We start from the raw sequence: 72089 nt of genomic DNA on the forward strand, positions 1-72089 counted from the left end.
TGAAATTGACTCATTTACTGTTAAAAAAAATCCCACAATATTTCTCAACAGATTTTTTTTACTTAAATGCTTCATTTATTTAAAGGCTGCGTGTTGGATGGTAAATGTGGTTTTTGGTAAATTAAAATTTTCTAGAACAAATTTCAATGAAAATTTTGGCAAAAATATGCCTGAAATTTTTGTGGAAAATGTGGATAATGTCAGCACCTTTTCACTATGTTTCATTTTTAAAGAAATACCATTTTTTTGATGGAGAAACCTTTACAGGTGACAAACTGTGACCTGTTTTACTAAATGGCCACAAAATGGATTCTCTTTTCCCATTGAAATCAACAGGAGTTTGTCACCTAACTGGCTTAGGTGCTTTTGAAAATCCCACTAGGCAACTATCTGCATCGTTAAAGGCTTAAATACCTTTGCAAAAATGCCCTTAAGTGACATAGGAGCCCTAATCTCATGTTCAAAAATTATTTAGGCCTGAAACATAAGCCTATAATAAGGGTCAAGATTCTGCCACTGAGAGTATCTACACAGCCCCTGGAAGAGAGCCTCTCAGTCCCGGCACTTTGAAGTTGTGGCTCAGGCTGGAGCTCAGGCTCTGAGGCTCACGCGCTGCATTAGGTGTAAGAGCCTGACCTCCAGCCCAAGTAGCAACATCTGCACAATTATTCTTAGCTCAGTAGCATTGATCCAGGCTGGCAGGCTTGCTTCTGCAGGCTGAATAGATGTGCAGTGAGTGTACAGGAAATGTAAACTGCTTCAGGTGTGAACGAAACAAAAGGTAATGCTCAGAACAAGAACAGCGTGTTTTCTGGATGTGATTTTTATCATGTTTTATTTAAACCCAGAAGTAGATATTGCGCTTATGTCATAAACAGTTAGTTAAGGGTTAAGGTTTTTTTTCTACCTGTAAAGGGTTAACAAGCAGTACCTGTGGACACCTGACCAGAGGACCAATCAGGGACAAGATAATTTCAAATCCCTGTGGAGGGAAGTTTTTTTCCTGTTCTTTGATTTTTTTAGAGAGTCTCTCTTGGGAGTTGAGGGAGTCCAGACATCTTAATCAAGTCCTCCCAGGTTTCTGCAATAAATTCTTCTATTCAAGCTAGTGAGTATTAGCAAGGAACTAGTATTCTTATACTTTTATTTCTGTATTTGCAATTCTGTGTTTTGCTATAGAATTTCTTTAATTCTGTACTGTTATTGCTTTTACTGAGAAAGAAAGGAGGGGGAATTCTCTCCAGAGATTGATAAGTTTAGACCCTGTGTATTGTTCCATCTTGGTTACAGAGACAGTTACTTTCTTTTTATTCTTTAATAAATCTTTTCTGTAAAAGACTTGGTTGATCTTTCCTTGGGTGGATTCTCAGGGAAAGGGGAGGAGGGAGGCATCCCTCTGTAGTTGGATTCCGGTATCTCTCCTAGGAAAAGGGAGGGGGAAGGAAGCAGGGGGGAATGGTTTATTTCTCCTAGGTGTAAGAACTCCATGGATTTGGGGCTCTTGGGATCCCCAAGGATTTTGGGGAAGGACTGTGTCCCAATACACGTACATTATTGGGTGGTGGCAGCTTTTACCAGATCTAAACTAGGATTTTAGTTTAGGGGAACCAATGCAGGTCCCCATTTTGGAACCCAACCGCTCTAAGTGGGGGTGAGACCTATGACAGCTTAAAACAGCACTTTGACATAATTTTCCTCTAACAATGACAAAGAGAGAAGGAGCATTTGGATTGGTGCCCAAAGTACCATTTTAACGCTTATTGGTTTTTGTTATGTTTTCCCTCCCATATAACACTAGCGACAAAAGGAGATAAGTTTGGACTGAGCCATAAAATATTCATGGGAAAAATCTTATTCATATCACACACAAAGCAACATTAAAAGAACAATATTAAGGTGGCAAAGTCAAGCACTCAAAAGTTGGCAAAGCCAGAATTAAGGTTGCAAAAGTAACCTTAATTTGGCCCCCTTGCTCTTATGCATTATGACACAGTCTTTAATTACATGATCACATACTATTTTTTTTCCACTGGACACTTGCTTCCTTTGGTGAGCAGGATTGACAGTGCTCAGTTATTGTGCAACTATTTAATCTCTTGTTTTATCATAATTGTTCAAAGTGTAGCTCTGTGCCTTATCTACTGCACACTATTCAAACCCTGCTCCGATGACAGAATTATTAATGTCCTTGTGGGCTTTTCTATGCACTCATCACTGTAGTATCTGTGTGCTTCACGGATATTAATTTATCTTCATAACATCCCTGTGAGGTGAGGGAGTATTATTATTCCCATTTTACATATGGGTTATTGAGACAGAGGGTATATCTACACTGCAATTAAAAAAGCTGTGGCTGGCTCGTGCCTGCTGACTTGGGCTTTCAGGGCTCAGGCTGTTTCATTGCAGTGAAGACATTTGGGCTCAGGCTAGAGCCTGGTCTCTAGGCCCCTGAGAGGTGTGATGGTTGCAGATGTTGCCTACGCAGCAATTAAACAGTCCCTTAGCTGAAGCCCTGTGAGCCCAAGGCTGCTGGCATGGGCCAGCCACAGCTTCGTAATTGCAGTGTAGACATACCCAGAATGATTACAGTAAAAAATATCTACTAATTTTGGGTGCCCAATTTCACATGATTTTACAGAGCTCTTAGCCTTATATAGCACTTTATATATTCAAAGCATGGCTCCCAGTGATTTCAGTTGCAGCTGTGAGTGCTCAGCACTTCTGCAAATCAGACTCCAGGGTCGCACATTGTGCACCCAAAAAAATGAGGAATACACAATTGGTGCCCACCTCTGAAAAGATTGGATTAAATGACTTGCCCACATCACATGGGAACTCTGTGGCAGAGTCGGGGATCGAATCCAATTATCCAAGTCAACATTCTCCTCCCTTAACCATGAGGCCCTCCTTTCTCTTCCTGTAGTCTCATCTCATTTATTACAGACCCTCCAACTTCTGCAATAAATGAGACAAGGGTGCTATAGACAACAGCCTCCTCTAATGCACAGCCCTGATCTATCCCCAGAGCAGGTCCATCCTGAACGTTAAATGAAGCTGAGGTCTTAGGGAAAATAGTATGTGATCATGTAATTAATTGTACGTGATCACATAATTATAGATTATCATAATGTATATTCATTTCCTAACTTCTGAGTGATAGACATTGCAATCTTCTTTTAATGCAGTTGTGACCAGGCTGCTGAGAGGTAGCAGATGAATCAGCACTGTGGTCACTATAAATTCAATTAGTTTCCCTGGAGAGGGCCTGATTAAGGGAAGGAATATGCCCTGTCACAGCAGTTTTATTTCTCTGTGTGTAATTTCCTAGGTTTTTATAAAAGTAAACTGAAAAGAACAGAAATTCCTTCTTGCAGGATCATACTGACACTTCCATGGTTTGTCACCAGCGATGGAATCTGTACATTGAAGGCACAGACCTCTGCCATTTGAACTAACAGGGCAACTGATAATGATAACAGATTAGAAGGGGATGAGAAACACACTTTGTCAGTAGTGTTCATGGATACTTGCTGACAACTGAGGAATGGTGAGACTCAGGAACCTCTGTTCCTGGCTCTGGAAGGGAGTGGGCTCAGATTCTTCTGCCCACTTCTCACAAGTTCAACTCATTCTGTCCATCCCCTCCAACCTGTCCCAGTCCCATCTCTTTACCACTCCAGTCCCAGTCCCATTTTCCTTGTCTACCCAAACCCATACTCTACTCCACGGGTTCCTCATCCCAATCCCAGTCTCCTCACCTGGCCAGTTCTAGGGCTCCCCTCTGTATTCATTGTTTGTGTCCAGATCCCCACCCCCAACTCCCAATCTCTCCCGCTCCTCAAACACAATCTTGTCTTTAGCCAGTCCCACTTCCAAGCTCCTCATACAATCTGTCTCTTCCCTACTCCTACTAAGTGCCGGTCCCAGTCTCCCTCCCAAAATTCCTCATCCAATCTCAGAATCTCCCTCAAGTTTATCTTTTTGCCCAGACAGTTCCACGTCTCCCCATAGCCCAGCTCCTTGTCAGATGTGTTTCTCCCCCTCCAACACCATTCCCCCCAAAGATTCCTAATCCCAGTCCAGCCTGTCCCAGTAGCTCCAGCTCCTCATCCAATACCAGTATTTCCCTGCCCCCACCAGCCAGTTGGGCCCCAGTCCCTACTTCCCATTTTCCTTACTGACTCCCAGTCTCAGTGTTCCCCACAGGGCTCCCAATCCCATCTCTTTGTACAACCAGTCTCAGCATGGCCTCCTTACTCCCAGTCTCCTTGCCCAGTGGTCCCAGTCTCCCCTTTTCAACTGTGAGGCTATGTCTACACTACAGCTGGGATCAATGCTCTGAGATCAATCCACCAGTGGTTGATTTAGCAGGTCTAATGATGACCCACCAAATCGACAGCAGATCGCTCTCCAGTCAACCACGGTACTCTACCCCTGACGAGAAGAGAAAGGTAAGTCGATGGGAGAGTTTCTCCCCACAGTATATACCCCGTGGTAACTCAACCTAAGTTAAGTCAACTCCAGCTATGTTATTCATGTAGCTGGAGTTGAGTAGCATAGGTCGACTTACCGCGGTACTTTAGACATAGCCTTAGTCACAGTTTCTCTCCCCTGCACACTACAGGCCCAGTAGAAACCAACCAAGTTTCTCAATCTACTTTCCCACTCCTTGGTTAGACTTTTTTCCCCTCTGCCCTCAAATCAGACAGCTTCCTCTTCCATGTTGCCTGGTGGCCAGCATGGGGGCAATTGAGAGCACAGGAGAAACACGCTTCCTGCTCTTAGTGCCAGTGACCTGCCTCCCCAGCTGCTGTGGGGCAGGGTATCAGCCATTACAGGAAAAGTCTAGTTTTGCCCCTGTAAATCTAGACAGGAGCACACTCAGTAACTGTAAGGATGATGGTATGCGCAGTCTTGTCAGCACTAGGAGCAGTGAGAGGCTCAAGCATGCTCAGTGAGGATGGACTCTGGAGATTTTAGCTGTTAAAAGCAATGAAGTCTCCACTGAGCATGTGAAAAATGTGATTTTACAGACATAACTTGGTCAGTTTTAAGTGGCTATTCATGGGACATGGCAAAAGACATGAATGCCAACTCCCTGCCAAATTTCCATTCCCTGCTCCAAAGCATAGGGATGCTAGAGCATTTCAAAGAAAAGGCCTCAATATATTATTATTTTTGCACATGGGAATACAGCGTATTGTTTCCTAACCCTGTTCTTGGAAACAGTTAAACCATTTTGGCTGAAGATTTCTAAAAAAGTTCAGTCTAAGGCAGATACCTGCACAGTAAATTTCATCTCAAGAGTTATACACAACTGAAAACATAATGTTATAATGGAAAGTGCTGGGTAACCTTAATAATAGTCAGCTCTACAAGTCCCACCTATAATATTCAAAGGAAAGGTTCATATTAAAAATATATTCTGATTTTTGTAAGCTCCCCTATATATCTCTTAGAAGCCTCAAAAGTTTTTTTTTTTCTCTGCTGATGCTAATTATTGAATATTTGCATTGATGTAGCATCTGGCAGCCTCAGTCAGGGATTGGCGCCCCATCGTGCAAGACAATGCCCACGCATATAATGAAAGGACAGTTCCTGGCCCAAAGAATTTACAATCCCAAGCCCTGATCATTGAAGGTTTATGCATGTGCTTAATTTTGAGTGTGTGAGTAATCCTATCGAACCCATTGAGATTGGTACCTAAGTAATTAATGCTTAGTTAGGTTGGCAGTAGCTTTGATAAACTTACAGCCGAGGAAACCTGAATAACATTTTTTTTTCTTTAAAAATCAAGTGTAATTATCAGACTTGAATTATTTTTAAATTAAATGTTACCAAGATATTTAAAGCAGTGATATGCTGGTATGGACTTGCATGAGCCCCTTGTTAGCAGAGCCAGAAGGGACCCATGAGGAAACCCAACTTCTTCTTTTTTTAAAGTTTATAGCTCAATTTTTTCTTGCAAAGATAGCTTTGAAATGGTAAGTTGATCTCTAGGATTGAAAAGAACAACCAACTGGGCTCCACTTTTGCAGCATAAGCATGAGGCTAAAGATACTGGTTCACTGACTGACACACATACACATTCTTTTATACTTACATTTGTATAAAATGAGTCCAAAATTTGGGATGTATTCAAAAGCATCACCTGATAACATGACCAGAAATGCTTAGGCTGGCTTGATGCACAGTAATGTGATAATGGTGTCTGTCTGGAAATAATTGATGATTGGGTCCCCAAATTGTTGTTGTTGTTTTTTTTTTTTAGGGCCATCCCAAAACACTAACACCAATTCTTATTCAGTCCTTTCTGATGCTGGGATCAAACTAACTGCTGTTCACCCTCGTAGTTGCTGCTTTGTGAGGACATCTGCCGTGATGATGGTCATGGTGGCTGCTGCAAGATTAACTCCCCCACTTTTGTTACCTACTAAGCACTAGGAATGACCTCTACCCCTACCAGCAGCACTTAAGGACAAGAGGCTAAAAATGTAAATGACTTCTCATATTGTGCATAAAGTTGTAATACATCATTATTGTTCAAACTCAGGGAGAGGTTAATCTAAAAACAAACAAACAAACAACCTTCTCTAGCCCATGTAACACATGTTACAGGATCAAAGGTATAACGATTTGTATTTCACTGGGGCAAGGATCACAATCCAATGGCCAGATGCTGAAGCTAGACAAATTCAGACTGAAAATAAGGCATACATTTTTAACAGTGAGAATAATTAATTATTGGAATAATTTATCAAGGATCATGGTGAATGCTCCATCACTGACAATTTTAAAATCAAGACTGGCTGTTTTTCTCAAAGATATGAGGTTGGAATTATTTTAGGGATGGTCTATGGCCTGTGTTATACAGGAAATCAGCTAGATAATCATAATGGTTGCTTCTGGCCTCAGAATCTATGAACAAGGGGCAGATGATTGGACAGAGAATGGTATTACACATTCTTCAATCACACTGAACTCTAATTAGTCTTAGACATTTCACAGAACAGGATAAACAAATGGTTCCTGAGAAAGCTCTTTTTGTGCTGCTGAGGAAGCCTACATAACAGTGTGATCAGCAAAACCCTAAGGGCCTATTCTGCCTTCAGATGCCCTTTAGTAAGCCCTAATCACTTAAATAATTTAAAATATGAATTGTACAAATGTATCCCAGGAAAGGATTCATCCCCAACAGGCTGCCTATCAGCATCTACCATAACAAGTACTTCATGCAGCTATGACTGTGTATGTACGTATACCGACCATGTGGCTATCAGTAATGTATTATGTGTGTAGCTATCTGCATGATTCGGCATGGTACGTAAATTGAAAACATTGCAAAAGTACACATAGCTATTTTTTTACTTGTATTTTATTCCTAGAAGAAAGGAATCATTTGCTTTATACAGAAAAAATATAAAGGCAAGATTAATGGTGGCAGGGCTCACATCTATGGGAAAGGTTGCACCCTTCTTGCCAAATGCATATGAAAAAGCACATTTGCCCACTGCTACTAGCTGGACACACTCAAGCAGCCAAAGATCCACATATCCTTTCTAGATTGAGTCTCAGATAGCTAAATCTCATCTACATATCAACCAGATGCTGGATGTATTGTTCAAATGAACCATCCAGTCCAAAGAACTAGATACGTGGAGTTAGATGTCATCTACTTACAGAAGGCAACGTGGCCAAAATAATTTCATTAAGGATCATGGTGACCTCACATAAATATTGAAGGGAAGGGGAAATATACTAGAATCTTGACAAATCTCTGATGAGAGATCCCTGAGGACAGATGATCAATTGTCCAATACCACCTTCTGGGATCATTCAAAAGAAAAAAATTGAGCCATTCAAGAGCAACTTTGTCAACTTTGCTAGGATTAGCAGACATGCCAACAATACCTCATGGTTAGGAGTAAAAAAGGTCATCTGATAGACTTAAAACGTGAATGAGTGGTGTCATTCTGTCTGGAGTGACTCATGAGTGAGAATAACAACCTCAGGACAGACTATTAAGAAACAGTGCACAAACCCCAAACTGGTTGTGAGTTCTTTACTTAGATTTCCCCAACCAAATAACAAATTTAAACTCCTCAGGCACTATGCAGCTTTAACAGAATCACAGCAGTCTACTTCAGCATTCCAATCTATCTTGCCACCCAGGCAAGCTTGACTCTGTGACAGATGGTCACTTTACTTCACAAAATATTCATATTACTCCCAGTCCCAAAGGACCAGTCACTTACCCCAGGTCAATTTGCACCTTAGATCTCACACCAAAGAGAAATCTTGCAGCCAATCCTATAGTAAACTAACTATGGATATTTTAACTAGGAAAAAGAAATGAGAGTTATTTACAAGGTTAAAGCAGGTAAGCCTACACACACAAATGAGTTACACTCAGGTTTCAAAAGGTAATCACAACTTCTATAGTAAGCAGATTTTGAATACTCTTTAGGGCTAACCCAGGCAAAACAAGTGGGTATTCCTCGCCCCTCAGAAGTCAAGCGGCAAAGAAATACTAAGTTCTTCTTAACAGGCATTTTTATTCCCTTCCCCCAGTGTTCAAGTTGTGATGGAACAAAGGCTTGGGCATATATTGTCTTCAGTGTTCTGGGCGAAGCAATCACCAAAGTCTTTGTTTCACAATGGCTCATTTGGATGCAATAGCCCTTCCTGATGGGCATGAGATAATACCTCTTATGGAACATTTCACACTGGGTAATGCTTCTCCCCTGACTGGGGAGAATTTACAGTCTCAGGGCTGGTCTACACTACGAGGTTAGATCGAATTTAGCTGCATTAGGTTGATTTTATAGCAATGTGGCTACACAACCAACCCCGTTCCGTCGACCTAAAGAGCTTTTAAAATTGACTGCTGTACTCCTCCCCGATGAGAGGAGTAGCACTAAAATCAACCTTCTTGGGTCGAATTTGGGGTAGTGGAGACGCAGCATTGTGCTATTCGACCGTATTGGCCTCCGAGAGCTATCCCAGAGTGCTCCAATGTGACCGCTCTGGACAACACTTTCAACTCCAATGCACTAGCCAGGTACACAGGAAAAGCCCCAGGAAATTTTGAATTTCATTTCCTGTTTGGTCAGCATAGCGAGCTCAGCGGCACAGGTGACCATGCAGTCACAGAATCGCAAACGAGCTTTAGCATGGAGCGAATGGGAGACACTGGATCTGATTGCTGTATGGGGAGAAGAATCTGTACAGGCAGAACTCCCATCCAGCAGAAGAAATGCTAATATATATGCCAAAATCGCACAGGGCATGGTGAAGAGAGGCTACACCAGGAATGCAAAGCACTGCTGCATTAAAATTAAGGAGCTCAGGCAAGCCTACTACAAGACAAAGGAGGCAAATGGTCGCTCCGGGTCAGAGCACCATACATGACGCTCCTATGACTAGCTGCATGCCTTTCTAGAGGGGGACCATTCAAGAGCCATTACCCCACCACTGTCTGTGGACACCTGCAAGGGGAGAGTCTCAGGCAACACAGAGGAAGATTTTGTGGATGAGGAAGAGGAGGAGGAGAATGCACAACAGGCAAGCGGAGAATCCGTTCCCCCCAGTAGCCAGGACCTTTTCATCACCTTGGAGCCAAAACACTCCCAAGGTGGGTTCCCAGACCCTGAAGGCGGAGACGGCACCTCTAGAGACTGCACATCTGTAACTACACTACAGGGGTTAAAATCAATTGTGTTTAATGTTTGATTTGCCCTGAAGAATCTGTTAACATCTCTGGGGATGGAGCAGAAATCCTCCAGGGACATCTCCATGAAGCTCTCCTGTAGGTAGTCTGAAAGCCTTTGCAGAAGGTTTCTGGGGAGGGCTGCCTTATTTGTCAGCCTCAAGAGAGTGATATCATTCATGGTCACCTGGTTGAAATAGGAGAATTTTTGTAAGGGAACAGTAAAAGGACCCCGTTCATGCTGGGCTGTTTGCGCTTGGTTAAAAGGGATCATCCTGGAGAATAGCCACATGGGGGGGGAAGGTGGGGTGTGCTGCACAGCCACCCCAAAATTGCAGCCCCTCCTTTTAAATGGCAAACCCAACCAGCATTGCTTTCTATGGGAAAGGAAGGTGCTACAGTTTGAAACCATTCCCACATTTTATGAAGGCAGAAGAAGACAACCCTGTATACCCTTTGGCTTACCATGCAGGGGTGGCTCCAGGCCCCAGCACGCCAAGCGTTTGCTTGGGGCGGCATGCCATGGGGGGCACTCTGCCAGTCACCGGGAGGTCCACCCAGCACCCGCGGCTCCGGTGGACCTCCCGCAGGCATGCCGCCCTGCAGAGCGCCCCCCGCAGCATGCCACCCTGCTTGGGGTGGTGAAATGTCTAGAGCCGCCCCTGTTACCGTGGCTGCCTAGAAACCAAATTCTGTTGCCCAGCCATGTGTGCTGTGTCACCATACCGGCAGGTGCTCAATATAAAAGGCAAAATGTGACCTTGTACCTAAAGTGCATGTGCTGTCTGCTGTGAATTGCTTGATTCACTGTGAAAGAGTCTCCCTTTTGTTCTCAAAAATGTATCTTCTAAAATTTACTCTCCCTTTTTATCCTCCCTGCAGGTGCAAATGTTTCTATGCTCCCTATCATCTCTGTCCCAGAGGTTATTGCAGATTAGAAGACCAGATTGTTTTCCGAGCTCATGCAGTCCTCCCGTACTGATAGGGCACAGCTGAATGCATGGAGGCAGTCAGTGGCAGAGTCCAGGAAAGCATACAGTGAGCATGATCAGAGCATGCAGGAGGAGATGCTGAGGCTAATGGAGGAGCAAACGGACGTGATCAGGCATCTGGTGAAGCTGTAGGAAAGGCAACTAGAGCATAGACCCCCCCCTGCATCCATTGTATAACTGCCTGCCTTCCTCACCAAGTTCCATATCCTCTTCACCCAGACACCCAAGAATGCATGGAGAGGCTCCAGGAACCCTGCCACTCAACTCCAGAGGATGGCACAAGCAACAGAAGGCTGTCATTCAAACAGCTTTGATTTGTAGTGTGGCTATAGTAAACAATGTGGCCTTGTCCTTCCCTTGTCCCTCCCCCCACCCAGGCTACCTTGTCAGTGATCTCATTTTTTTAATAATTAAAGAATGAATGGATTCAAAATAATAGGGACTTTATTTCCTTTGCCAGCTGTGGTTGAAGCGGGGATGGTGGCTGGCTTACAGGGAAGTACATTCAACAAAAGGGGTGGTTTTGCATCAAGGAGAAACACACACAACTGTAACACCATAGCCTGGCCAGTCATGAAACTGTTTTTCAAAGCCTCTCTGATGTGCAGTGTGCCTAGCTGTGCTCTTCTAATCGCCCTGGTGTCTGGCTGTTCAAAACTGGCCGCCAGGTGATTTGCCTCAACCTCCCACCGTGCCATAAATCTCTCCCCTTTACTTTCACAGATATTAAGGAGCACACAGCAAGAAGCAATAACAATGGGAATGTTGGTTGCACTGGGGTCTAACCTACTCAGCAAACAGCGCCAGTGGACTTTTAAACATCCAAAGGCACATTCTACCACCATTCTGCACTTGCTCAGCCTATAGATGAACTGCTCCTTACTGCTGTCCAGGCTGCCTATGCACAGCTTCATGAGCCATGGAAGCAAAGGGTAGGCTGGGTCTCCAAGAATAACTATTGGCATTTCAACATCCCCGATGGTAATTTTCTGGTCTGGGAAGAAAGTCCCTTCTCGCAGCTTTTCAAACAGCCCAGAGTTCCTAAAGATGCGAGTGTCATGCACCTTACCCGACCATCCCACGTTGATGTCGGTGAAACGTCCCTTGTAATCCACCAGTGCTTGCAGCACCATTGAGAAGTACCCCTTGCAGTTTATATACTGGTTAGCAAGGTGGTCTGGTGCCAAGATAGGGATATGCGTTCCATCTATCGCCCCCCACAGTTAGGGAATCCCATTGCAGCAAAGCTTATGACCTGCACATTTCCCAGAGTCACTACCTTTGTTAGCAGAAGGTGACTGATTGCCTTTTCTACTTGGATCACAGCAGCCCCCAGGGTAGATTTGCCCACTCCAAATTGATTCCCGACTGACCAGTAGCAGTCAGGCATTGCAAGCTTCCACAGGGCTTTCGCCACTTGCTTCTCAAGTGTCAGGGCAGGTCCCATCTTGGTATTCCTGTGCTTCAGGGCAGGGAAAAGCAACTCACAAAGTTCCACGAAAGTGGCCTTACACATGCAAAAGTTTCGCAGCCACTGGGAATCATCCCATACCTGCAACACTATGTGGTCCCACCAGTATGTGCTTGTTTGTCGGCCCAGAATCGGTGTTCCACTGTATCAATCTGTCCCCTACCGCCATGATGTCCCAATTGCCACATCCCATGCTTTCAAGAATGTCTGTGTCCATGTCCTCCCCACAATCGTCCTCATGCTGGTGGCTCCTAGCCAGGCTCTGCACGTAGTGCAGTATAATGCAGAAGGTGTTTACAATGCTTGCAACAGCAATGCTGAGCTTAGCAGGCTCCATGCTTGCCATGCTGTGGCATCTGCATGGATAACCCAGGAAAAAAGGCGTGAAACGATTGTTTGCCATTGCTTTCAAGGAGGGAGTGAGGAAGGGAGGGGAGACTGATGACATACCCAAAACCACCCACGACAATGTTTTTGCCCCATCAGGCATTGGGAGCTTAACCCAGAATTCCATTGGGCAGCGGGGACTGTGGGATAGCTACCCACAGTACACCATTCCGTGAGTAGATGCTAGCCATGGTATTGAGGACGCACTCTGCCGACCTACTGCGCTTAGTGGGGACATACACGATTGTCTGTATAAAATCGCTTTCTAAAGATTGACTTCTATAAAATCTACCTAATTTCATAGTGTAGACATACCCTTAGGCTTGGTCTACATTACAAACTTATGTCGGTATAACTATGTCAATCAGGGATGTGGGAGATCCACACCCTTGGGCAATGTAGATATACTGACCTAAACCCCAGTGTAGACAGTGGTATGTCTATGGGATGGCTTCTCCCGGTGATATACTACCATCTCTGGTACCTATGCCAGGTACTCTGGTGGAGTACCTATGCCAATAGAAGAAGCACTCCCAAGGGCATAGGTAGCATCTTCACTGAGCACTACTACTGGTGCACCTGCTTTACTGCAGTGCTGTAAGTGTAGACAAGCCCTTAGCAATTTTTTTTATAATAACAGAGCAAACATATAAATATCAACTTATAGTATGGGATACGGACATTAGGGTGAGCCAGACTGGTTTCCAGCATGCATTTGTCAGTGTTCAGTAAGGCCTGGGGTCTTGGCATGAGCTGGCACCTGGTCTTCCAGTTTCACAGCTGGGATCAAAGAAAACTAGGTGTTTTTAAAGTTGGCATTCCTACAATTTTCTTGATAACCTTCCTCAGAAATGAGAAATCTGAGACAAATCAATAAGTAAGATTTTCCACATCAAGAAATGGTTTCTTGAGAAGGAACCTAATGACGGTTTCTTTAACAGATGCTGGCACCCTTCCCTTCTTAAGGAGCTGACAAATTTTCTCCGACAATAGAGCTAGATAAAGACATACTGTGAATGAGATCAATAATTCACCTAGAAAATTCATAATCAATATGAACCTTGAAGTCACTCAGACCAATCAGTAGAGGTATACATTTCTTGAACTTGTAAGCTGCTTGGGTTAGAGAACCCATCTTCCTATGTGTTTGAACAGTGTACAAGGACACACTGATCCTGAATGGGTGTTACAGTGATATACATATTAAACAATAATTATAATGAATCACCATTAGAAATAGGCTGAAGCTGCAATATTCAGATCCAGATCAATGAAATTTCTGCTACTAAATCCTTCAGCACTTTTGAAATTCTCTCTTATTGTGTGCAGTTGCTCCAGACTATGCACTGAGTATCCACAGCCCCTCCTTGCCACTTATGCATGTCTAGAGCCACTCTAGTGGCAAAACATCAATTTAATAACTCCTCCCATGAGCCACCATCAGTGACCTTCACACCATATTATAGGAATCAGCATAAAAACCCTTTCTGCAGCACAAGAGGAAGGTAGAGTTTCCCAGCATATCTGGTCCAAGTGCTTCCCTATATCCCCAATGTGGGACACACGATGCAGTTGACTCTGGGCAAGGTCTCTGCATCAGGGTGCATTTTACTCAGACAGGCAGAAGAGGAATTTGTTTTCCTATGTGAAACTGCTTAAAGCTAATCATTTGTACTAGCAACATTTGATAACATTATATAACACCATTTCATTATGTGAATAAAGCAATATACTGACCATAGTCCAAGTTTTAGGATTCTTTTCAGTATTTCAACTTTCTAATAAGTGTACTCTCTCTATATATATATAAAATTAACAAGGATAGACATTATTTTGTATATTCAGTAAAGAGTCTCCTTGCTATCATGGTAGCACAAGTTTTATTTACTTCAGCTGATTATAAGACCTTTCTGAGAAATCTATTTGCTTTCACCTGGAATTGCAAAAATTAAATTTTGTCTGGATTGGAAAAAGATTGCTCTATTTATGCTCCCTCTTTCCCTGCAAACCAGGTGATGCTGCATAAAATCTTCTTTTCAATCTAGTTTGCATTCAGTTTGACTGCTGATAATGTATGTGTAATTTACATTGATTACTGATGACACATATGTAGTTAAAATGAAGCATACAATCAGTCGGCCTATATTTTCAAAGGCGACTAGGGATTTTGGCTGCTCAGCTTGAGACACCTGAAAGGTGCCTGTCTTTTCAGAAAATGCTGAGATCCCACCATTGAAAAATCAGGTGTTTCATGTTGGGTACTGTAGAGGAGCGGACTCACCCCTGCGGCACTTCCTGCTGGTGACTTCTGGGAATTAGCTCAATTCAGCTCTGGAGCACCCTCGGCAGGCTGGTGATCCACCTGTCCTCTGGCCCCTGTGTGCATCCCTGGACCCGGTGCCCTTTTACATGGGGTGCTGCCCCTGGCAGTAACCCCTTTCTCTCTGGGTCTCCCCTCCTCAGGGAACCCCCACCCTCTATCCCACCTCACCTCAGTGTATGGCCACTGCCAGTCATTGTCTAGCTTCACGTCCTGGGGCAGACTGCAGTATCAGCCAACTCATCACTGGCAAGGGGAGTTTGGACTTGCTGCCTTGGCCTACCCCTGGGCTTCCCCCTGCAACTCCCAGGACCTATTAGCCTTATGCTAGGCTGCAGCCTGGGGCTTTCCAGGTTGGAGCTCCCGAGCTTCTCAGCCTGTCCCCAGCCCTGCTTCACTCAGGTACCTTGTGTCTAGCTCCCTGCAGCCAGGTCTTTCTCCCTCTACAGGCAGAGAGAGACTGCTTGGGCTTCTGCCTCCCAGCCTCTTATAGGGGCCAGCTGGGCCTGATTGGAGCATGGCCACAGCTGAGCCTGCTTTCCCCCAATCAGCCCAGGCTTCTTGCCCCAGCCACAGCCCTCTCCTGGGCTGTTTTACCCCTTTAGAGCAGGAGCCGGTGACCACCCAGCTACAGGTACCTAATAACTGAGATGCTCAAAATCACTAGTTCCTTTTGAAAATTCAGTATCATCATGTTTAAGGACTTGTTTTTCTCTTCCTTCTTTTTGTAGACTTTTCTCTGGTTTTCGATACATTTATCATGACCTCCATAAGAACAATTAAACCTCTATAGCAAAATAAACCCTTCCAAATTAAGTACTTTTGCTGTATCTGCAGTCATTTTTGAGTATTTATACTGTACTCTTTTTTTTGTATTAAAAACCATTGCTATACTTAAAAGGTGACATCAGTGGAACAGACCATTATCATGGGGAAATATCTCCTTCTGCTATATAAATATCGAGGGAAAGTCTGACATTTGTAAAATAAACATTGAGGTGAAATAAAATGATCACTTTTAAAACTGGAGACACTTTAATCCCATGGTCAGGTTCTAAACAATTATTTTTCTTATGTCAAATGTCTGATGTAGATATAATCACTTTATCTGAGAGATATTGGTGCAGTGGGTAAAGCAAAAGTTGCTCCTTAACCATTGTGGAACTGCTGCATTTCCATTGTTTTAAATGACAGACCTGCCCAACATTTCACTCAATGGGAAAACAGTTTGTCCATAGGGATATAATGCAATTTTATGGCTACATTTCTTTCCTAAATGGCTCTAAATGTTTATTTTTTTAGCTTATATCTATGAATGATATAAACGATCTGACAGTCTGACTACTTGTCATATACCCACTTTGTGTCCTGATTTTTTCATAGTCTTTGATATCCATGCAAAGGTATTTATTGTTTCCTTAGTGCCAGGGATACTTTCTGGATGGCCCTTTCCTATAGGCAGTGGGATATTTTGGACAGAGGGGTCTTTTTAAGACTCTTTGAACACCTATTATAGTCAACGGTTGCCTTTTGACTGCAATATGGTATCATAGTCTTATGAATCCCAGTCGATACAAGGAATGTGCAATGAATATAGTCTGGAAGGAAAAAAATCTTTATGTAGTTAAAAATCTCTCTATACTATATATATATAAATTTTATTATGGCACATCAATAGAATATCAAAGTGTCAAAGACTTTTTCTGGGCAAATCACACATACATATGTATAAGTGAGTATAGGTATTTCCCCATATATATCCTAATATCATATATAAATGCATGTATCCTATAAGCAACTGCTTATTTTTAAATCCTGTTAATCTATTTTGGAAAAAAAAAAAAGCTGATCAACAACATTTTGAATGAAAAAGATTAGGTGATCATCGTTATTTGGGACAGTGAACAAGAAGTTCAAGAGCATACTCATAATATTAACTAATATTAAACTGTTTTCCCCTAAGCTACATTAGAGAGAGAGAGAGAGAGAGAGAGAGAGAGATCCACCAGAAACAAACCACTGCATTGCCCTCTTAGTCTCTGACCGATGTGAGATGCCAGACTGGAGATTGTATCAGTACAATAAAGGCTCCTAGGTTCCACAGTCATACGCAAAAGTCGGCTTTCCTCCAGCATGTTACCCAGCCCAAGTAACAGCAGGTGGAGAGGTATAGAGAACTCAGAAGGCGTGAAGGGTTAAAGGCATCATCGCAGCCATTAGAGGGAAAAGTTGAAGCAATGCAAGCACAGTAGACTCCTCTCCCTTCCTCCCCTCCCCTTTCCCCAACTCCCCACTTCCTAAGCCGGATCAGCGTTTAGGGAGGGCAGTCATCATCACGCAATCCTGAGCAGCTGGAGCTGACGTTGGACTGAGCTGCCAGGTAGCTGAAAAAAGGCAGAGAAGGCAGCTGATACCCACTTTTCAACGTTTCTTTCTTTTTTTTTTTAAGTCTGGATCTGGACTTCAAGCATCACAGCGCCCGAGCCAGCTCATCTGAACCCTCGGTGTATTGCAATACCCTCTCTTCCCAAAGAAAAGATTCCACTGAGTAGCAGAATGCTCGCAGTGTCGCAGCCAGGGCTACAGCGCAAAGCCTTTCTGTAAATTTGTGTGTGTGCGTGTGTGTGTGTGATTCCTTTCTTTGAGGGCACCTTTGGTTTTTGTTACCCTGATGTGACTTTTGCTTCGCTTTGGAATGATGGGGATCTTTCTGGCTTATGTTGGATGCATTTTCTTTTCCGTGTTGTATATTCAACAAGGACTTTCTACCCAAGGTAAGATCGCTCTTTGTCAAATGTGTGTGTGTGTGTGTACTCCCTAAAATCCGAAGCAGGGCTTCCAAAAAGATGCATAGGAGAATATAGATGTCAAGCCTAGGAAAATACAAACAGCAAAAGAGGGGAGAAGTTTACCCCAGTGAGAATTAAACCGACTGCTTATACTAGATTGCAAGGAGGAAAAATGAGAAATACCCTGGACTGACGAAAATGCTGTGTGTATATTTGTAATGAATGCATACATACGCGTGTTTGGGTTGTGTATATATGTATGTTTACAGCGAATACCCACCTATGCATACATAATTATTGCATGCACACATAATATAAGATGGCTAAATCGTGTGTCTTCATTAAATATTGCAACCTATATAGGATCTGGCTCCTTTTCCACTTTTTTTCCGTGATCCTCAGTCTCAGACCTTTGTTTCCCTTTAGTGACTATGCATAGATCTCAAAAAAAGATCGACTTCTTTGAAGACCCCACTAAAAAGGGCGTCTTGCATTCCAAGCAGCCCCAGCTCTGCAGAATCCAGTTGCTTGGGACTTTGAGGGCTGCAGTGATCATTTCAGCACCATGAACAGAGCGTCTCAGGTTGCCCGCTGAACGCTGCATCATTTCTGCAAACACAACTCCTGTCTTGATATTTTTTTTAACACTGACCGGGGGAAAAACTTCTTTCAATCCGTGAGCATGCAGAATGAAAAGTCACTTTGCCCGTTAACTAGCTGAATAGCTAGTGTTGACTAAAAATAATGTCGCGGGTTGTGTGTGGGGAGAGGGAGGAGGCACTGTAAAATAAAATAAATAGCAGCTTTTTTATGCCTGTCTCATAGTACAAGTGTTTAGAAAGCAAAAGGTGGTTCGGTATATTCCCAAATCACCCCACAAATAAACTTCAAGTAACGAGCTTGGACGCATTAGGGAGAAAGGGGAACACTGCAAACATTCCCTCCTAAGCTTCGTCAGGCTATAACAACACACAGATGGGAATGGATAACTGGCTGTTGAATTCTTTGAGCAATGGGTCTGTTCCTGTCCAGTGTTTCTTAAAGGTTTATTTTTTTTCTTTCACTGGCCAGGATGGGGTCTACAAGATTTATCATCAAGTTTGCTCGATTTTTAAATGAGCTACACATGAGCCTAAGGAAAATATAGGGAGGCTCGATGGTGACTTTTAAGAAACATTGGTGTATTGCACTCGTGTGCATTTGTAGGAATTTTGCTCAACCGTAGAATGGTGTGGTAAGATGGGAGTAGTCATATTTAAAGAGTAGGGATGTTTGTTCCTTTTGGAAAGTGAGTCTGCTAGGATGAAGAATGATAAGAAACACTGTTTATTCGTTTCACTGTGAGAGCATAAATTATCATAAAAGAAATACGTGACTCAGTTAATGTGTTTGAAACGTGCATTTTGATGAGTGATCATAACGCACCTCTTAGCACATTACACATTCTAAATATCTATTTCAATTAACCACGTAGAGTTTAATCATTCACAGGGTATGCACTCACCTAGGAAATGCAATACATGAGCGGTGCTGATTTTCCAAATTGCCTTTCACTGAAATCCCTCAATGTGTTTGGTGAAATACTGCATTCCACCGAAGGATATTTGGATCTAATTATATGTAACTTTCTTAACCCAGGGGAGCGATCAGAGGGGGTACTTAGCTTTCCCATTAGCGGGACTTGAGTACAAGAGCGGGAGTTGTGCGGATTGGCGAAAATATATAAATGTGTGAGACAAAGGTGGGGGGAAGAGAGGGGGCAAGAGAAGGAGAAGAGAGATTGGGAAAGGGAGTGAGAAAAGATGAGGAACAGAGAAATGACAGCGATATACAGAAGGAGAACAACAAAAAAACAGATGAAAATGGGGGGGGGGGCGAGTGGGAAGGAGAGAGAAGAAGGAGCGGGAGATCCCAATAAGCTGTTTGCGTTTGTTTTGCAGCAAAATTCACCGAGTTCCCCCGAAATGTCACAGCCACTGAAGGGCAGAACGTGGAGATGTCGTGCGCTTTCCAGAGCGGCTCCGCCTCGGTGTACCTCGAGATCCAGTGGTGGTTTCTGCGAGCAGCCGAGGAGCAGGAGGCTGGAGGCGAGGTGACGGGCACTCAGGTACCGATGGGCTCAGACTCCACTGGGCTACTCCCCCCACCCCCTCCAAGCGGCCAATCCACCTAGGCACGCCAAAAAGGGGGGTGGGGAGGGGTAGTGGATTTCGCCGAAGGCTTAATGCTACCCATGAACTATAGCACAGCAGGCTGCAGGGAGAAATGCTCACCCCAGAGGATGGGATCTTCGGTGCCTGCCACTCCCCTAGCTCTGCTTCACATCTTAGGAAAGCGACATGGATTTCTCAAGTCTGATTCTCTCTTCAAACAAATCCTATGTTAATAGAGTTGCTGCTTGCAGGAGTGTATTTCCCAAGTGTCAAGATACTACAACAATTCCTTATTGGCCATTGGGGCACTGGAATCTGTAAATCTAAATCGGGAGGCATAGTGGGGAGCTGTTATTGGGGATGCACACCTTCCAAACAAAAATATACACCCTTGTAGCCTTCAAAGTCTAATGTCGAGGACTCTTTTCTGTACAGAACCTCGGTTTTCCCCCCTGGCATTGTTTCTGAAAGACAGTTACACTGAAAAGATTAAATAGCCTTCTAATAGGAATCAGTTTAGGATTTCAGGACAACCACACAAGCATCCACTGGGCTCAGTCCTTACTTATGTAAAGAAAGGGGAGAGGGAACTCTCCCTTTGCCTTGAACATTTTCCCTGAGATAGGATTGGGGGAAAAAATCATTTTCTCCAACATTTTAATCCTCCTATGCCGTCCACACGACTTTTATACTGAGGATTCGTCCTGAAGCCTGATCGTAATAGAATGGAGAGTGACAGTTTAGTCTTACAAGAAGACACTAGGCATCTGTTCTCGTTTTCAATACAGTGTTTTCAGTGTGCCACAATCCTATAATGCTGGCTGCCGCAATAGCACTTGGATAGAACTGAAGCTAAATTCAGTCTGTTCAACTCTCCCAATGAGGTTCTGCCTATAGGTGGCACACTTAGCATGCAAGTGGTCTCGGGGAAAGGCTGGCTGATATAATCTGCTGCGCTTTAATGGTTATTTTGCACAAGAGCCAGTAGCCCAGCACTGTACTGCAACAGCTCCTCACAAATGTTATCCTTTCCCAATAGGTGGAGCTCTTACCAGAGAGAGACTTGGACAATGACGGAACAAAAATAAGCGTAAGTATAAAAAAAAAATAGAGAGCATTCCTACATAGTTAATTACTTTACGTTTGTCATTAATTTAACATGCACCCAAAAGCCTGTGGGCAACCAACTAATCACAGTCATGGAGCTTACTTTAGTTTCTCTGTTCCTCCCACCCCCTCTGAGGCTGGTTACAGGATGAGAGACAGACTCAGAAAGAGATGCTTTCCTAGCACTGTACACATTATCACAGAAACAATATAGCCCCAATGGGGTCATTAAACTGCATTGGTACAGATTTCCTCAACAAAAGCAAAATCAAGTGCCAGGGCACGCTTGCCCCAAATACTCCTCATCCTGCAAGGAAAGGTGGATCAGTTTCCTCCTGAGCACTGCTCCCCTTTTCACCTCACCCCAGACCTACTTCCCAAGACCCTGCAGAAGGCTCTCCATGGGGCTGAGATCTGCCAGGGGGGAAGGAGGTGGGGAACTGAGCATGCCAAAGGTGGGCAGTGGTTTGGGCACAGTTTGGCTAGTGGTGAAGGCTGGAGGTCCCTGTACCAGTACCATGCAAATCGCCCCCCTCCTCCCAGAATTCCCTTCCTGGGACTGTACTAGCTCTGTTTTGGAGTCTCCTCTTGGTGGCAAGATCCCTTTCCCTCTCCTCCTTTTATGATGGTGCTGATGAAGCCCTGTTACCACAGTTCCATTGGAGCCAGGGTGACAGGACAAGATGGAGGGGATGCAGGGCTGACAGAAGTAAATGGATTTCCTTTGGCTGGCCCTGGCTATCTGGTGATCCATTTAATTGATGGGTGCACCCTCTGGCTTATTCAACAGGAGAAAAGCCCACTATGCCCTCTTCCACTCTGAAAATGAGGCAACTCCTCAAGGTTATTCTCACCTGGCACAGAGTCCCACCCCCAAATAGCCCCCCTGGAGAGGTTGATCCAGTCCCAGAATTCTAAATGAGGAATAAATGCTGAAAGTTTGCCCTGAAACGGCATTTCCCTTCAGCTGAATATGTAGCTATTTAAATGGGTGATTTCAGAAATTAAAGCTGGCAGAGAACAGACATTGATGCTGCTGAGAGGGTATCTGACCTGATAAGAGCCAGGATGCAGTTCTTCCTATGGCAATACCTCTATTGATTTTATTGGGTATGCTCTCTGTGTCAGGCCTTCAGGATTAGACTCTACAGTACTGAAATTAACTAACTATCTTCCATTTGGAGATTAAAGTTTTCACACAATTATGGGTCAGACAGTGCTGGACCTGGTAGCAGGAAACAGGACCTCCCTTCCAGTGACCCAGAGATTTAAGGAGATGGGACCATTGTTCAATCTTAACAAATACTGCAGTGTACACATCACACATGATCTCCAGAGGGATTTTGTGTCTCAGACAGAATCCATCTTGAACTCTCAATGGGGCAGTGCAGCCCGACACAGGCACAGTCTGGCCCTAAATCAGCAACAACCATATTAATCAGCAATATATGACAATCATGTATGCTAAAGCCTTCACTCCCTTCTTCTTTGGTGCGTACAAGTAATTAGCCAACTAATTAATGTTAGGTTGAAAGGCAGTTGGCCATAGTTGAAGTGACATTTTAATGTATATACATCATATTAAACACCGTACACATTTTGACCACAGCCTTCTCACTCATATTTCCTATGTTGCTTGTTACTTTACCCTGTAAACCCTTCATGGAATGGACCGCATGTTCTGATGAGGATTGATGGACCCCTGATTCAGGCATTTGTGCACTATTGCAATAGAAATACAACCATTACCAATAAACTCACTCATTACTCAGAACATACTCATTCAAAACTCCCACCAAAGTCCATAGGAATGTTGACTGAATACAAACTACAGGATTTGGCTCATCTTTGTTACAGTTCAGGCCTTTCACATTAGAAGTGTATCTTATTATGTGTGTCAATATTTAAAGCCAGGCCATTCTATTATACAGCCCAATATTTTTATAGGCTTGTGTAATAGATATTTTATATTTGTAATAAAAAATGTTATCTACATTACAGTGGCACTCTAAATATACTTGCTGTAAAAGGAGCCTTTCTTGGATGCATGAATAGAATTCCTATTAGCATTAATGGAATGTATCCATACCAAATGGAGAATAAATCATTAACTGTGTTTGGTAAATCCTTATCAAGAGATGGTAACATGTAGGGGTTGGGTTTTTAACAATGCTGAAACTCACCATTTCCGGTGATCAATGTCCTAACAGATAAAGCACAATATGGGACATGAGCAGATGTCTGCTACAGACTACTAATTCACACTAGGTAACAGGATGACCATCTCCTTCTGCACCTAGTAATGCGTAGGGAGAAAAAAAATGATCATGGGGGACTTAAATTTGAGTGACATGATACTGGCAGCATGAGAAATCCAGCATAAGGCATCACTGGAATTTTTAAACATTATAGATGACAATGTCCTAAATTAGCCAATATGGGGACATTATATATTAGACCTTTACCTAAAAGATAAGGAAGAACTGATTGTAGAACTAAAAGTTAATGATAACTTAAGTACAAGTGATCATGACTTGATGACATTTAAAAAGTACAAGAAGAATTAAGTTCAGACCAGCAAAATATATATATTGCTTTAATAGAGCCAGTTTCACAAAACTGAAAAACATTCATGAACCAAATCAGCTGGGAGAAAGAATTTAATCAGAAAAATGTGATAATTGGGACTCATTTAAGAACACCTAACTAGATGCCTCAGAAATCACAATCCCAGAACTGAAGAAGAATGCACTGGTTAAAAAAAAAACAACAATGGGAAATGGGAAATGAAGACAACTATAAAAATAAAACAAACAAAATATAAAAAATGGAAGAAAGGGGAAGTTGACAGTGAAGAATATAAATCAGAAGTTAGGAATTGAAGAAAATTGGTAAGGTGTAAGCCAAGGGACATGAAATGAAATCTATGGCCAGCAGAGTTAAAAACAATACAAATTTTTTCAATTTATTAGGAATAAAAAGAATCCCGACAATGGTACTGTTCCATTACTGGATGAAAATGCTAGAATTATTAATAATGATACAATTGTTCAATAAATAATTCTTCTGTATTTGGGGTAAAAATAGATGATTCAGTCTCATCATATGGTGATGACAACACTTTTTCCATGCCACTAGTATCTCTGGAGGATATTTAACAGAAGCTACTAAGTTAGACATTTAAAAATCAGCAGATCCAGATAACTTGCATCCAAGAATTTTAAAAGAGCTGACTGAGGAGCTCACTGGTCTGCTAATGCTGATTTTCAATAAGTCTTGTAGCAACAAGAAAGTTCCAGAAGACTAGAAGAAAGCTGATGTTGAGCCAATTTTTAGAAAGGGTAAACAGGATGACCTGGGTAATTATAGGCCTGTCATCCTGACATCGATCACTGGAAAGCTAATGGAGTGTCTGTTAAGGGTTTTGATTAATGAAGAACTAAAGGGGGTGAAGTAATTAATACAAATTGACATGAATGTATGGAAAATAGATCCTGTCTAACTGGATATCTTTTTTTGTGGGGTGGGGGTGACAAAGATAATAGTGCTGATATAAAATACATAAAGGTATGTAAGGTATTTGACTTGGTACCACAACACATTTGATAAAAAAAACCTAGAATATAAAATTAACATGGCACACATTAAATGTATTAAAAACTAGCTAACTGATAGTTTTCAAAAAGGAACTGTAATGATATAACATCGTTATCAATGACCTAGAAGAAAACAACTTCATCACTGATAAAGTTTGCAGATGACAAAAACTGGGGGAATTATAAATAAGGAAGAGAACAAGTCTCTTTCAGAATGATCTAGATCATGTTTTAAACTGGGCACAAGCAAACAGTATGCATTGTAATATGGCTAAATGTAAACATATGCAACTGGGAACACAGAATGTAGGCCACATATAAGGATGGGGAACTCTATCCTGGGAAGCAGTGACTTTGAAAAAGACATGGTGGTTGTGGTGGATAATCAGTTGAACATGAGCTGCCAGTGTGACACAGTGACCAAAAGAGCTAATGTGATCCTGGGATGCATACACAGGGGAATCTTGAGTAGGAATTGAGAGGTTATTTTCTCTCTGTATTTGGCACAGCTGCAACTGATGCTGGAATATTTTGTCCAGTTCTGGTGCCCATAATTCAAAAAGGATGTTGATAAATTGGAGAGGGTTCAGAGAAAACTAGCGAGACTGATTAAGGCATTAGAAAACATGCCGTATAGTGATTGAGTTTGAATCTGTTTAGTTTAACAAAGAGAGGGTTAAAGGGTGACTTGATTACAGTCTATACAGGGGCACTGGAACAATTTTTATAGTGGAGGTACTGAGAACCATTGAACCAAACTGTAAACTCTGTATGTAATGGAAACCACTTCAAGCCAGGCAGTGCTGCAGCACCCCCAGCATCCCTAGTTCCAGCACCTATGAGTCTATAAGTACGTGTATGGGAAACACATATTTAATAATGGGCTCTGCAATCTAGCAGTGAAAAGTATAACACAATCCAATAGCCAGAAGTTGAAGATAAGACACATTCAAACTGGAATAAGGTGTAAATATTCAATGGTGAGAGTAATTAACCATTAGAACATATTACCATGGGTCACGGTGGAGTCTCCATGGCAATTTTAATATCAAGATTGGGCATTTTTTCTAAAAGATATGCTATAGGAATTATTTTGGAGACATTCTATTGCTTGTGTTATATATGAGGTCAGACTAGATGATCACAGTGGTCCCTTCTGGGCTTAGAATCTATGAATATGTCATTTGGAAGAGGAACACTGTATAATGAAGCATGTGCTCTTTGCATTTTAAAATTCAGAAATGGCTAAAGAGAAAACAATTTCTGCACTCAGTTACTTCTCTGCAACACCATTGACTTTGTTGATGTTGCATGGGGATTCATGACAGCAGAATCTGGCCCACAGAGATAATTTACATCCTGACTGCCCGTTCAATTTCTTTTTTTATGGTTTTTGATCACATAATATCTATACTGATCCAGTTATCATTGATTATGGTTAACTATCCAGCACTTTCTGTGGATTTAATGTTGCTTACATTATGCTTGAAACATTTAATCTATACCATGAGTACAGTTTGCCATATAAAATAATTCATATGCGGAACTGGGAACAATAACATTGTATGCTTAAAAGTCTATCACATTTCTTGCTGCAGTCATGTATCCACAACTATTGCCCTACAAATAATACAACAAGCAGGATAAGGGCTTTGCCAAAATGGTGAATATGATATGCCAAGTTGTCAGGAACATTATGTTGAATAATCATAAATAAGATATACCTGGTTGCAGTGTAATGCTTTTCATTTTCTAAGATCCATCACATCTTTATTATCCAAATGTTTCTCTTCTGCATGCTGCCTTCCATCTTCTGTATTTACATGAAATGAAGCTATATTTGCATCTGCATTTATATAACGGATACAGGCAGCAGAATTAAGGGCACTCCCTAAAACTCATAGCTTTCATTGGCGATGAACCCTCAAACTGGCTTGCCGTTAGGGTAATCTGGTATCACAGATATAAAGTAATATACAATTAAATATAAATGACTATAAGGAAAAGTGTACAGAAAAAAAATCTGCTACTTTTGCTAGTGTTTCTTAGTACCTTTCACTTATGAGTAAATTGCAATGTCTTGTTACGTCTTGAAAAATAAATAATTTGTGCTATTAAATTAATTATACAAGGCAAAAAATGTGTTAGGCTGCTTTAGGATTAGGATACATTGCATGTCTTGGTATTAGCTGATGCCTCCCAACATAACATAGAGTATGAGCTATTTTCTATTGTCAAATCACAGAGATGTCACAATATTTTAATAAGCACATGCTTCTATAAATAAGAGGGGAAAAAAACTGGCTACATGTCACCGGCTGCCTCATCATTACTGTTAGCAAATGCCTCGCACAAGCCTGAAGGAGACAAATTTAATGTCAAGTGATAATTTTTAAAACAATGAAGACTACAAGATAATCTAATAAAGTGTTAAAGAAATTTAAACATTGGCAAACATCTTCAATAAGGCTGTTAAGGCAGTGGTTTGAAATCTGAATGATTCAATAAAGTCATCTAATTGGAAAGGTTTAACCAAAGAAATGCACTGACATCAGCTTCATGCAAGGAAGCTCATTAAGAATGCTCATGATCTGAAAGAATTAATTAAAGAGCATGGGAGACTGGGTTGTTTGTCTGAGGCCAATTAACATTTCAGAGCAAACCATCTAAGTAGATTTGGAATTAAGTCACCAGTTGTCCCTCCTATGCCGACAGAAAGCAAAATTCACCTTTGGTGTAACTTCACTGAAATAAGCAAAATTACACCACATTGGTTTGGCCCATGGTCTTTTAGGGTATGTTATAGGGCAGTTAGACACTTGCAGCTGGCCTTTGGCAGTTGATTTGGGGTCACAGGGCATGGATTTTGGTGCTGATTAATTGAAGTGTAGACTTCCAGGCTCAGGCTGCAACCTGAGTTCTGGGACCCTCCCATATTGCAGATCCTAGAGCCTGGGCTCCAGCCCGAGCGCAGAAGTCTGCACTGCAATTAAACAGGCCTGCAGTCTGAGCCCTGTAAGCCCAAATCAGCTGGCACAGACCAGTTCCTGGTGTCTAACTGCAGCATAGACATACCCTTAGGATAGCTGCATTCTGTATGTCAGTATATCTTCATAGAGAAAGAATGTCAGAATGGTAATGGCTGATATTTTTTGTTCCTGGAAAACTTGCAGACAGTGAAAGTACAAGGGAATGACATCTCCCACAAGCTGCAGATTTCAAAAGTGAGGAAAAAGGATGAAGGCTTGTATGAGTGCAGGGTGACAGATGCCAACTATGGAGACCTTCAGGAATACAAGGCCCAGGCATTTCTCAAAGTCAATGCTAACAGCCACTCTCGGCGAATGCAGGCCTTTGAAGCATCCCCAATGTGGTTGCAAGATATGAAACCTCGCAAGAACATCTCAGCAGCTGTTCCCAGTAGCGTCCATAACTCTTCCAATCAGCGAATGCGCTCCACCGCCAGCCCTGAAGCTGCAGCTAAAATCCCAAAACAGAGTCCACAATCAGGTATGATAAGCATTTTGAGCATTTCAATGTCTTGCTAACCAGTGTGCAACATGAGATTAACTCAAACTGGATCACTGTGATAGGGAAAGGTTGGTGCCCAATATATACATATATATGCTAAGCATAATAATTGAAACTAAATATGATGGGAAACATTTTCAAAAATGTGTAAGAGGCTTAGGAGTCTATATCTCATTGCAAGTCAATGGGACTTAGGCTTCTAAACCCAGATCCTCAAAGATATTTAACACCCAATTTCCGTTGAAATCAGTGGGAGTTAGGTGCCTACAGACATTTGAGGATTTGGGCCCTGGTGTCTATCTCATTTCTGAAAATGGGACTTAGACGCCTAAGTCACATAAATGCTGTTGAAAATGTTGCACTGTGTATGCTTGAGGAATGGTTGCACAGAGAATATGCATTTGCCATTAGCCAGTCATCAGATTGAAGACACTAACATGGCAATGCCTCATTTTCTGTCACACAGAAATTAACCTCTGTTTTATTTGGAAGCTATGAATAACCTACACTGAAGTGAGTGTTTGCCAACTAATATACAATGGTGAATGCTACAATTATACATAGAGTGTGACCCTCCACTGTTACATGATAGTGACGGTGAGAGTGAGGGAATGAAGAAACAGAACACACAAATGATCGAAACAAACTCTTTGAAAATGCAAAATGACCAAAAAAATAAAATAAAAATGAAGTCAGCTGTGCAAGTTAAAGCTTCTGATACTATCTCGCATGATCTTCTCTTAAACCAACTAGGGAAATATAGCCTAGACAAACCTACTATACATGGGTGTACTACTGGTTGGAAAAAACATACTTAGAGAGTAGTTATCAGTGGTTCACAGTCAAGCTGAAAGGACATATTGAGTGGAGTCCTGCAGGGATCTGTTCTGGGTCTGGTTCTATTCAATATCCTCATAAATAATTTTGATAATGGCATAGAAAGTAAAATTTGCAAATAATGCCAAGACTGGAGGGGTTGCAAGTGCTTTGGATGACAGAACTAGAATTCAAAATGACCTTGACAAACTAGAGAAATTGTCTGAAATTAATAGGATGAAATTCAATAAGGACAAATGCAATGTATGACAGTTAGGAAGGAATAATTAATTGCACAAACACAAAAGGGGAAATGACTGCCTAGGAAGGAGTACTGCAGAAAAGGATCTGGGGGTTATAGTAGATCACAAACTAAATTTGAGTCAACAATGTAATTCCAAAAAAAGAAAAGTGATCATAATTCTGGGATATATCAGTGGGAGTGTTGTAAGCAAGACATCAGAAGTAATTCTCCATCTATATTTAGCACGGATAAAGCCTGAGATGGAGTACTGTGTCCAGTTCTGGGCACCACACTTTGGGATAGATGTGGAAAATTTGGAGAAAGTCCAGGGAAGGGTAAGAAAAGTGATTAAAAGTCTAGAAAACATGACTCATGAAGAAAGATGAAAAATAGGGTTTCTTTAGTCTGGAAAAGAGAAGACTGAGGGGACATAACAGTTTTTAAGTATGTAAAAGATTGTTATAAATAGGAGGGTGATAAATTGTTCTTTTTTAACCACTGAGGACAGAACAAGAAGTAATGGGCTTAAATTGCAGCAAAGGGGATTTAGAATAGACATTAGGAAAAATTTCCTAGCTGTAGGAGTAGTTAACATTGGAACAAATTACCTAGGGAGTTTGTGGAATCTCCATCACTGGAGGTTTTTAAGAACAAGTTAGACAAACACCTGGTAGGGATGGTTCTTAGTAATATTTACTCCTGCCTGTTTGCAAGGTACTGGACTAGATGAACTACTGAGGTCCTTTCCAGTCCTACAGTCCTGTGATTATCTTGGTTACTTCTAATTTACTGAAAAAGAATGAAGTTGAGCAAGGTTCTTAAGCATGTGCCTAACTTTAAGCATGTAAATAGAGCTGCTCAAAATTTTTCCAATTGAATGTTTTGCCATCAGAAAATGTCATTTAATTGAAACTGAAACTTCCTACGGAAATGTGCTGATTTCCAAAGAAATTACCTTTTGGGAAATAAATTGGGAAAAATAAGTATTTTGATAAGTCAATACATTCCACTGTGACATTTTTGGAATGGAATATTTTGATTTTTCATGTCAAAATAAACTTTTGTTTAGAAATTTACTTTATTTTATATATATATATATATATATATATATATATATATATATATATATATATATATATATATATATATATATATATATATATATATATATGTAAACATTGAAATGCAATGTTTCAATTTTATTGACACAAAGTGTTTTGATTGACATGACATTTTTCCTGTAAATTTCATGTCACAGGAATTTTAGATATCCTTTGTTTTCATTCAGATTCAGAACAAAACTAATTTCAAAATCACAGAATTTCCTGTAAATCAGAACCTGAAATCCTCAAACAGCTCTATCTGTGAGTAATTCCACTTAATTCAATGGGACTAGTTAGAAGCTTAAAGGTAGACACATATTTAAGCACCCTGGCCAGAATGTGGATGCAGCAGGTAATCCATTAAACTATTCTAGTAGCATTACAGGTATAAAAGATTCACTAATTCAATAATTTATTTAACATTTTGCCCTGTAAGGTCTGTGTCGTGCCAGTGATCTGGATGCAAACCTCTCATGGATTGTTACGGGCATTCCAAAATCAAAATAACATTCAATCAAGCTCTGAGAGGGCAAGAAGTATGCTTATCTTCATGCTTCGAGATTTTCTCAAAATGATATTTATTGTAGACCAAGTAGAGACAGTCCTAATAATAAAGGATTAGTAATTTAATCTCTTATATTCATGTGTGGTTTCTGATGGAGCAAAGTTTCATGCTCCATTCACAAAGCAAAATTCACCTACTGAGGAAAATTGACTTTCACCAGTACTGATTTTGACTCTACTACATATTTTATGTTAATTTCTCCTAATCAACAGTCAAGTGCCATACTGTAACTGACAGTGGAATCTGCAGCAAAAGTTTATCTTTTGAGGCTCAAGATCGATTTTCCTCATATTGAGAAGACTGGGGCCTTAATTTTTACTTTCAGTCTGATTTGGTGATATTTTAGACCCACTTTGAATTCACTTTACAGAGGTGTAAATGCCTACACCAGGTACCAGGCAGTGGAGTATTTGGCCCTACATGTCTAGTGATTCCAACTGAGGAAGAGGAGGCATCCAATTCTGGGACATCAGAATGACAGAACAGAGATAATAGTCATAGGCAGGCACATTGTAGGTGATCTTTCTTTCTAATGTAATTAATCAACATATGTCTGCCCTCATTTTCTTATGCGGTTCAAAAGAAAATCAATCTCTTTTCCCATATTGCTATGTAGTGCTCAAATACAGAAACTGGCAAGAGACAGACATTTTCGTGTTTCATTCAATTTTATGCAGTGAAGGAACCTATCCTAGAGAATGGAAACACTGTTAAAAATTCAAATAAAACTGCATAATTCAAATATTTGTGATTATATTTCATACAATGGGGTAGCCTTGGATACCTTTACCTTTGTTGAGTAGTATCTTGACATCAGTGGGACTGCTTGCAGAATAAGGTTTCACTCAGTGTGGGTAACGGTGTCAGAGTTTAGTCCAATAATAGAGTAGGGGGTTGTATTACCTTATGACCAACAGTTAATTTTCTCATTGCATTGATAAGCACATTGCAAAGAAATCTGGGTCTGTTGAACCTTTTCACTGCTCATGTTCATCCAACATTCTTTTGCCAGTTTTCAGTTGGCAATAGAGATCTAAAAAAGTAGCACTAGAGAATAATTTCTCAACCCAACGGCAGTTGTTACCATAAAAAAAGCATTTGCCAGCTATTACCATTTTAAAGTACCCGAGGTTACCATATTTTCCCCCTATACTCAGGAGAAAGAATATTCGTGGTAACTGTGAGTGAACTATATAGCAATGGTTGGTAAATGGCTTATTCTGTATGTATGGTTTATGGGCTTTTATATATCTCTGTGGCTCTTGTATATCTGTTATTTATCTCACAGGATGTTGTGAATATTAATTAAAGTCCACACAGCACTGTGAAATGTTTCAATAAAAATGCTATATATGCTTACAAAATATTATAGTTATAGAAACAGATACAGAATAGACAGAGAGAGTGTGCACCAGAAAGAACAAAAACATGCATTCAAAAAGAAAAATACACTGAAGAAGTATTAAGGTCTATTTTAAAATAAAATAAACAACAGGGAAGCAAAAGTCAGAGCTGTCATAGCTTGACCCTTTGATTTCATATGCCTTTGCTGCTGCAAATGAAGTCTGCCATCACGGCATAAGAGCAATCTGACTAATATGACAGCCTAATATATTCAGAAAAATGTCTTATGTAGGTGGAGTGATAGACATTTTTTCTGCATAATTCATAAGAGTGTATCATATTCCAAAGTAAAATTACACATTTCATATATCACAAGGTCTTGTAACTATAGGTAATGGTGTAATTTGTTAGGGGCAAACTGTGAAATGAATTTGGTTCTATACAAAGGGGAGCCAAATGAACTAGAGGGACTGGGCCAGATTTGTCTTTTCATTGCTGTAAATCCAGAATAACACCACAGACATCAGTAGAGTCAGTCTAGATTTACACCAGTATAGCTGTCCCACTGAAAATGTGCACATCCCAGATATTACTCCCATTCCAAAAATCTGGGACAACATTCAAAACCATCACCTGCAGCTCTGTTTCTTCTCATTGAGTCTGGGCTGACAGATCACAGAGAGGCCATAGCTACAGATAAATAAATCATTTCAGGCCCAAATTTTGACTGCTTAAATTCAGACTTCTCAGATTCCTAGGAAACCTGTGTGCTTCTCAGGATTCACTAACTCAAACACAGAACTGGCTACATTTTAGTAACCTCCCCCCCATTTTAGAAAGGAGATATTTGAAGAGCAACTCCTTTGATGGCTGGGGGTTCAGTATGTAACCTGGAAAGGAGCAAGCAGGGTCTTTGCATCTTGTAGCACAAACTGAATTCCTTGAATCAGGAAGACCCACAGCAAACTTCAGTACCAGGTAGGAGGACAAAGGGAGGAAATAACATTCTTGGAATCTGCTGATTCTGGTAAATGGATGTGCCCCTTCTCCCGTCCCTCCCCCCCACCCCCGCCCCAGCATTTGGGTCTGTGGAGTCTGTAGTTCTGAATCTACCAGCTTCGTATGCAAGACACACTTTTATGCCCAAATTGTAGTGTTATAGAATATTCACCAACTTTTTTTTTTCTGTCTATATATGAAATCTCCATATATAGCCCTCCTACAAAAAGCCTGCAGCCTTCACTGAGGTCACTGGCAAAATTCCCATGGATGTCACTGGGAACAAGATCAGACCCTTTGGGGCTGATTTTTGGAAGTGTTGAGCATCCACAATGCCAGCTGAAGTCAGCGTAGCTGTGGGTGCTCAGCACTGCAGAAAATCAGGATCATACGTATTTGGGGTTTAAAATAACAAATTGATTTTGTTTTCTTAAACCTTTTCTATATCTATTTAATAATTCCATCAATAAGATAATGTGTAGGTAATAGGCTATATACTATCCATTACAATTAGATATTTTTACATAGTATAATCTTTATTTATTTATTTATTTTTACTTAAAAGGACTTGCATATTCACCTTTTCTGGAAAAAAAACAATTATTTTTAGTTAATCTCAAATAACAGAATGAACTGTGAAATTATTAGTTGCTACTCAGTAAATGTGGACCTCAGTCTGCAAAGTGCTAAATGCCTTCAGCTCCCATTGTTCTCACTTGTGACGCAAGGAGAAATAATGATATGAGAAAACAAGAATGAGCAACAAAGGAGAACAAATACCTCTCTCGATTAAGAAGTGACATAACAGACTCCAAACACTTCTACACACTCTTTTCTGTGAAATAAAGTGTGGTCCAGGGAATGATATTTTCCTACTTGACTGGTATACCTTGATCACCTTCAGTGCTCATATAGATTGTGATGATCACAACACATCTTCCATTCTTCTCTTATCCTGGCCTTCCTTCCCCATGTGCAGCCATGCCTTTTCATAATAAAATCTTCCCATCTCTTTGGAGGTTGGCTGAGTGGTTGTTTCAGTTCCTGTGGGTATCACTCAGCGACAGCTGCAGTCCATTGATTGTCAGCGAGCCTAGCTATATGCCTGGCCCATTGAATTTTACTATACCTGCTTTAATTACTGTATACCATTCATTCTGATTAAAGGAAAGCAGAATGGTATACAGTAATTAAACAGTTGATAGAAGTGTCTATAAATTGTATTATAAAGTTATGTCTGGGGTGAGACTATTTTTGTTCCAAATTCTACCTTAAAGTAAATTTTTATTATGAGATTTTTGTTAGGCTGGGATTTTCAAAGGAGAGGAAAGGAGTTAAGTTGCTAACATTCTTAGGGTTCTTTGAAAAACCCAGTTTCATTTATTTTGTATATATACTTATTCCAGGCTTTGGGCACCCTGGAGGCAATCCTAGTCCCACTGAGGTCAATGACAAAACTCCAATTAACTTCAGTGGGTCCAGGAATTCATCTCCTGATGCTTATTAAAATACATAAATATATTAAAACAGTAGCAACTGCCCCCAGCCTTCCATACAACCGCCAGTCTGTAAGAAAATATTATAAAACAAAAATCTCACCACCTCTCACATTCCAAATAGAGATAACTGGTTTGAGACCTGAGAAGAATGTACACAACAACAACTGCATTTCTATGTATTTGATGATTTTCTAAATGTTCTAATAATTACAGGGCTCAGTCCTGACAGGTGGTGAGCTCTGTGACCTGATCCCATTAAGCACATAAGCACACGTTTAACTTTAAGCACCTGTGTATTCCCACTGTAGTCAATGAGAGTATTCACATGCTTTAAAATTGAGCACATGCTTAAATATGTTGCTGGATGTGGGCCACCTTACAGACTTGAGCCCTATAAGAGGATTACTTTTCTGAGGCAAGCGTGGAAAGTAATATCAGCTGTGTTGTTCTGGGTAGTTGCCTCCCCTAAACCCAGTTCAGTACGTTGGAGCCATAGCAGATCTGAAAATGGAAATGTTCATTTTGAAATACCTTCCCATGCTCAGAAATTAATCACACCTATATTTAGATCTATCCTATATACGTACATACCACATTTAGTGATCCATCTACCTAACTAGCTATAGATATTGTCATGTACGTTCTTAAGTGTATCACTTATTTTTTAATCATTTAAAAATTGCTTTAACCTCTATGGCTTACCTCACCTCCAGAGCCAAAAATGATACATTTCATGGGGGAGCCTCTGAGGAATCTCTTTAGTAGAGGGAGCATAGAGCAAATAATTCAGTTCCACGTGTCTGGTACAACTGCCAATTAACCACTGGGAAGAATACACATAGCCATGCAGTTTTTGTTTGTCTGTTCATCCAAATTACTTCTCATTGCTGCTCAATCTTGTACCAGGACATTGGAAATTGCATGCTCTGCAACAGTGACTAAAACACAGTTAGAAAACCATTTTGTTACTGCTGTTTCTTCTGCTGCTACTGTTGCTATTACCTCGGTTGCTATTGTTGCTTCCACGCACAGTGTCCCTGGAGAAACTGTCCAGCAAACTAATGCCTGCAGAAGAGCAGTGCCCATTGACACAATTGAAAACAAAATACACTGCAGAACACCACAATAGATCTACTGTATTCCCCCTCCTCCAATTCCTCCTGTGCCACTGAACAAAATGTTAAAATAAGATTTGTTGGAGCAGGTGAAAAAAAATTAAGAACTGAGGAAAAAGCAGTAGATTGTCACTAAATCATTAATGGTCTGATTCTCGGTTGATGTAGGCCTATTGGCTTCAATGGAGCAATTTTGATTTATACCAGGCCTTTAATATTATAGTACTGTACCTGCCTGAATTTTCATCTGCTGAAACAACTCACACATTTATTTATTTCTTGAAACATACAAAAATATCTGTGAGTGACCATGCTATGCACTAGGTGCCTACAACATAGAATATGGGCAAAGGACTGTCCACGGTTCTAACCACCCCAACTTCCATCACCCTGGGGGAAAAAGTAAAAATTAGATTTAAAGGGAATGGTAGAGAAGCTCAGTGATTTAGAATTCATGGGAGGATGGAATTAAAACATTGAGAGAAACTCTCTAGGCCGGATTCTCCCATCACTCCATTTTGACACCAATATGACCTAATGGATTTTCATGGTGTTACTTAAAATTTACACCAGTGCAAATGAGGGGACAATCAGGCCAACCACATCTAAAAGATAAGGCTGAACATTGCCAGTTGGGGGCAAAAGGTGATATGTGGCTTGTATACCTAGCACAGAGCTATTTCTCTATAATAAGCAATAATTCTTCAGTGTCTGTGATGAATATGAGCTTATTTTTGCAGATGTTCTTTTTATGGAATTGCTTCTGAACACTTGAGAGGTAGTATTAGGGCCAATCCTAGTTAGGGTTTGGGTTTTTTTGGATTTTTTTTTTTGGAGGAATGGATGAGTGGTATGTAGGAGGAGGAGACTGGTGCAATTAAGTTTTGAAATGTGACTCACATTTTTGTGGATAATTTGAAGGTCTATTAACTAGCCAGAAGTTGATTGTTATTTTGGGTTTGGGCTTAAGGTATAAAAAGGTGTGACAGCCATGCTTAGTTAAGATCAAGTTTGAGAAGCTGATCAGCCATATAGCTCTCAACAATTAAAAATGTCAGTTCAAAGAAATTCTAGGTCATTGGTGAGCAAGCAACATTAAAGCACTGGTTTATTCCTTTGTCTATCATGCATTTTAAAAAAAAATGTCTACGATATTTTAAGACCACTGTTTCCAGTGTGGAAGCAAAGAACACCACTGTTCAGTGCTCAAGGAATCAAATAAGAGTATTCACAGAACATGCTAACAATGTTTCCCAAATATTAGGAGTAACTACCAATTCACTGTTAGGATTTTAGCTGGACTATCAGAGCCTGCAACCTGCCTTGCCTATTCTTACCAAAACTGGATCTTGGGCTGTTCCTGAATCCAGTTTGAGTAACCAGAAGCGACATTTCAGAGGCCACTATACAAAGGCCCCTTATATCTCAACCCTTTCCCTGAGAAGTAATTACTCATGCAAGTAGGCTGTTGAAGTCAATGAGAATAGACATATGAGTAAAGGATATTCAGTGTGAGGAAAACATTACACAATCAGGCCGTAAATTAGGGAAGGGAAGTCAGATATGGGTAAACAGTATTTTTGGGCTCAAAACTGAATGGATACAGTGAATTATAAAATAATATATGTTAGACATGGAACAGCCAATTAGATTGTCCAGCCCATCTTCCTGCAAATACCTGATTGGACCCAGCATAAAAGGCTGAAGTACAAGTATGTCTACTCATGACTGAGAACTACTGATATACACAACCTCATACTCTGAAGGGTTAGTCTGAAGTGGGTCAAGAAAGCTGTAAGATCCAGACAAGAATAGAAGGATAAAATAAAGAGTGACAACAAACTAAATATATAGCTTGGATCATCCATGTCAAAGTACAGTGGTGACTAGTAGATTATACAAGAATTGAATAGATCCTTTCCTCAAAACTTGGAATGAGCGCAACCCAGTACCTTTTCTGAGCTCTGAAAACTTCAGGTTTCTCTCTCTCTCTTTTTTTTTTTAATGCATCAACACTTAGGTCTTGTCTACACAAACATTTAGTTTATGGCAAACTGGGGTGTGAATCTATCCCGTAATAGCCTGCTGCACACTTATGGTCTGTCTGGAGCTTGCTGCCACACACTAACAGTTCCTTAGTGAACATAAGAACATAAGAACATAAGAAAGGCCGTACCGGGTCAGACCAAAGGTCCATCTAGCCCAGTATCTGTCTACCGACAGTGGCCAATAATGCACTTTTATCTATTCCCATTTCAAAGTAGGGCAGATCAGACCATACTAAGGAACTGTTAGTACATGGCAGCAGGGTCCACACAGACAATTAGCGTGCAGCAGGCTTCTAAGGGGTAGATTCACACCCCAGCTTGCAGCAAACTAAATGTTCATGTAGACAAGCTCTTAGCCTCACAATAGTTCCCAAGACAGTTAACGTCTATAAGTATCTGGGAGAGAAAAATATTCTTGTGGTTAGAGTACAGGGCTTGAGAACAGGACACTTTGTCTCTAATACTGACTTGACCGTTAATCCTTGCTCTTCCACAAACTCAGGCAAATCACCGGTAATCTCTCTGTGTCTCATTGTACCAATTTGTACAGTGGAGACACTACTACTTACCTTTCTCACAGGATTGCTAGGGGTCTTTGATGTTTTTATATTTGCTTTGAGATTCTCAAATGGAAGTCACTATAGAAATGCAAAGTAGTAGTATTCTCATGGGAAAAAAAATCTGTCCTTGCAAGATTTCTGGCCTCATTTCCAGACCCAAAAAAGCTTAGATAAGCTTCTCATAAGTATCTGAACAGAGTGCTGAACCTAGTGAGTTCACATCATTAGCAGCAACACACATGAATGCCACATATCATGGGGTAAATATACTTTAATTAAATTGTTTCATGTCAAGATCTCCTGGTCATGCTAATGGCAAAAACCTTGCCTAGTCATATATAGTTTAGTAATATAGTGTAAAACAATATGTACTTTAAAATGAAACAGGGCAAGCAGTGATTTTTGGGCTCAACACTGAATGGATACAGTGAATTATAAAATAGTATGTTAGACATGGAGCAGCCAATTAGATTGTCCAGCCCATCTTCCTGCAAATACCTGATTGCACCCAGCATATTTTCTGGGGTTTTGTCCAGTCTAGTCTGACAAGTCCCAAGTGATGAAGCTTCTACCACTTACAAGATTATTCCACAGCCATAGCCTGTGGGATGACACAGTCAAACTGATCTGCAAGAAAGATTGTTTGAACAGCAATATTTTGTATGGACTGGAAGCAGGGACTGGAAGCGGGCAGGGAGAAGTGTGTGACTGGAAGCCCAGTTAGGAGGATATTTCAATACACAAGAAGGGAAATAATGAATGATGAACAAGAGCTTTGCTTGAAGAGGTAGAAAGAAAAGGATGCATCTTTAGGATGTTGTGGAGGAGGATGCAGCATGATTGGATGTGGCCCGCATGCATGGGCTAAGGGCAAGGGAGAACCCCAAAATAATGCCAAGGCTGCAATCCTTCCAAGCCTTTGGTCAATTTTGTTGGTCTTCTCTGATTTCCTTTTAATGTTCACAGAACTGAAAGTAATATTCCATGTGTGGTCATGGCAGTGCCACACTGAGGTTGACTAACTTTATGTCTTGTATATATAACTCAACATTGCACTAGTCTTATTTGCAACCAGAGCAGATTATCCATGGATGCCTTATTTTCTAGCCACAATCAGTCCTAGCCCCCTTTCATCATTACCCCTTACCTAAGTTTCTCATTGCCAGTTTTGGACCATTCTGCTCCTGCTTGCATTTCAGCAAGTTAATCTCATTTTGTTATTTTCTGTGTATGTTTGTATTCTCTCTCTGTCTTTGTCCTTACAAGTCTTTTCAAATCCTCTAAATTTTGGCCTAGATTGTAATCCTAGGCACAGCTCTGAGCAAGATGTGGCACCAACCCAGGAAGGCATCATGACTCAGAAACATAGTGCAGACACAGTTCCCTCCTCTGCTTTCCCCTTTGCTTTGAAGGTTGGAGTATAATCATTTGTTATTGTCCTCTACCAGCAGCAAACAACAACACCAGCTTTTACTGTTTTGCTGTGCCAGCAAGTTGTGGAGATAGAGCCAGAGATCTACCTGTTCACCTGCCCCACTATTTGGAAGAAGGAAAGATAAAGTGATCACATAGCACCTGATTACACCTATATACCTGGACCCAGTCTAGGTAGCTTGCACAGAGGTTTAAGGGGAGTTCTTATGGACTAGTCCCTGTCAGACCCTTAATGTCTTCTGATAATTTAACTAATGCTCCGGTTATTCCTTCTTCCAAAACACTGAAGGTCAGAAAGTAACAGACCCTTACATAGGTGTGCAGGGGAGGGGAACACTTAAGGATCCCCCCTTCATTCCATGGCTCGCTTTGTGCAATGGCCTGTCACAGTTCCAGTCCCACAGTTCAGGAACTTATGATGCAATCTGTGTAACTCCCCTAGTCATTGAGGTAGCCTTGCACCACCACCAGCTCAGATCAGAATGTCCCAGTCTGGTTGCAAGGATCTGGACTCTATAACTCCTCACATACATACATCAATAATGGGCACTGAAGGCTAAGGGTAGAAAGAATTCCTTCCCCAAAATAAAATTTATTCTCAGATTAGTTTAAGGCAAATTTCTTCAAAGTAGAGTATGTGTGCACATTTTAGTTGCATAATAGCTAGGGAATAGAACAGGTCAGGAATTTTTTTTTTTTTTGGTAAAGAATGCTTTTTTTTAAAATTGGAAAATGCCTTGTTGTTGAAACCAAAACTGTTTACAAACCAGGGTTAGTTTTGATGAGTTCTCCTTACTCATAAAAACTATTGAAAGAAAATTTTGAAGTTGTCACAATATCAAAACATTTCATTGTAAAAAATATAGAAACACATTTTTTCAAGTCCAAGTGACATTTTGGATTGAAATTTCAGTACAGTTAGATTTAAAAAAAATTAAAAATGAACAAAGGTTGAAATAAAAATGAAAGACACTGAAATTTTCAAAATAAAATGATTGTTTGACCTGAACCAATTTTTTCCCCAGATTTTGGTTCATTAAAATTTTTGGGATTTTCCACTTTTTGGCCTGATTCAGGATGGGAATTTTTTTTATATCTCAAAAAATTTTACTGGACCAAAAAAAAACGTAGGGAGGGTTGAGATTTCCACAGTTGAACAAGGACAATGATGGATAGAATGAAGACAGAGAGGAATTTATTCATTTCAGGAATATGTGAAATAATACACAATCAAAGCTGAAATTAAATGAACCTTCCTGGTTTGAACAAACACAAAACTCATACAACCTTTCAATACACCTGGTTTAAGATTCATAAATAGTTTGAATGAATGTAGGGCAAATATTAAATTATTCTGTATTGATTTTACATGGAAATCATCCAGAATTTTGACTGGATTTGGCTTTTAGACTTAGGTTATATGAAACTCAAATCTCAAAGAAAAACATGAAGGAGGATCCAAGTCTGAAAACTGTGAACTGAAGAAAATGCCAGAACAAATTTTCGCAATGAAAAACAGCCAATTTTTCACAGTTCTATTTATGATTTAGATGATCAGAGGAATACAAGACATTCAGTGTAGATAAAAAATGTATATACACATGTGGTGTTGAAAGCCACGTGATCTGTATTGAGACCACATGACGAACTGAAAGGTTTGTGCTTAACTGTACTAGTCCTGGTCTCTGAACACCAAACCTTCACTTTGCTCATTAATCTGAGACTTAGTCTGATATTCCAAATCCTGAAGGCCACATTCTTAACCAGCCTGCATTCAGTGGGACTGCTGTGGAGTAGGATGCTAGTCATTGTGAGTAAAGTACTAAGAGGATCTGGCCATTAGAATTGAGTATATCTGCAAGGTAGTAAGAGCTGAGCAGATGAAAGACACTCAGATACCCAATCATTATGCAGAGGCTAGCTGTTCCTAAGGGTGTGCCTAACTAAATTTGTTGAAGTTCCATGCTCCTAGAAGCAGATTGCCTTACACCTCAGCTAGGTAAGCACTTTCGGGACTTTGAGCAAATATATCTGCAACTAGGAGAAGCTAAAACGGTTGCAAATTTTACATAACTGGTATTTTCAACCTAAAGGGAAAACAAAAACAGATTTTTTTAAAATGTGATTTTGTCTGTAAAATTTTATCTGATCAATAACCAAATGGAAGCTGGAGACTCTACTCATTATCAGGACTGTGAGCCTTGCATGAGTCACATGACCAATTGACCTTTTTGACCAATTGTATTCTGCAGTTATACTTTTGAAATCATCCCTTTTGCTGAAAACTAACATTTAAAATGTTAACAGTCTAACAATAATGGTAATTACAGAATAAAGTTAACATTCACTAGTATATATGTACACATTTAGGTTTTATCTGTCCGTGTTAGCTTTAAAGATGGGTTTACTATTTTCAACACTAAGGCCAAAATTTGTTAATTTTTATTTTTCATAAGTGTGTGGAACACTGTTCAACACCCTGCCACCATACCGACATTTAAATAAAACCACATATTTGTATCAAAGGGATTCTCAAAGATTTTCATAGTATGCGCCACATTTAAGAGCTTTCCATGGAACCCTCTCCTCCCATTCACACTCATATCTGTGTCAAATAGAGTGTTTGGCTACATGGAAAAGTAATGTTAGGAAAATATTTAATGTATGTTTCACTTCTTTCAATGCACTTTAGCAGCTGGAACAAAAAGAAAACCCAGCACCATGTGACCAGCCAGCTCTCTTCTCATTACCAGCAAGTGCTCTGCACCAGTGGTTCAAGGACCACAGTTTGAGAATCTCTGGTATAAATATTAAGTAGCATTTATTTAGTAATATAGCAATAGTGCACACACATGCCCTTTCTTCAGACCACTATCCTGGATCCTGACAATCATACTCAAGCTTTGCACAGCAGTTGTGTTGTGCAATAAAATCTCTTTTAGCTGTTAATTGTTAATTATAGAAAAAAAACTTTTAGAAATGGCAGGCATATGAGTGATAAACTTTGGAAATTCACAGCCAGATAAACAGTTTGTAACTAGTATTGCTGTGTCACATTTCCAGTGGTGCTCCTCATTCTCTGGCCAGACATGTACACTAGAAGTCCATCTGAACCAAAGCCCTGGATCTGAACATCCTGAACTTTGGGAACATTTGGACCTGGATCCAGATATGAAGTTTACATCTGGCTTTAGTCTATATGAAGTGTTGAACCAAAAGGCCAGATTTAACCCCCTCTGACCTTTTGGGAAATCGAGATCTGGATTTGAAATTTGCACCACAGTCTATTTCTGTTACTTAGTGCTTTATCATATCATAAAAGAAGAAACTGAGAGGAATAAAAAATAGCTTCCATCAGTGACTTCAAAAGAAACAGGATGGAAACTTAAACAGTTGCTCTTTGTTTTATTGCTTTGATGTGTTCTGTACTTTGTATATGCTTCCCACTACTCCCAAATAGGGAAGGGAGCTGTTTGAGCCTATATGAGAATGAAGAAACTTATTCAGTGCTTCAGTGACAAATCTGAATACGTTTAGACTCTTACTGTATTTCAAAGGGATCTTTGAAAAGATAAAAGTGCATTTAATCTTCACCACTATTCATACTCATATTCATTGTAGCTTAGAAATCAATTTTATTTGATAGGAGATATTACTAGAAATGTGGCTGTCAAGATTGGGTGAGCATTTTGAAAAGAAATAAAACTACTTAGAACAAGTAAGACGCAAATATTGCATTGGGATGCTATAGGGTCAAACCCTGAGATGGCTTAAGGATTCTGATGCAGGCCTATGATGACCATGTTACATAACTAAAGTAACCTCAGATATTCCTAACAGCCTCTTTTTATTAAGAAATATGAAATATTTTAATGTCAGGCTTGTTCCCAATAAGCTCACTTAAGCTTTAACGTGCACATGCTGTATAAAATATGATCTAAAAATCTTTGAAAAAAACCCAAACAAACAAAACCACCCCATCACAGACAGAAGAACCTGCAATTTGTGTGCTGGAAATGATATAATCTGGAGGATACATTTATGCAATGGTTGAGAGAAAAGGATGCCATCTTGATTATGCAGCACATCATCAGTTCTGGGTTCTACAAAAATGGTGGCTGAAAAGAAAAGATTGGTCGCAAATATTGCAGTTTTGCCTTTTCAAAAACTGAAACAAACACTTAGGTCAGTTTCATTTTGTACAGTAGTAGTTTCCTTCAGCATCATGTTATAGTTTTCAAACTGTCAAGTTATGTCATCATTAAATAATTGTTCAAAATAGGACCTTTTAAAAAAATATCCACATGGGATTTGTGAACATTTGTCCTTAAACTGTGTTGCAGATTTCATGCAGAGAAGGTGTGATTCTATGACTTCAAAGAATTTTATTGACCAATTCAAATAGGATTCTATGGATAAGACAAAGATCACAAAATGATAGTAAAAATGCTTGCAAATATAAAAATAACATGAGGTAGTCTGACTGTAGAAAAAAGTCCTCCTTTAACTAAGGAAAAGAGGAAAATCTCATGAAAATATGATGAGCCATAAGCTTGATTTAAGAAAATGTAAAGTATATAAAGAAAGGCTACATTCCATGATAAAAAGAAATGATGTACACAAGACACTACAAGCAACAAATAAAACTGAGTTGCAGTGGCCTTTGGGTCCAATTTGTAAACAGTTGTGGATTTGAGCAATTATCCATAGCGAGTAGATCCACTGCAGTCCTGTGAGCAAATTTACTCGTGCAGAATCAGGTCCTTAATATCATATAATACCTTATTCTACTGTACATGAGACATTCAAATAGCAAATTAGCCTAAGAAATTAGGCTACCATCTCTTAAGCAAAGTGAGCAGTCATGGGATAAGAGGGAAGGTTCTCTCATGGATTAGTAACTGGTTAAAAGACAGGAAACAAATAAGTGGGAATAAATGGTCAGTTTTCAGAATGGAGAGAGAAATAGTGGTGTCCCTCAGGGATCTGTACTGGGTCCAGTCCTATTCAACATATTCATAAATGATCTGGAAAAAGGGGTAAACAGTGAGGTGGCAAAATTTGCAGATGATACGAAACCACTCAAGATAGTTAAGTCCCAGGCAGACTGCAAAGAGCTACAAAAGGATCTCTCAAAACGGAGTGACTGGGCAATAAAATGACCGATGAAATTCAATGTTGATAAATGCAAAGTAATGCACATTGAAAAGCATAATCCCCACTATACATTTAAAATGATGGGGTCTAAATTAGCTGCAGGTGTGGTCACCCCATCTCAAAAAAAGATATATTGGACATGGAAAAGATTCAGAAAAGGGCAACAAAAATCATTACAGGTATGAAACGGCTGCTGTATGAGGAGATATTAATAAAACTGGGACTTTTCAGCTTGGAATAGAGACAACTAAGGGGGGTGATATGGTAGAGATCTATAAAATCATGACTGGTGTGGAGAAAGTAAATAGGAAGTGTTATTTACTCATTCTCATAACACAAGAACATGGGGCCACCATATGAAATTAATAGGCAGCAGGTTTACTACAAACAAAAAGAAGTATTATTTCACATAACACACAGTCAACCTGTGGAACTCCTTTCCAGAGGATGTTGTGAAGGCTAAAACTATAACAAGGTTCAAAAAAGAACTAGATAAATTCATGGAGGATAGGCTCATCAATGGCTATTAGCCAGGATGGGCAGGGATGGTGTCCCTAGCCTCTATTTGCCAGAAGCTGGGAATGGGCGACAGAATGGATCACTTGATGATTACCTGTTCTATTCATTCCCTCTGGGGCACCTGGCATTGGCCACTGTCGGTAAACAGGATACTGGGCTAGATGGACCTTTGGTCTGATGCAGTATGGCCGTTCTTATGTTCCCAACTCCCTTTGACTTTCAATTGGAGTTGGGCACACAGCTTCCTTAGCCCTCCTTGGAAATCCCATGTATAAACTGCAGTGGGTATCATTACAAAGTCCTCATTTGTTCTACGCCTACAAGGGGTATTTGCAATACCTCAGTTAGTTCAGATAGTCTTGTGCGTTTACAGTGGGTAAAAATCCTTGTAATGGCAACTTCTGTATATGAAAGTTACAGCTAGGCCAGTTACTCATATTAATTCCACGTACTACGAGCCACCCTTTTATTTGCAAAAGGAAGCAGTATATTGGGACCTGGAATTTAATTTGATCTCCATTCTAACAGGGAAAGGAAAGAAAATATTTTTGGCTTTACCTAAAACTATATTCTCTAGGCAAAAGAGGACAGCTATTTAACCGGACAGACATCTGTAAACTGAAGGGGCAAAAAACCCAGTTGTTCTAGCATCTTTGTTATCATTCACTTGCTTTGTCTTTTAATTATACATATTATAGCTCTATGAAGTCACATGTGCACTTTTGTTTTTGTAAGGAAATTCAGGGTCACACTTGATATTGAAGTTCTACATGTAAATAGGTTATAAAGGATTAGTAGATGTTTTCCTCCATGTTAAATCAGTGATTGGGGTTCCAAACCACAACATGTTGCTTATAAGCATTGACAGCGCTATCTACAGATGACCTGACCGCCATCTATAAACACATGCTGATTGTATTTGTAACATCTAATCAATCATTTAATAACCCTTTATAAACAGAACTTTAAAGAAGAGTATGGTCACATTCAGTTTACAACTTTCCCCTAAAGTAATGTAAGTCCTTTTGCACTTGCTGAAAACACTTATTTATGATGTACAGCAGTGGTCTCACACTTTAAGACCTAGCATGTCACACATCAAGAACTCAAAAATACTTGCCATGCCACCTTTTCAATTTTAATTAGCATAGTTCTGAGGGATCTTACATTAAATCTAATGTCACAGTGTAAACATCATTCTCTTAGGTTTCTGAAGAGAAAAAAATTGGAAGATCTGATTACTCAAAAATAAATATATTTCAAACAGTTTAGCATACATTTCTTCCCTTACACTGCACTGCCATTCTCCAAGGTTCCTTAGCATTGCTTTTATTTTGCAAGCAAATATTTTGCAGCCAACAATAGACTGTTTTGTTAGTAAGCAAATACTATCATTACTGAGCAACTTTAGAAATTATTTTGTAAGGAATGCTTTGAGGTGGAAGGTGTTTAGATTTGTTTTTCTCTGTATATCGTAATTGGATTACATTGTTTAAAAAGACATACAAAAAAAAAAAACCTCCCTGGGACTGAAATACTTTGTATGTGTTGTTATTTGCAGTGCATGCCAAGACATTCATGGGCACCAGAGCCAAGCTGGCGAGCTAATTAAATATATAAAATGTATGTGTTTAAAACAGCCTTATAAGGAGCATTGGAAATCTGCAAGATGAGCGAATATCTTATAACTTCTTCCGCAGGTGCGAGGATAGCTACAAGCCATGGACTTTCTGTCCTGCTTCTTGTTTGTGGCTTTGTGAAGGGTGCTTTGCTTTAATCTAAAAGTGCTGACTTTTTCCAATATCACTTTCTCTTCTTAAAGCAAAGAGCAAATCGCCTGTAAAATCCACGGAGCGGACAGCAAAGTTGACCCTAACCTCCAACCACCACTCTGCACCCAATGTACTCTAATTCTCTACACATGGAGCACCTTCAGGAAGTACAAAAAACAAATATATATATTGTTTAAACATATAAATATATATATGAAGAGGATACCACATTTTCTTGATCTATATTATTTTCTTTGCTGTATCACCGATCATTTATTTGAAGAGAACTGGTGTGATGTAACAGGACATTTTGTAACAGCAAGACCTAGTTTCCTTTTCTTTCAGCAAGTAGAAGCATCATATCCTTGACTGCTCAGGGGTTGGCTTGCAAGTCATCGGTATTATACAAATTCACTATGGATGATATTTGGTTTCCTTCTTTGAAAGAACTGTGGCAGCCATAAGGCAAACAGTGGCCAAAAAAAAAATAAAAAAAAAAATAAACCAACAAAAAATCCCAAGAGAACAAAATGACTCAGCATCACCTCTGACCAAAAAAAACCCCTCAGAAACTTTGATTAAAAGCAAATTTTTTTTGTGAGGGTCAGGAGTGCAAAACAAAAATACCAACATTGCAAAGCAACTAACAGGACTAAAGGACGTTATTTCTGAAGACAAGCAAGAAGCACTATTGAGGGTTTTTTTTTTAATTTTACTTTTTTGAAATTTTTCCTCTCTTTTTTTCCCCATCCCCTCCCTTTTCCTCTCTTTTCTCTTGGTTTGTTTCTTGTTCAATGGTGGCAGTTGATGACTTAGGCCAACCCCTATTGACTGTGTGGTGGTAATATAAATACATTTTTTGTGTGTGTGTTCTATATTTCGATGTGTTTTCTCTGATTTTGCAACTCCTGTATATGCAAAACTAACTTCAATTCTGTAAATTGCTTACAGTATGTGTGATATAACTTCACAGTAGACATACCATGGTCCTCATGCAAGCCAGTTTTTAATATTATCTATATGTCGTGCCACCAACAGACATTTTTGTTTCCTTTTTTGATGAAGCATTATTTTTTAATTTGTAATTCAGTACTGTGTGGATTTTGTAATACATGCATTCACTTCCACTGGTTTGACCCCTTGCAGATGGCAATGCAGCCCTCTGTTTACTCTGTAAAATGCACATTAAAATTTGTTATGGTCTCTGAACAATGAATTATTTTACTTGTGTGTATACTATGTTGTAGTCTGGTGGCTCAAACCCCTTTTAAATTTTATGTTTACTGAGGATTAAATTATTTTATCATCAGCGAATGTAAACTGTAAGTCTGCAGGCAAATATTGCATGCAAGCAAGGTCAAGAGAAAAAAAAATCAGAATGTACTCCTGGAAGATTTTCTTGTAATGATGAGTTTTAGTCAAGTGAAATTTTTACAGTGATTCACTCAATTCACTTAAGAACTCTTCCTGCTATGGCTAGCCATTGTTCTTTCATACTCTTCATTATATTTCTTTATGCCTATGACGTGAAAATGAAAATGTTGCTTTGGCTGGAAGTAATATACATAACATGAATTACATTAATTAATGAAGGAAGGGAAAACTACTAATATTTGTTGATTAAATCAGCTAGGTAGCTTTTAATGTCCTTCCCTCTTTTCACCCCAACTGAATAATCCAAATCCTTCCTGCTGTTTCATATACTAACTCAGACAAAAATGTTACAATACTTTACATGGTTCAGTGTATTATTTATTAGAGGACTCTGTAACTATGTCTGGTCAGCTATAAAAGACTGACCCCCTCAACATATTTTTTCTCTTATAGACAAGAAAAATTAGCTTAGCTACATTTAACATCCTACAAGTATAAGGCCTTTATATTAAATTTTAAAAGATCCACAAAGACCCTATCCTTTCACCCTAATGCCAGTAGCAAAATTCTCATTAATTTCAATGGGAGTAAGATCAGACCATATATCTCCAGGATAAAAACTATGCACTAATGCTTTGTGTCTTAACATATTCATAAATGATCTGCAAAATGGGGTAAACAGTGAGGTGGCAAAATTTGCAGATGATATACAGAACTATTCAAAATAGTAAATCCCAGGCAGATTGTGATGAGTTACAAAGGGATCTCTCAAAACTGGGTGACTGGGCAACAAAATGGCAGATTAAATTCAATGTTGATAAATGCAAAGCAATGCACGTTGGAAAGCATAATCCTAACTATACATATAAAATGATGGAGTCAAATTAGCTGTTACCATTCAAGAAAGAGATCTTGTAGTCATTGTGGATAGCTCTCTGTAAACACCCACTCAATGTGCAGCAGCAGTCAAAAAAGCAAACAGAATGTTGGGAATCATTAAGAAAGGGATAGATAATAAGACAGAAAATATATTGCCTCTATATAAATCCATGGTACGCCCAAATTTTTAATACTGCGTGCAGATGTGGTCACCCCATATCAAAAAAAGATATATTGGACTCAGAAAAGATACATAAAAGGGCAACACAAATTATTAGGGGTATGTAACGTGTGCTGTGTGAGGAAAGATTAATAAGACTGGGACTTTTCAGCTTTGAAAAGAGACGACTAAGGGGGGATATGATGGAGATCTATAAAATCATGATTGGTGTGGAGAAAGTAAATAAGGAAGTGTTATTTACTTTTTCTCATAACACAAGAACTAGGGGCCACCAAATGAAATTAATAGGGAGAAGGTTTAAAACAAACAAAAGGAAGTATTTTTTCACACAATGCACAGTCAACCTGTGGAACTGCTTGCCAGAGGATATTGTAAAGGCCAAGACTATAACAAGGTTCAAAAAAGAACTAGATAAATTCATGGAGGATAAGACCATCAATGGCTATTAGCCAGGATGGAGAGGAATGGTGTTCCTAGCCTTTGTTTGCCAGAAGCTAGGAATGGGTGACCGGGGATGGATCACTGTTCTGTTCATTCCCGCTGGGGCACCTGGCATTGGCCACCATCGGAAGATAGGATACTGGGCTAGATGGACCTTTGGTCTGATCCAATTTGGCTGGTCTTATGTTCTTATGTCTGGATAATATAAAGGTGCAATCTTCTTTGGGCTGTTCACAGAGGCATTTCTAGTGACTTAATTTGGAAGATTCACAAGAGTAAATCAAGCACAATTTGGAGCATAATTTATGCTTGAAAAAATATTCAGTGCATTCCTTATATATCCTAACATTAGGCTCTCTGCTAGCAATTGAGCTAGCAACATGATAGTGCAGTCTTTTTTCAGAGCAGTTGCAGTTAATTTAGAACCCAAAATATACAGTTAGTAGTTCAATTCATTCCTTCTAACACACATTACTTTTCCTTTTTCAACCGTGAATTTCACCTGTTACTGTACTAGCTAGCTGTATTAGGCCCTTCTGAACTTCCTTCCAGTCTTCTCTAGTATTGACTAGTGCTGGCTAGAGTTTGGTTTGGTTTGTTTTAAAAGAGGTTTAGAAATTTGTTTTTTGTTCTGCATTGGAATGACACTGAAGATTGAGTGAGAGGGAGAGCCAAGTGGCCTGGGCACTAATCTAGGCTGTGACAGACTTCAGTTTAAGTTCTCACTTTGCCTGATTCGCTGGGCTATTGGTTCCTCTGGGGTCAGTTGTTCTTTGCTTTTCATCAGAAATTCCATCTGGAACCTAAAAAATGTCACCAAACCAATGCACTTCCACAAAGTTTCAGTTTTGACCAATCAACATTTTCCAACAACAACAACAAAATCACACACACACACACAAAAAAATCCTGACCAGCTTGAGCCTTGACGCACCTAAATAACTTTGTGTCATCTGCACATTTTGCTTCCTCACAGTTTATTTCCTTTTTGCTTTCCCTGATAAATATATTTAACACCACAGACTTTAGCACAGACCCATGGGGCTCACCAGAGTTAACTTTTTGCTATGTGAAAATTGCCTAGGTGTTACTGTTTGTTTTCTATTTGATAGACAAAAGTAAAAGCCACTCAAAAAACTTCAAAACCCAGGTATTTAAATGCTTGATTGGAAGGTTTATAATATTCATTTGAATATGTAGTACTGCTTCCAGAGTATATTATAAAAGAAAAACATTACAAGATATTTTAATTATCCTTACTTGGTAATCATAGAGTCAAATCTCTCATTTCAGTCTATTAGCATCTCAGCAACCAGAAGTCCCATTGATTGCAACAGGAGTTTTTTTTGGTGTTCAAGTTGACTCAGGGTCAGGCACTGTGAATATCATGAAGGAGGCATACATCAAAATATGCAGCTTGCTGTGCCCTTACTCTTGTTTTTCTTGTAATGTATCCATCCGATGAAATACTTGCTATAACTGATTAGTTGGTGTTGGTCCTGCTTTGAGCAGGGGACTGGACCAGATGACCTCCTGAGGTCTCTTCCACCCCTAATCTTCTATGATGTGTTATGGAGATTAATTTGCTAATGCTATTTTTGTACCATTGTGCAAAGTAATAATACCTCTACCCTCCAATTTTCCACTTCGTCAGCAATTAAATATACCAAAACAGTATCTTCCAAACCCAGAAACACATAGCAAACTGTGTGCGAACAAGGACAAACTGCCTGAAAAATAGAAAGAGCTTGTTGTATAACCACATGGAATTAAAGAAAAGAAGAGAAGGAGAGAAGGGCAAGAGGCACAGCTACAGAATAAAAATCGGGAGGTAGAACTGAAATTAAAAGCGGGAGGGGAAATCTCCAGATATATGGTATTCCAGGAAGTGTGTCCATTTGTGGCATATGCTGTGGTAACCATTATCCAATTCGAGTTCATATAAGACTGCTAGGTACTGAGCACTTCCTGCAAGATACTCTTTTTCAGTGCTCTCAAATCCTATTGGCTGCATTAGTAGCTGAGAACACTCCACAGCCCATAAAAAGCTCTGCATTTTACAAGATGAGGCCCATAAAATTTGCACTACCTTGTAAGGTGCACATGTTGAAAAAATATTTTTCTGAGGGATTAAAATCCCAGTCCTCTGGAGAGGAGAAATGGTTAATACAAGGAACCAAATCACTGGAGCATATATGATTCAGGGGAGGAAACAGTGGTATTACTTTTATATAACACCATTTCATCACTGTTCAGTAGTTGCCATTTGGCTCATTTCTTGATCAATAGGAAGACTTGATCATGTAAAGAAAACATGTTATCCTTCTGCAAAGGAAAAGGAATGCCTTACCTCATGCAGATCCATCTAATGTACAATTCTTTGTGTCTTGTGTTTAAATTCAAGCTGTAGGTCTAGACATTTTTCTACATAGTAAATAATGTAAACTAAAATATCATATACCGTATTTTCCGGCGTATAAGACGACTTTTTATACTAAAAAACAACCCCCAAAAATCGGGGGTCATCTTATACGCCGGATATAAACATACTGTAGCTTCGGCTACATACAGAACGTCCCTGTGCTGATTTAAAAGGCTCTGTGCTCCCCGCCGCAGCGGGCAGCCCAGAGCCCTCTGATTCCCGGCCGCGGCTGGGATTTAAAAGGCTCTGTGCTCCCCGCCGCAGCGGGCAGCCCAGAGCCCTCTGACTCCCCGCTGCGGCTGGGATTTAAAAGGCTCTGGGCTCCCCGCCGCAGCGGGCAGCCCAGAGCCCTCTGACTCCCTGTAAGTACCGGTAAGTCAAAACCATTTTAATTAAAATTATTTAAATCAAATCTGATGTTATTAAATGGTTTTGCCTTGGAAGGGGGGGTAGTCTTATACGGCGAGTATAGGCCAAAACCTATGTTTTAACTGGAAAATTAGGGGGTCATCTTATACGCCCAGTCGCCTTATACGCCGGAAAATACGGTACTAAATGGTTAGGTTTCTTATTTTATCCAAATTTCAATAAAAGAATAGACATTCCAAACCTTTCTTAGAAGAGTATTATGGCAATGCAGTAATTTCCTTTCCTGTGTAAAATATTAGGATTTTGTACCTTTCAGATTAGTTACCCATATAAAAGCTGGTGATGTTTCTTTCAAGTAATTTTAAATACATTTCAATATACATTTCACTTCATTCATCAGATATTTGTTCTGTTCAAATGTTGACATGTACTTCATGTATTAACATAACACAAATGACAGAATGAAACCACTGGAGATCTTCTGAATCATTCAGAAGAAAGGCTACTCTTCTATGTCCACCTATGGAGGTGCTCTAGGCAATATTGTTGTTACCCACTGTCATAAAGTTCCTCCTTTATCTTGCTGGGTCCTGCGCTTAATCACAGATTTGCTCACCTCAGAGATTCACCATGTGGGTCAGGGAACAGCCCAGAGACCTTCCCTTCTGGTAGAACCCACAATCTAGGTCAATTCCTCCTGTGTCTAATCAGGAGTTGGGAGGTTTAGGGGGAACCCGGGCCCGCCCTCTACTCCGGGTTCCAGCCCAGGGCCCTGTGGACTGCAGCTGTCTAGGGGACCTCCTGGAACAGCTGCGTGACAGCTACAACTCCCTGGGCTACTTCCCCATGGCCTCCTTCAAACACCTTCTTTATCCTCACCACAGGACCTTTCTCCTGGTGTCTGATAATGCTTGTACTCTTCAATCCTTCAGCAAAGTGTCTTCTCACTTTCAGCTCCTAGTGCCTTTTGCAGCTCCTCACATGCACGCAACAAACTGAAGTGAGGTCCTTTTTAAACTCAGGTGCTCTGATTAGCCAGCCTGTCCTAATTGACTCTAGCAGTTTCTTCTTAATTGGCTCCAGGTGTCCTAATTAGCCTGCCTGCCTTAATTGGTTCCAGCAAGTTCCTGCTTGTTCTGGAACTGTCCCTGTCCCCTTACCCAGGGAAAAGGGATCTCCTTCATCTGGGACTAATAGATCTCTCCCTTTGAACACTCTCCTGCTGCTCTCTGGCCTGGAGGGTGGTGGAAGGAGGGAGAGGGCTGCTGCTCCTGCTGGTGTTGCTGCTGCTGTTGCTGGGCTCTTGCTGCTACTCCAGCTGCTCCCCTGACTGGACCAGACACCCTCCCCCCTTCTCTGCTGCCCGAATGCTGGCTGGCTGCTGAACTCCTCCCTATCCTCCAGTTGCTGCTGCTCCTCCAACTACAGCCCCTTGAACTGGGGGGGGGGGGGGGAAAGGAGGCCTGCTGGCCTGCTCCCCAGAGGAGGGGAGTGAGTAACCCTGGCTCCAGCTGTTGCTGCTGCTGAGGACACCACCATTACCATCACCTGAGAGGGTCCTTTGTGCTGGCCACCAGACTGCCGCCTGGAGCTGCTGCTTTGTTTGCTGCCTGGAAGCTGTTGGAGCCCCGAGAAGGAGAAGAAGAAGACCATCTACCAGTGGGGGAGTGCATAGAACCTCTACAGACCACCGTGGAGGGGGCCCCGAAGGACTGAGTAACTTTCAAGCTGTTCTCTTGTGTTGGGGGTGTAGACTGTGTTTGTGGGAACAGAGGGGGTGTGGTGTAGAGCCTGCCCCCAGTCCATCTGTGTCCCCCCAACCACCACCACCATCATTGCTGCCCCCTACATCACCCCCACTGGCTACTTACCATCTGCCTCAACTCCTGCTTCAGGGACTCAGCAGCTTGCCTGGCTTGCCACGCCCTAATTCCACCATTCAGGCTTGAAGCAGCAGTCAGCTATATTGACTTTTCTGTGCAAGCGCACGTGGGTGCACGTATCCGTCCCGCCCTTGGACTGACTCCCTCCTCTCTGCAATTAGACCCCAGCTTTGCCCCTTGCTGCCTGCCCCATTTGCCCCTTGCAGCCTTTTGCCCCTTCCCAGCTTCAGTTTGTTTGTCTGCCCTGCCTGTCTCCCTCTGCAGCTTTGTTTGTCCCGCCCCAGCCCTGAAGCTAGCCCCTTGGTTCCTCTGTCCCACTCCCAGCCTGGTTGTTCCCCTCCCCCTGTGGCCCCCTTGCCCTGATTAGCCCCTCCCTTTGTGTGCCCATGCCCCCTACCATGCTCTTGTACCCCTTCCCTCTTTGAGTTTGCCCCTGTTCACTGCATCGCCTAATGCTATTGTACCCCGATCCCCTAGTGCAGCTAGAGGAGCCGGAATCCCATTCCAAGTCGGTGACTGATATCCCCTCTGCCCATCCAGCCCTCCCCTTCAGGCGTCCTCCTCCCCTGCCTGCAGCCTAGCAGGGAGGAGTGGTTGCCCCCTTTCCCTACCCCTCCTTCCAGTGTATCCCCTCCCTTCCACTCCCATTATGGCGGGGGACACGGTGGGTGAGACCTCTCAGACAGACCTCGCTGTCCCTCCCCCAACTGCCCCCCCATCATCTCCCCTAGCATCTACCTCAACCGCCGCTGCCGAACCATCTGCTACTGCCCCTGCTGGGGCACTGGCAGCGGCGAGCACCAGGGTGATCGCCGCTGCTACCACGTCCCTCGCCCTCTCCGATTCTGGGGTAGCCCCCCAGCCGGCAGTAAGGGCCAGGATAAAAATAAGGGTAAGGGCCCTGCCCAAAAGACTAGGCCCACGGCGGCAGCCCCACCAACAGCCACTGCGTCCCTCCCTGCTGCTCCCTCCACCAGCTCTGCAGGTGCCCCTCCCTCAGCCCCCAGGGCATATGCCCAGGTGGTGGCGACCCCCCCAAGGGGGTCTGCCCCTTGCCTGCAGATCTCGGTGGGCCACAAGGCTGTGTCAGATGCCCCTCTGAAGGATCCATACACTGTGAGAAGAGCTGCGGGAGTTCCTTGCAGACATCCATGGCTCCCATAACAAGGTGCAGCTCACTCTCCAGCGATGGGGGGGATTTTCATCAAATCCTCCAGGCTGTGAGGGTCCTCATGGGGGAGGGTAAAAGGACTGGGAAGCAGGCCACCATGGTCTTCCATGACTCCTTACTCACCTACGGGGTAGGTTGCGCAGCCCGACGGAGGCAGAGAGCGTCCCTGCCAGCGAGGATCCCCTCCAGCCCTCCTCATGGCACCTATCACCTTTGCAACATTGAACACCCCGGGCTGTAGGATGGGTCTCAGCAGCAGCCAGGTACTCTCCTTCTTTTGGGAGGGGGGAATACTCTGTGGTTTTCCTGCAGGAAAACCATATGGGTCCGGCCACCAAAGACAGCTGGCGGCTGTAATGGGGGGACAGGTTCTACTTTAGCCACCTCAGAGTTCGTACGGCTGGAGTGGCGACCCTGTTCTCCCGCGACCTATGGCTAGAGGTGCTGGGGGTCGCCGAGACTGCCTGGCCACCTTTTGCACCTCCGGATCCATATGGAGGGGCTAGTGGTCAACCTTGTCAATGTTTACACCCCAACATTAGGCCCGGAGCAGCTGCATTTCTATCAGCAGGCATCCACATTCCTTGGCTCCTCATGAGTGCCTGGTCTTGGGCGGGGACTTTAACACCACCCTCGAGGAGTGGGACCGCTTCGGGACCGAGCAGTGCCTGGCCGCCGCGGACGTCCTCCGGGAGATTGTCAGCCGTCACTCCCTGGTGGATGTCTGGCATGACCACCACCCGGACAACGTCTCAACATTCACCTTTGTCCGGGTGGAAGCCCATCAATCGTGACACTCCTGGTTGGACCACATACATCTGTCACACTTCTTCCTTTCATGGGCCCACTCCTTCAGCATCCGGCCGGCCCTGTTTTTGGATCACTATCTAGCCACTGTGACGGCCTCTCTCTGTGTGGAGAGGCCAGGGCTGACCTATTGGCATTTCAACAACAGCTTGTTGGAGGATGTGAGCTTCGTGATATCCTTCCAGGGCACTAGCCAATGGAGGGATGCAGCGATAGAGCAGTTGGAATGGGAGGTCTTAGAGCTGGAGAGGCGTCTGGCCGCCAGCCCCAAGGATCCATCCCTCTGCGGAGTGTGCCGGGAGAAGCGAGAGGAGCTCCGGGCCCTCGAGGACCATCGGGCCTGGGGTGCCTTTGTTTGATCCCACATCCACCTCCTTCGGGAGATGGATCACGGCTCTCGCTTCTTCTATGCCCTGGAGAAAAAGAGAGGGGCCAAGAAGCATGTCACCTGCCTCCTAGTGGAGGACGGCACCCCCCTCATGGATCTGGCAGAGATGTGCAGGAGGGCCGGGGCCTTCTATGCAGGCCTTTTCTCCCCACATCCGACCGATCCTAACACTTGCAGAGTGCTCTGGGATTGGCTTCCAACGGTCAGCGCAGGCAACCGAGACCGGCTAAAGCTGCCTTTCACTCTGGCCAAGTTCTCAGAAGCTTGGGGGAGGGATAGCTCAGTGGTTTGAGCATTGGCCTGCTAAACCCAGGGTTGTGAGTTCAATCCTTGAGGAGGCCACTTAGGGATCTGGGGCAAAAATTGGTCCTGCTAGTGAAGGCAGGGGGCTGGACTAGATGACCTTTCAAGGTCCCTTCCAGTTCTAGGAGAGTGGTATATCTCCAATTATTACCTATTAAGCCCTCCGTCACATGCCCACCAATAAATCTCTGGGCATGGACGGGCTGACTGTGGAGTTCTAGTGCGGGTTCTTGGATGTCCTCGGCCCAGACCTATTCACCATCTGAGCTGAGTCCTTGCAGAACTGGGTCCTCCCTCTTTCGTGCAGGTGAGCCGTGCTCACCTTATTGCTGAAGACGGGGACCTCCGTGACCTAAGGAATTGGCATCCCATATCGATCCTCAGCACGGACTACAAAATCATAGCCAGGACCATCTCGCTGACGCTAGGGTCTGTGCTGGTGGACGTGGTCCACCCAGAGCAGACCTACGCCATCCCAGGCCACACCATATTCGATAATCTGTATCTGGTCCAGGACCTCTTGGAGCTCAGGTGTACGGATGGTCTGTTTGCCCTCCTGTCCCTGGATCAGAAGAAGGCATTTGACAGGATGGACCAGCGGTATCTCCTGAGCACTCTGCGAGTGTTTGGCTTTGGACTCCAGTTTGTGGGTTTTCTCCAGGTGCTGTACGCTTCCACAGAGTGTCTGGTCAGGCTCAACTGGACCCTGACTGAACCAGTCAGCTTCGGGTGAGGAGTATGGCAGGGGTGCCCCCTCTTGGGACAGCTGTACACTCTGGCGATTGAGCCCTTCCTCTGCCTCCTCCACAGGAGGTTGATGGGGTTGATGCTGCGAGAGCTGTGGCTGGTCCTGTCGGCATACGCCAATAATGTGCTCCTCGTGGTCCAGGACTCGGGCGACCTGGTGCAGGTGGAGGCCTGCCAGGGCGTCTACTCGGCAGCCTCCTCCGCCCGAGTCAACTGGGACAAGAGCTCTGGTCTGGTGGCAGGTGAGTTCCCTCCCATCCGCGCTTCAGGCCATCTGGTGGAGCGTGGGTCTGCTGCTCTATCTCAGCGTTTACCTTTCTGCCACACATCCATCTCCACCAGAAAACTGGTATGGTTTAACGGGCAGGGTGACAGAGCAACTCCAGAAATGGACAGGGCTCCCCCACCCCTTCACCATGAGCTGGCAGCACGACACAGCCAAGAAAACATCAATACATGCTCGTGCTCCTTCATTTCCTCACCCTCGCGTCCTGCCCTGACACAAAGTGTCAGGACCTCCTGCCACCTCCAGAGAGTGAGGAGCCCCGGTGGGCCAGCCTATACTCTGCCCTGGTCCTGAGGCCTGCTGGGAATATCAACTGGTGACTCCTTCATTGGGCTGTGAGCACGGGGATGTATTTGGCGCAGTTTACCCCCATTCTGGACACCTGCCCCTTCTGTGGCATGAGGGAGACCTTGGCGCACGTTTACTTGGAGTGTGCCAGGTTGCAGCCCCTATTCTGGGTCCTCACAAATATTTTGTTATGCTTCTGGCTGCATTTTTCCCCTTACCTCCTTATCTATGCATTCCCCATCCGTGGCCCCACAAAGCCACAGGACCTCCTGGTCAACCTCTTCCTGGCCTTAGCTAAAACAGCCATCTATAAAACCAGGGTGAGGAGGTTGGCCAATGGGGTCTCCTGTGACTGTGAGGCCTATTTCTGATCCTCCATCCACTCACGCATCAGGGCAGAGTTCCTCTGGGCGGCGTCCGCTGGCTCCCTTGACATCTTCGAGGACCAGTGGGCACTGTCCGGGGTTCTCTGCTCAGTGTACCCGTCAGTTTCCCTTTGTTTGACCCTTTGACCTCACTCCCATCCCTGTTATCTCATTAGTTGTCCCCCGTAATTATTTAGTTTCCAGGCCCTGTGGATCCTCCCCTTAGGTTGCGGGGGGGGGGGTCCTTTTAGCATTGGGCGGGCTCTGCTCGCCCACTTCCTGGTTCCCAATAGGAACACTCTCCTGTATCCACCTGGCCTGACCCTGTCACACCACATATAACTTCTTATCAGTAGGGCACTCCCCAAAGATGCAAAATTATGAGTTAGACCTCCAACATCACAAGACCAGCTTAAAAAAAATGAGATTTAAAAAAAACCCACAATTATTTTAAGGTTCTTGTTATTTCACTTATTACTTCCCTCTGAAACTCAGATTCCACATTGGTCACCCAAAACCTGAAGCACTCAAAATCAGTAGCCACTTAAGAAAATGTTGGCCTTGGTGTTTAAAAATATCAAAAATTAAAGTAACTCTTAAAACAGTTAACATTGTGAAAAGTCAGATTTAATTAAATGAGTTAACCCAGTGCCTTTATGCCTGAAGTAACAAAATAGGTCAGTTGAAAATCCTGAAAATTATAAACAAAGGTTTTATATACAGTGCACTGAATCCTGGAGAATTCACTATTAAGACAAATTTATTACCTTCTTTTCACATGTAAGGATACAGCAAGCATAGGGTTACAGGAGATTGACTTTTGGGAATGTGCATTATTATTTTCTCTGGCATTCATACTGTAGAATTAAAGATATTTCAGTTTTATCTTTCAGTGCATTGAGACCAATATGCTACTTTATAATATCTTATAAAGGAAATTAATATACCTTACTGATTGAAGCACAGTCAGTTAGTTACAAACAAAGATTCCAAGCCAGCATTGTTCTTTAGTACCATGGTAGGTTTAAGGATGTGAGCCATCATGCCATTGACTTCTGGAGGACTATTTGTGTGCTTAAACGTACACATTTGGTTAAATATGTGGCTGATTCAGGACACAAATAGACGAAGATGAAATAACCAGTTTCCTATCTTCATGTCTTTAACAAGCGTTGCTTCTTAACACATATCATAAAGTGGTCAGAGCCAAAAAATCAGCATTAACCTATAGTTGCCATGTGGCAGTTTTAAATAGTTGAACTTCTTAATAGTATTCTCTGCAGTTATATCATCATTTGCTAAAAAATAAAGAAAATGTTACCTCCGTCACCACCCAGCCCCAAGAGGGGGGGAAAAATGCCAACCAAAAACGTTGTAGTGGAATGTTGGTGCCTGATATTACTATTGGTAAATGTCAAATGTTGTTTATAGAGCTAAAAGTATTAAGATCCAAGAATGGGATCAAATACCTTGCAATATAAATTTTTAAAGGTTAATCTTTCAAGATTAGCTTTGCTAAACAATAAGCACAGAGTAAATTGTTTAATGCAGGTCATCAGAAACTGCATCAGTCTCTTGTTTCAAACATCCCAAACATTATTTTATTTGATTTCCTAGATATGAAGTTTTGTAGAAGACATAATGGAGAGAAAAGGCTATATAGTTTGTCTAGTACTCTTAATGTCACCAATCTGAGACAGCACTAAAAAAAGAAGAAAGCTAGATTCTCCTATATTGATGACTCATTAGCAAATGGAAGAATTACGGGCAAATAAAAGACAAGCAGAGGGATCAATATTGTTTAAAAAGAAAGAATGTTTAAAAATAGAAATAATAGAAATGTAGGCCTGGAAGGGACCTCAAGAAATCATCTAGTCCATCCCCTAATGCTGAGGCAGAACCAACTATTCCTTGAACATCTCTGACAGTTGTTTGTCTACCCTGTTCTTAGAAACCTCCAATGATGGGTGTTCCGTAACCTATTCCAGAGCTTAGCTATCCTTTTAATTAGAAAGTTAAGTAAGGGACCTTGTCAAGCATAGGTTAATATTTTAATTAATTTTCTTCATTCTGCAATATTCCTTTCTGTTGATATTACCCTCTCAAACATGACAATACTGCACTTCTCTTCTACAGCATAAGGCAAAATTTCCTTTCCCTTTTATGAAAGGAGCTACAATTAATTAGGCCATTTCTTTTTAACAATTTAAATATATATAGTGTTATATCGTGTCAAAATAACTTTGCTGGAGTGGTTTTTTTTTTTATTTTAGGGGGAAGGAAGAGGGTAGGTTTATTTTTTACCACCTTCATCATTCATATTGTCAGTCAGTTCTGGAAATACTGTTAGCTAATTGTAGCTGGGGAACTAAGCACAGAAGCCCAACAAAATGTATTTGGTAAGCTTTACGAATGTAGTTTTAAAAGGGATTGTCAGCAATGGATTGTTCAGAGTGTTAAAAAAAAAAAAATTACATTTCAGAGAACTTCCATGACCTGTGTTATGCAGGAGGTAAAACTAGATGATCTAATGGTACCTTCTGGTCTTGCAATCTATGAACTGTGAACCCATAATACTTTCTCTATAGGATAAAAACAGTTTCAAGAAGGCCAGAAGTAAGGCCTAGAAACATTTTGAGAGAACACTTTTAACTAGAGATTTTTGAAAAATCTCAACATTTGAAAATTTTCAACAGAAAAAATTTTTGTGGTGAAAATATTTTTCTCCTATTTCTACCTGAAATACTGTGAGTTTGAAGCTCATTTACACCACTCAAGGAATGTCAAAGAGCCTTAAGGTGGGATCAAATGAAATGTATGCCCAGTTAAAAGCACCTTTCATTGGAGATATTGGTGTGTGAAGAGGTCTTAGTATACATAAGAATCATGCCTTGTATATACTGATGGCTCACAATGAAGCTGGAATGTACATAATAGACCATTAATTCCTCTGTACTCTTTATATACCATGTAACTTGAGAAATACCACAGATGATTGGGTTTGACACCTAACTACTTAAAATAAACTGCTTAATATAAATCTCAGAGGGAAGTAGAAATTCAAGTATTTCTTTCACAAAAATCACCCACAACAATAGCCTTTCCTATGATTATTTTATTTTTCAGCTTTTGAAGCAAAATTCAGTGCAGTGTATATAAAACCTTTGTTTATAATTTGCAGGATTTGCAATTGACCTATTTTATGACTTCAGGCATAGAGGCACTGGGTTAAATCATTTAATTAAAGCTAACTTTTCTCAATGTTAACTGTTTTAAGAGTTATTTTAATTTGAGATATATTTAAACACCAATTCCAACATTTTAAAAAGTGGCTACTGATTTGGGGTGACCAATGTAGGGTCCGAGTTTCAGAAGTGTTGATCACCTACAGCTGTACTGGAAGAAAAATACCCACCCATTTTATTTCTGTTATAAAATAAATTCTGTTAAAATTTACCTCACCATTATCTGAACCACTTTAATTTAATTTAATTTAAGCCAGACATTGGAGCAACAGCTGTTTAGCCCGTGTGCTATCTGCTTTCACGGGAGGTAGAGAAGTTTGGAGGAGTATTCTACCTGGTTCACCTACTAATTGGAGTCTAACACAACACACAGGAAATGGAGGAGTGAATTCCCTCTAGTATCCTCAAACAGCCATTGAAAATGATGTCGACAGGCCAAATCTTTACCAAAACAAAATAGAACCCTATTGAGAGTGGGGTCCCATGCAGTCCAGTTGCACGGTATCAGATGCAGAATCAGGGACTAATAACTCAAGCCTTGTGCAAGGGAAGGAGTCTGCTTGCCTAGTGCAGCAGTTTGACAAGACCGTAGAGGATTCAGCCCCTCCAAAATAATACCTCTGTAGTATACTTGCTTGCCAGTGATGAGGGTACTTAGAGGAGGAAAATAAGGATTGTGTAACTCTTTTAGGTTAGTCAAATCCTTACATTAGTGCTCAAGCTTATGCCCAGGAACACTACCACTGAATTACATTTTTTGAAAATTCCTGTGAAGGACTGAGACCTAAAACAATGAGGTTTGGGTTTCAAAGCTGTTGCCAACATTGTTGCCAACTCATGTGATTTTCTCACAAATCTCCCAATAATTGTACTTTTAGTTAAAAGTTTATGTCCTGGACTCATGTGAGAATCTCAGCTTTCTTTTTTTTATTTAAAGAGATTTTCTATCACTCACAATTGCAGGAAAAAGGTTGAAAATGTGACCTGAGTGCCCCGTCAGGGCTCAAAAAGCAGAAGGGAAATAAAAAGAAACCCAAATATTTTTTGTTAATCTACTTTTTTTAACTGCTCATGATGTTGGAGATGTGATTAATGATTTTGCGTCTTTGGGGATTGTCCTACTGATAAACTGATAAGGAGTTGTGTGGGTAACAATAGCCTGGAAGTGCCTCCATAGGTGGACATTGAAGAATAGCATTTCTATCGAATCATTCAGCCCACCTCCAGTGCTTTCATTCTCTGTCATTTGCATTATGTTAGATATGAAGTATATGTAAACTTTTGAACACAAAAATATCTGATGAATGAAATGAAAAATACATATAATCATAACCCATGTTTAAAATTAAATGACAAACAATAACCAGCTTTTATATGCGTAACTAATTTGTAATCTACAAAATCCTAATATTTTACATAGGAAAGGAAATTGAAATTACTGCATTGTCATAATACTCTTCTAAGAGAAGTTTGGAAGTTTAATTGAAATGTAGTTAAAAATACTAGACCTAAGCATTTAGTATATGATATTTTAGCCTACATGATTTACTAAATAGAAGAAAAAGATCTAGACCTACAGCTTGAGTGTACACACAAGATACAAGTAATTGTACACTAGAGAGATCATGCATCCGATGAAGTGGGTATTCACCCACGAAAGCTCATGCTCCAAAACGTCTGTTAGTCTATAAGGTGCCACAAGACTCTTTGTTGCTTTTACAGATCCAGACTAACACGGCTACCCCTCTGATGCATGAGGTAAGGCATTCCTTTTCCTCATCAGAAGGATAACATGATTTCCTCATTTGCTTCTTACTGATCAGTAGTTGCCTTTTGGTTCATTCCCTGAACAGCAATTAAATGGTACTAGAGAAAAGTAATACCAATGTTTCCTCCCCTAAAACATGTATGGATGTAGTGATTTGGTTTCTTATACTAGGCATTTTCCCTCTCCATGGGACTGGATTTTAATCCCCCAGAATTTTTTTTTTCAAAGTATGCACCTCATATAGTAGTGCACATTTCACATTCCTTCAGGAAAACAATTCTTTATGGGCCTCATCCTGCAAAATGTGGAGCTTTTTATGGGATGTAGAGTGTTCTCAGCTACTAATGCAGCCAATGGGATTTGAGGGCACTAAGGAAGAGGACGTTGCAGGAAGTGCTCAGTACCTAGCAGGATGAAGTCTTATATGAATTTGGGATGGAAAACGGTTGCCATAGTGTATGTCACAAATGGACACATTACCGTATATAGGTGATTTCCCTCCCTTTTAATTTCAGTTCTACCCCCCACACACACACACACACACTTTTGTATTCTAGATTTGCCTCTTGCCCTTTTCTACCTTTCTCCTTTTCTTTATTTCCATTTGTCTATCCATCAAGCTCTTTCTATTTTGCAGGTTGCCCTAGTTTGCACACAGTTTGCTGTGTTTCTGGGTTTGGAAGATATTGATAGGCATTGCTAATGAAGTGAAAAATTGGAGGGTGGTGATATTAGTTTGTACCAGGTACAAAAATATCGTTAGCAGATGTATCTCCACCACATGCTTAGTTATAGCAAGTATATTATCGGATGGATACACTGCAACAAAAACAAGAGTTAGGTCACAGCAAACAAAGCTGGATATTAGGCCACAAGCTACTCTATGATATTCAGAGGGCCTGGCCCTATGTCAGTTTGAACACTAAAAACTCCTGTTCAAGTCAATGGGACTTTCTTTTTTCACAAGGAATATAGGATCAAACCCAGAGATTCTTAGACAGAGTACTGACACTATAATTAAAGAGTAAGGGTAATTACCATAAGTTAGTATGATTTTAATTTTTATAATTATACCTGAACTCTGGAAGCAGTACTGTACTTTCGAGTGAATATTATAATCCTTCCAACCAAGTATTTAAATACCTGCTATTGAACATTTTTGTTGAATGGCTTTAACTTCTGTCTATCAGACAGAAGAACACTAGGAACACATAGTCAATTTACACCTAACAAAAGGTTAGCTGTGGGATGCCCCATGAGTCTGTGCTAAAGTTTGTATTGTTGAATATATTTATTAGGGATCACAAAAAGGAAATAAACTACGAAGAAGCAAAATTGGCAGATGACACAAAGGTATTTAGGTTAGTCAAGACTAGAGCTGATCAGGAATTTTTTGGTTAAAGTGTTGTTCTGTTTTTTTTTGAAAATGTCAATTGGTCAAAACTGAAACTTTGTGGAAGTGTGTTGGTTTTGGTGACACTTTCCTGGTTCAGGATGGAATTTCTGGTGAAAACCCAAGAACAACTGACTGCAGATGAGCCAATATCCGGGGAATCAAGCAGAGTGGGGACTTGAAATAGAGTCTGCCACAGCCGAGGTGAATGTCAATACCACTTGGCTCTTCCTCTCTAGATTTTTGAAGTCTCAGCTTCATTCCAATGAAAAACAAAAATCAAATCTAAAAAAATATTTGTTTTTTTTTCTTTGTAAAATGCAGTTCTTGTTTTCCAGCCAGCCCTAGACTAGAGCAGACTGGAAGGAAGTTCAGAAGGACATAATACAGCTAGGCTAGGTAGCACAATAAGAAGTAAAATTCACAGTTAAGACAGAAAAATAATATGTTACAGGGAATAATTTGAACTGCCAACAATATATTCTGGATTCTAAATTAACTGTAACCACTCCGGAAAAAACCTGGCCATTAGTGTTGCTAATTGAAACAATATCGTCACTCAGTCTACACTGGGAGTGAGAGAGATAAATGTTAGGAAGTATAAGGAACGGAATGGATAATAGATCTGAAAATATAACAATTTTTATAAAGGTGTTATATCCTGACCTGGAATACTGTTTGCATTGCTGGACACGCTATTTTAGAAATATTTGGGGGGGGGGAAATTGGATAATATAGTCTCATCATATGATGATAACCCTCTTTCTTTTCCACTAGCATTTCTGGAAAATGTTTAACAGAAGCTACTAAGCTAGACATTTTAAAATCAGCAGGTCCAGATAACTTGCATTCAAGAGTTTTAAAATAAGTGGTTGAGGAGCTCACTTGACTGTTAATATTGATTTTCAATAAGTCATGGAGCACTGAAGAAGTTCCAGAAGATTGGAAGAAAGCTAATGTTGGGACCATTATTTCAAAGGATAAATGGCATGGCCCAAGTAATTATAGGCCTCTCAGCCTGACATTGATCCCTGGAAAGATAATGGAGTGGCTGCATGGGTCTTGATTCATAAAGAATTAAAGGAGCATACTGTAATTAATGCAAATCATCATGGAAATATGTTGCTATCAACCTAAAAATATATTTTGATGCTATTACAAGTTTGGTTGATGAAGGTCAGATTGATGTAACAGACTTCTGTAAAGTGTTTGCCATAGTACAGCACAACATTTTGATTAAAAAACTAGAATGACATAAAATTGACATTAAAAGGACTAATAACTGGCTAACTGATAGGTCTCAAAATGGAACTGTAACCTGGGAGTCATCATGAAGCGGGTGTGTTTCCAATGGGGTCCCGCAGGGATTGGTTCTTGGCCTTACACTATTTAAGATTTTTACCAATGACCTGAAAGAAAATATGAAACCATAATTGATAAAGTTTGCAAATGACACAAAAATTGAAGTAGTGGTAAATAATGAAAATGATAGGTCACCTACAGTGATCTGGATTGTTTGGGAAACTGGCACAAGCAAATAATATGTTTTTTAATACTACTAAATGTAAATGTAAAAGTAGGAACAAAGAATGTAGGCACACTTCCAGAATAGGGGACTATACTGGGAAGTAGTGACTCTGAAAATGAAGTGGGGGTTGTGGTAGATAAACAGCCAAACATGAGCTCCCACTATGATGCTGTGGCTAATGAGCTAATGTAATCCTGGGATGCATAAAGAGGGGAATCTTGAATAGGAGTAGAGAGGTTATTTTACCTCTGTATTTGGCACTGGTGCAATTGCTGCTGGAATACTATGCCCTGTTCTGGTGCCCACAATTTAAGGGGGATGTTGATACATTGAAGAGGGTTCAGAGAGGAGCCACAAGAATGATTAAGGGATTAGAAAGCATGCCTTATAGTGATAGCCTCAAAGAGCACAATTTATTCAGTTTACCAAAGAGAAGGTTTAGGGGTAACTTGATTAAACTACAATATTTGTTCTCTACATGAGAACAAATATTTAATAATGGGCTCCTCCGTCTATCAGAGAAAGGTAGAACACTATCCAGTGACTGGAAGTTGAAGACAGACAAATTCAGACTGGAAATAAGGTGTAAATTTTTAACGGTGAGAATAATTAACCATTTGAACAATCTACCAGTGATCATGGTGGATTATCCATCATTGATAATTTTTAAAATCAAGATTGGATGTTTTTTTTCTAAAAGAGATGCAGGTCAGGCTAGATGATCACAATGATCCTCTGTCCTTGGAATCTACAAATATATATCTATATATAGATGCGTTTATAGCAGAAAATGAAAGAGTTCCATGGTGAGTGTTGAAAAATTATTAGAGCTATGGATGGACTTGCATTTTAAAAATGAAAAAAACAACACTGTAACTTAAAGAAGAGACAAGTAAGAGTGGATATAAAAGATGAATACATAATAACAAATGGTACGGAGGAGGTTAAAAAAGACCCTCCTATTTACTCTCTCATTATTAAAAGAAATAGAAACATTTATGAATGGTAAAAGGATTTTGTTTAAGAACACAAATTACCCTGTGAAACTCATTACCATCAATAGCAGTAAGGCCACCACGTAGTAGAAAGGATGATCCCCTGTTTAGAGAACTAACCTGGGACTTAGGAGATGCAGGTTAAATTCCCTGTTCTGCCACAGACTTCTTGTGTGATCTTGCTCAAGACATGGACTCTTTCTGTTCCTCGGTTCCACATCAATAAAATAGGGAGAATAGTCCTTTCTTACCTCAGAAAAGTGTTGTGAAGATAACTACATTTAAAGATTGTGAGGTGCAGTTGTAGAAGCCATATAAATACTTAAGATATAAAGTAGGATTCCAAGTAGAGCTGGAAATGTTTATGGATAATGAGAATGGGTACATTAGAAAGGTTTTTAAAAGGTTTGTGTTAATTCATATAAACCCTTGGGCTTCAGATCATAAGCCAACTAGTAGTTGTTAGTAGTTAGGAAGAAACTAACTTATAGGCATTAACCATGAGGCTTCTTTCACCTTTCTCAGAAACATTTAGTACTGGCATCATTCAAAGAAAGGATATCAGATTAGGGGGATCCCTTGTCTGACTCAATATGACTGCTTTAGATAACAGGGTTTCCAGAAATTGTAGAGATTTTTCAATGTAATTAATAAAAGACTTGGGACATGAGCCTGTCCAGGGAGGTCTTTTTGGTAGTTGCAGTTAGGATAGTCAAAGCGGTACCATATTAAACTTTTCTTACAGCAGACCCACAGGTCTACACTGTACATTGTTATCAATGCTGAAGGGACCAGGAATGGGTCTGGCTGCTAGTCGTAGTTGCCATTAAAAATATACAACGGATCAGCATTAGCAAAATCAGGTAGGTGACTTGGAACACTGTAAGGGCATACAAGGTTTTTGCCTTTATTATTATTATTATTATTATTTATTATTTATTTTATTTTATTACTTTATAAGATTCAGTAGTAAGCCAACCCTTGGTGAAGGCTATACTCTCAATTTAGACAAATTTCACAAAGCTGCCAAAACAAAGTTAGACTCTATTTCTCAAAACTAAGAAAGAACGTACATTTCCCTTAGAGTCTAATATTTTCACACAGCTATGAGAGGCATAAGAGAACAACAGTGCTACCATACCTATGCATTGTGTAGCTTGTATCTGCTTTGGTTTATTTTCTGCCCTCACTACATGGCATATTCTGTAATAAGAACAAACAGCCCAGTCTTGCTCCCACTGAAGTCATTGGAATTTTGCCATTGACTTAAATAAGAGCTGGTGAAAACAGGTCATGTCTGAGAGTGAGGAAGCATAGGAATTAATATGTAAAGACTGAGCAAAGGTAGATTGACAGATGAATTACTTTACATTATTATTTCATCTCTACTAGCTCACTTCAGTCTTTCAAACAATCACTTTGAGGAATACTTTTGTCATTATTACCCCAAGCTGTTAACCTTTCCCCCCAGCCCCCCGGCCTTTTCTTTTTCTCTGACATGCATATATTGCAGAGAAATGTAAAACAGCCAGCACTCAGTTATTAATTTTATATAATTCAAGCCTGGCAGGCAATGCAAGAAACAAAAATACAGATGAGACTTAGAACCAGATCCCATTTCAGGAGTTTTGCCTAAATATAACTAGCTCCTGTATCAGCCACATTCTTTGACTTTTATCACTGAAACACCAACCTAGAATTCTGAAAAAAAAAATCCAAATACCAAAGGATATTTTCTTTATTTGATAGGGCAAAGACATATCTGTATCCAAACTACTGACCAGCCATTGTAACTGCATGTTAAAATCCTGTTGCTACATTCTATGTATCTCCTTGATTAGGGATGGAGGAACACAGCATGTTGAGTCTCAGACCACTTGAAAATCAGGGGTTTGAAATAAGGAACAAGACTCAAACTAAATTTTGAAAACGTACACGTGACTTTGAGTCGTCAACTAGAGACACCTTAGATGAAACTGAATTTCTGAATGAGGGTACTCAGCACTTTCTAAAAAAATGGGGCTTTATAAGTGTCTCATATTTAGCACTCAAAAATTGAGGCAAGCCAAATCATTGTTCAGTTCTGAAAATATAGGCCAACACCTTTTGAGGAACAGTGTTTACTTCCAATCAGTAGTGGACCCAAGTTAGAAGCACATATTGTTACACTTCTCTACACAGGACAATTCCCTTCCTCCCACCCTACAAGAAGATATTAGGAGAATAACCTTTCCATGCTGAGGTGACAGAAGAGGATTCCCTGCTCCCCTTCTCGTGGTCCCCATAGAAGAGGGAAGAAAATAAATACACACTGGCTAGATTCCTTTTTCTGCCACCTTTGTTACATAGATTGTGTGAAGATGCCTGGCTCACTCTTCCTTCATCCCGGGGGAGGAGAGTGAAGATGATTCACTCCAACACCTGGATCCTCCTTCCCTCAGTTCCAAAGCTCACCTCTCTTTCCATTGATGTCTTCTGTGGGGATCTAGTGGCTTTCTCCCAACTCTGTGTCATCTGCATGGGATCCAGACAACTTTATCTTGCCTGTGAAAAAGATGGATATGTGCCTACTGATCCCCCCAATCCAAAGAGAAGGTCTTTTGGGTTCAGACTGCTTGTCCTACAACCCATTTGGTAGCAGCAAGACTGACTGAACATTGCAGTGAGTCCTGCTGCACTGTCTCTAAGATATATTAGTCCTGTTGCCACTAATAATAGGTAGGGAATCAGTTAATAGGGGTTGATAAATAGTCTGGTTATTTACTGAACAAGTTCAACCAATTCTTTGGGAGGATAAACTGTGCCAACTTCCCCACATTGTTCATCCACCTGCCCTGAGCATTGTCCTGGAAGGATCACCTCTAGGAGGTTAGAGGTCTTCATCTCTACCCAGTCATCAACTGTCTATTGAGACTGCTGACCAGGATGCCAATTCCTTCCCATTTAATTCTGAGTGTTTTCCTTTGCAGCTCTTTGTTGTTAGTATTTTTGTTAGTTAGTTCATTCACTCATTTTTCTTTTATAGTTCTTTGAGTCTCTTCTGTGATAAGATGCATCTTGATGTACCTCTTGACTACAAATATTTGTCCCCAGATACAGTTGAGCAAGACAGCTTAGTATGTGAAGGTGAGGTGAAGTGGAAGGAAGATTGTGTCAAGCCTGACAAAGAAAATGAGAATTTTTCTTCACTGGAACATTGCCTTTTAAAAAGCTTGAGAGCAACAAATACTAATGCTTCCTGTAAGCCACTTGAGGCTTGGGATTTGGAGAGTGGGGAGCCCCAAAGCCAGCCAGAGACAATGGCATTTGATCAAAGAGGGAAGCTTATCAGTATAAAATAGCCTTTATATTAGCTATTATGAAAGGGGAAAGGACTCTGGAGGAGACAGAAGAACAATATTTCAATCATTTCCAATGATCCCATAACCAAATTAAGATAAGATTAGGGTTGCTAGCTGACAGTGTGTGCTTAAGCCAGAATAGGAAGTAGTCACAATTAGGGCTAAACCCTGATGTTTTTACTCTGTTCTCATTCAGGCAAGAAGGAATTTTCTAGTGGACCAGAGGCTTTTTAGGGACAAATTTTCCTCTCAGATGATAATCTGGCCTGAAGTCATGGTTAGAATGGCCAATTGTAGGCACTGGGTAGTTGACTTCCCAGGCTGCTGCATCATCAGCTTCAGCATCTGTCAGTTCCATGAGTAGTCGTGATAAAGGTACTGTTAATAAGCAAGGTGACGGTGTCCAAAAGTGGCACTGCACAGAACCAGGGGAAGGTGAAAATGACTAGAAGTCCTGGTGTTCAGAGGCATGGAAGGCAGGTGAAAATGTTCACAGAATATGAAGATGATAGAAAAGAGCACCTTAATACGGGGTGGGGGGGAAAGAGGGAAAACATGACAGTACTAAAACTATCAGCAATTGTTTAGGACAGGGAAAACCATTGCGTATTCTTTGATGAAATGGCTGATTATCTTAATAAATAATTGCACCATCCCAAGAACTATACATAAGACAGACAATAGT

General features: G+C 40.9%; 1 protein-coding gene across 3 annotated transcripts; it reads left to right on the top strand.

Annotated features, from left to right (window-relative positions):
- Positions 1-17094: 17094 nt before the first annotated feature.
- Positions 17095-48424, top strand: VSTM2A (V-set and transmembrane domain containing 2A). Of its 3 annotated transcripts, none has more exons than XM_039525697.1 (5): positions 17095-17653; positions 19609-19775; positions 20861-20911; positions 27698-28034; positions 47159-47357. In XM_039525697.1, exons 1-5 carry the CDS (start codon positions 17575-17577, stop codon positions 47233-47235), a joined length of 711 nt encoding a protein of 236 aa, XP_039381631.1. In that variant the 5' UTR covers positions 17095-17574; the 3' UTR covers positions 47236-47357. The 3 variants fall into 3 exon arrangements, with proteins under 3 accessions (XP_039381631.1, XP_039381632.1, XP_039381630.1); XM_039525698.1 differs by lacking the exon at positions 47159-47357 and adding an exon at positions 47020-47131; XM_039525696.1 differs by having other exon boundaries at positions 17096-17653; positions 47281-48424.
- Positions 48425-72089: the final 23665 nt, after the last annotated feature.

Source organism: Mauremys reevesii, linkage group 2 (genome assembly GCF_016161935.1).
Source record: "Mauremys reevesii isolate NIE-2019 linkage group 2, ASM1616193v1, whole genome shotgun sequence".
Classification (NCBI taxonomy): domain Eukaryota; kingdom Metazoa; phylum Chordata; order Testudines; family Geoemydidae; genus Mauremys; species Mauremys reevesii.

What these genes read in the sequence shown, in the direction of transcription:
- VSTM2A (XM_039525696.1), top strand. Translation starts at nt 17,575, where the DNA reads ATGATGGGGATCTTTCTGGCTTATGTTGGATGCATTTTCTTTTCCGTG. An exon ending in ACAAGGACTTTCTACCCAAG is followed by an intron (nt 17,654 to 19,608) that starts GTAAGATCGCTC and finishes TTTGTTTTGCAG; the next exon opens with CAAAATTCACCGAGTTCCCC. An exon ending in ATGACGGAACAAAAATAAGC is followed by an intron (nt 20,912 to 27,697) that starts GTAAGTATAAAA and finishes GAAAACTTGCAG; the next exon opens with ACAGTGAAAGTACAAGGGAA.